The sequence below is a fragment of the Strix uralensis genome, chromosome 27 (genome assembly GCF_047716275.1).
Source record: "Strix uralensis isolate ZFMK-TIS-50842 chromosome 27, bStrUra1, whole genome shotgun sequence".
NCBI lineage: Eukaryota > Metazoa > Chordata > Aves > Strigiformes > Strigidae > Strix > Strix uralensis.
The window spans coordinates 1,244,946-1,315,640 of NC_133998.1; the positions used below are offsets into that span (position 1 = coordinate 1,244,946).

The 70,695-nt window shown below is 41.8% G+C and overlaps 1 protein-coding gene across 6 annotated transcripts; it reads left to right on the top strand.

The window, feature by feature from the left end:
* The first annotated feature begins 6,293 nt into the window (after window positions 1-6,293).
* Window positions 6,294-53,336, top strand: ELAVL1 (ELAV like RNA binding protein 1). Of its 6 annotated transcripts, none has more exons than XM_074851611.1 (8): window positions 6,294-6,460; window positions 20,385-20,568; window positions 36,684-36,787; window positions 37,465-37,618; window positions 40,893-41,118; window positions 45,359-45,430; window positions 46,902-47,015; window positions 48,324-53,336. In XM_074851611.1, the coding sequence occupies exons 2-8, from the start codon at window positions 20,397-20,399 to the stop codon at window positions 48,646-48,648; spliced, it is 1,167 nt and encodes a 388-aa protein (XP_074707712.1). In that variant the 5' UTR covers window positions 6,294-6,460; window positions 20,385-20,396; the 3' UTR covers window positions 48,649-53,336. The 6 variants fall into 6 exon arrangements, with proteins under 6 accessions (XP_074707712.1, XP_074707711.1, XP_074707709.1 ...); XM_074851610.1 differs by lacking the exon at window positions 6,294-6,460 and adding an exon at window positions 8,902-8,996; XM_074851608.1 differs by lacking the exon at window positions 6,294-6,460 and adding an exon at window positions 13,371-13,604.
* The last annotated feature ends 17,359 nt before the right edge of the window (window positions 53,337-70,695 follow it).

A 70,695-nucleotide genomic window follows, 5' to 3' on the forward strand; every position in this document is an offset into this window, starting at 1 on the left:
CACAAGTGATTAGATGTGGGACTAAGATAAAGTCACACAAACAAGCCAGAAAATGCCAATCAATAAATAGCTGTTGGTTTCCTAGTAATTAGGGATTAATGTTACTTTAAATTGTTAAAGGGCTTCTGCCCAGTGTGACAAGCCCAGCGCTGTTCTCTTACTTAGGACGCTCTAAGTTAACAATTAAACACTGAATTTTTGTAGGTGTTCTTTCGATCACAAAAAAAGCTGCTCTTTTGTCTATGCGGACAAAACAGCAGGAGCTCAGGTCCCACGAGTTACCACAGCCAATGCCGATATCTTCTGAAAGAAAATACAACCCTTCAATTTCTACCTTGCAAGTTTTATTGCAGACCTAATTTAGAAAGCAAATAAATTATCTTTTCACATTAGCTTACAACCCTATTTCTGCATTCAGAAGTTTTAGTTTGCTGTTAGGTTTCAATTAAAGCATGAGCCCTACAAGGCAGATAAGCTGGTTTATTGCAGTGGGGAAGCTTATGCCATAGAGATCCAAAACTGAAGGGAGAAAAAATTATTAAGGTTCATTAGTTGTAAGAGCTAACAGAACAAGTTCCCTAAAATGACTCTGTTCAATTGCATAAGGAAAACTGGTTTAAGGATTTGCTCTAAAAGCCTTTATCGGATCATACACTTTCTCTCCATACCAAGGAAGGTAGAAAACTATTCGAGCATCCCTCCTCTCTTGCTATACCTCCATTGCTTGTGCATATATTATTCCAAAGCCATGGTCTACCTCAACATCCAAATAATAGAGCTTTTATTTTTAAAAAGTCAAAATTTACAAGGATTTTTTTAATAGTTTATAATGCCACTTGTTTCCACACTTAGTTTAACTGCACAGGTGAAGTTACGGTAACAAAGTTACTTTTTCCAACTTCAGAAACTATTAAAATGGAAAGTCACTGGCAACAGCTTACATTTAAACTGAAATATTTTAAAATTCAATACTAGTATTACTTTGATAATTACAAGCATTAGTTTCCATTTCACTGAGAAGAGCCTTGAAGACAGAAACAAGAATCATCACGCCTTGTAAAGAGACTTCAAAAAGATACTGAAGGAGCATCACATCATAAGTCTTAAAAACCTATCAGCTTCCCATCCTCACCAGAAGCAGAATTTTGTCATTCAAAAAGAAAACTGAATCTGCATCAGGGCTGTGCCATAAGTTTATTATCAGATTTAGCTCTTCAAATAAACCAAGACTTTGAAGTGTGGGCATCTTCTAGAGAGAAGGTGAACACTTTAAAAAAAATAAAGTAATGCGTAGGTGAACATCTTGTAATTTATCAAAGATAAATTCTTTAGTCACGTTGGCTTTTTTTTTTTTTTTAAACACAGTACTGTTCTTAAAAGATGTTTTAGAGTATTATCTTAGAGGCAGTTAACTAGCAAACATAAAAAGCACTGAGTGCACAAGCTTAACCTATAAAGAAGGGGAAAAAATATTCTTTATTGCTACCAGGTAGATCCTAAAGCCTGAAGCATGATTTCACAGGAGAGAGTTATTTAGAAGCTTACTGCTCACCCTGTTCAAACTCTATTGAATCTTTTCCCACACTGTATCGTACAGGCAGAAGAAACACCTACATCTACTGCTGAACTTTGACAAAAACACGAGAGGTCACGCTAGAATGCAGCAGACCATAGTTACAGGACAACTAATGACCAAGTCATGTAAGACAGCTTAAAAGTACACGTGCTACAGCAAACTCAGCAGGGTCAGGAGAGGGAGGATAGGAAGAGACCTTCCGGTATCGACACCAGAATGCAATGATATCATTTGAAGGCCATGCTTGATATGCCTGAGGCCATTCTGAATGGGTTTTGGTCATACCTGACCGAGTGCTCACACGTGACCATGATGGCTGATATGCCTGAACTTAAACTGGGTATGAATTTTCCCCAGGACAGTTTTGTCTCCGGTACTTTTTGACATTTCTAAGCTGTTCAGGGGAGGGATTTTTGAAAGACAGGGCTTGGGTTGTTGTTACTATGCTGATGACATGTATCTCCTGACAGAGCAAGTTACTTGGGACTAGATGACTAGAACTTCTGAAGTTAAAGCCTTTAAAAGGCACAAATACTGTGGATCTGTGTGAGTAGACATTCCACCTATTCATAAGTGTTCCGCATGTAAAGATATAGAAAGTGTAATGCTGAAAACAGGAGAAAACCCAAATCAACTCTCAGACATACCGCTGGAGAGCCACCATCAGTCCCTGCAGGCAGCTTGCACCGCATTGTGTAATGTGTTAAACGAAAGGACTGTCTGAAGCACTTACCTTGAAAATGCAAAACTCTACACATTTGGGGATAAAACCAGATCAAGACTACGTGTTCCTTCACTATTTGCTGCAAACGGGTATACTTAGCACAACATTATCCCTTTCAGCTAGGGTTCTGATCTAATTTGACACTCAAACTTTCTCCAAACTTTGGCGCCCTGTACAGACTCACGTTACTACAACACAAGACTCAACAGGGCTTTCACGTTTCAAACTTTCAACCATTTTTAGGTATAGTCATGCCTTCCTCCATAAAGCCCCGGTGTGGAGAATTCTTTTTGTTGATGCAAGTGAAGTTTGTGGAGACTATGTGATGAATGTATGTTTTAATGACAATGAGACTTTACAAAGTCTTTCTTAGAATTTTGAAATATATTCTCGAAGTATGAAGACACGCAGAGTCTGATAACACAGTAGTTCTGTACTGCTTTATGGCTTCCATGGTGGTGCTAAGACACATAAGGCTTGCACAACTGCCATAAATTCTCAAGCCAACTAATTACTTCATAAAATCTGGGAGATTCCTTAAGCATTATGGTGTTCATATCACCACATTTTCTGTATTTAAGACCATCAAGAATACATGCTCTGGAAACCACAAACTTCTGACAGTGAAAGTAAACCATTCACATCAAATGTATTAAAAAATGTATTAAAAACACAGAGCACCATGTAATAGTTGTTGGTCCAAACAATCTTAGTGCCATGTTTGGCAGCAGTATCCATGGACTTACCACTGCTGATGCATGCAAACTAAATTTGTGGCTTCAAGAAGGCAGTTACATCACTGTAGACATTTGAGGCATATGACCACAGGTCAGTAAATCTATTTCCATTGGGGGTTTTTTGTGTGTCAATACATACTTCATCTCAAGACTAACAAGCCACGCTCAAACAACCATTCTTAAAGCACAGATCAGGCTCTTCATAACTCCCTACTCCTAGTTCATACATGGACACCTGAGCAGTAGGCTTTGCCAAACATTCCAAACTACAGAAAAACTAGGCACATTCCCCAAGTGTTTGGGGAAACAAAAAACCAGTGTGTTTACTATGCATTTTACTATTGCTTGACAACACTCTGAAATCTCGAGGACTGGAAGATGGTGAGAAAAGTAATTAATATTGTCCTACTGACAGTTGGACAAAGTGTTTTTCACACCAAGCTGAGGCTACAAAACGCAGCCAGTCAGTAAGCTTAGCCTATCTTTCTAGGCTAAACAAGGCTACAGCACACAATGCACTCTCATGCCCAGGCCAGAACTAGTAAGCAATATGTAGTAGTGATTTACGCTGCTACAAAAAAATACGTATTACTTTGCTCCTATACAGGAGAGACATAAGCAAATGAAAGCGCGCTATCAGCAGCCTCTGCAAGTTATTATGATTTCAGAAGGGATATGAAGCGCCAAAACTTAAATGCATAATCAGATTTGCCACAAAATATCCTGAGCACTTCCCAGACATTTGCTTCTCTGTTTAGTCTATGTAGCAAGATCGAAGATTATAAAAATCTTTATCAAAACTTCTAGATTTTAATTGCAATAGAATATTAACAGCTCACTGAACAAATAGAACTATGCTACAAATAACCAGTACATGGAGTTAAACAATTTACATAGATACCATTCACAACTGGTATAAAACCACACACAACCACAAGCTTCATAAACTATGAGCTTAGAATAAAGATGGCTACTGGCAACCAGAAAAACTTCCATTTTGCTTCCTTCCATTTTGTTGTCTGACCGTGGAGGTCCTTTACCCACTACTAAATTTTAAAGGAGATGATTTCAGAAAGTAGGCTAATAGATAAGGTGACTTGCACAACAAATTGAGGGGGCAGGGAGGAGAACACTTACAGAGCCTACACATACATAAAGGAAAAGGGAAATCAAAGAAAGGGTAAAAGAAAAATCAGCTTCAATAACAGCTTATAATAACTTCAAATTTAAATTGAATTAAAACTTATCCACATCTGTCCACAAATGATTACGTGTGGCTGGTTTAATTAGAAAAGCTTGGTGCAGAGGAACCTGAACCAACATGTTCACCAGCCAACACGCCCACTACCGACTGAAGAGGCTCACTCCACTCCAAAGCTCAACACATTTTCCACCGTTTTCTGCACTGACCTGAGAAAGCCCAGAGACGTTCTCCTACAATTACTCCTACAACGACAATTACGGCACTGGTAAGGCCGCACCTTGATTACTGTGTTCAGTTTTGGGCCCCCACTACAAAAAAGACATTGAATGACTCGAGCGTGTCCAGAGAAGGGCAACGGAGCTGGTGCAGGGTCTGGAGCACAGGTCTGATGGGGAGCGGCTGAGGGAACTGGGGGGGTTTAGTGTGGAGAAGAGGAGGCTGAGGGGAGACCTCCTGGCCCTCTCCAACTCCCTGAAAGGAGGGTGCAGAGAGGGGGGAGGAGTCTCTTGAGCCAAGTAATGAGTGATAAGACAAGAGGGAATGGCCTCAAGTTGCACCAGGGAAGGTTTAGACTGGCTCTTAGTAAGTATTTCTTCACAGAACGGGTCGTTAGGTGTCGGAATGGGCTGCCCAGGGAGGTGGTGGAGTCCCCATCCCTGGAGGTGTTTAAGAGTCGGGTCGACATAGCGCTGAGGGATCTGGTGGAGTTGGAAACTGCCAATGCTAGGTTAACGGTTGGACTGGATGATCTTCAAGGTCCTTTCCAACCTAGATGATTCTGTGATTCTGTGAATTCACTGAAAATTTAAACGGGGGTGATCTTACTGCAGTGCAAGGAAGAGACAAACATGCCCCAGGTGACATAATTCACCTCCCAAGTGAAACGACAGCACGGGCAGAATGAAAAAGAGCGGTTAAAACTAACCACAAGGAAGGTAACTCCCATGGGAGTGAAATACCGAGTACAACTCCATCCTTCTGCAAAGGAGCAGGAGAAGGCGCTTCTGAAAGGCCAAACCACTCCAAACGAGTGGATATTATCAGAGCAGATCTCTGGGGAGGAAACTACCCTCAAGTACGATAAAAGTACCAAGGACTGAATACCAGAAAGATCGAGGAGAGCATAAGGAAACCCCAAGGAAAACCAGAAGGTATTATTTGGAAGGACGCTGACAGTGGAGCAATTCAGGAGCCCTCAAATCTGGCTGAGATGACGGTGTGGAGCCACACACCAGAAGACAAGCAAACGGGTGCGTTAGGTGAGCAAAGTCTCGGAGCAATGCCAGGGCATTTACTGAAAGGAGGGGAGGGTGAAACCAGAAGATAATGAATGTCCAGGGGCTGAGAAAGCCACAGCAGAGGGCAAAGAAGGTGGTCTCCTAATGGCATGGAGAAATCCGAGGATAACACAAGACCCTGAAGGAGGGAAAGAAATAAAGACACAGCGGAGGCCAGGCTGCACAGGAGCCAGGGCACCTTTCAGGAGGGAGATTCCCAACGAGGGTGGAAAATCAGGGAAGTGGGAGCTCCCGAAGCCACTACGGCACCTGCAGCACTGCCCCCCACCGAGGAGAAGAGGCCCTGTGCAGAGCAGCGAGGCAGAGCCACCTCCCGGGCGGGGACAGCAAGGCCGAGACACCTGCAAACACAACATCCCCCCCGCAGGCCCTCAGCCGCCATTTTCCCCACCCCGAGGGCGTGGGGGGAGGAACGCGGGGCGGGGAGCGGCGGGGGGAGCAGCCCCGCCCCGCCCCCGGGCGGGCCCCGCCCCGCCGGTACCTGCCCCGCGGCTCTGGCTGCTCCCGGCCGCCATTTTACGCGACCCCCGGGGAGGGCGGGGGCGCTGTTCTAGGAGACCTCTGCTGCAGCCCCAGCAAAGATAAACCGGTATTATGAAAGTAGTGGGTTTTGACAACAACGGAAACAACATAAAAATAGGGAAATTAATAGAGCTGCTGTCCGGAGGCTCACAGAAGTGCCTGGAGCCACCCGAGGAAGGCGGCAGTGCCGGGGAGCGAGCGTGCCCGGGGCGGCAGCTGCTGCTCCCAGCAGGAGAGCGAACCCCGGTCCGGACGGGCTCCTAAATCCTTCCTACCGCCTGGGTTGGATTTGTGCTGTTAGAAAGCTCTGCAAGAATCTCCCTCCTTTTGTAATCTGAAGTTTCTAGCCGATGTTGTGGCAACCACTTCAGTAATTCACACTGTTCGTTTTCTTGCCAGGTAAGAACCATGTTGGCTTCCAGTATTACCCTGTTTGCAGGGAGCTTTTTTCATGTGTCAACATACCTCAGGAAAGCACGACAGAACATACCTGTGAAGAACCTGTCGTCATTTATGTTGCGTTATGGTAAGGTGATTTCACTGGGAGGCCTAGCTTCACATTTCTAAAATTACACATGATCACGGTACCTGCAGACTGATGTGTTTTCATATTGAACTGAAACACTGCAACAGACAATGAATATATTTCAGCAAAATGAGATCGTTCCTTTAAAACCTGACATACAGTTTAATAGGATAATACCTTCTAATTGCCATCAGAGTTTTCAATAACATAGCGTTTATGGTGATAAATGAAATGATGAGATTGCCAACATGCTGTTACAAGATAAAGGCATCAGAGCTCTGTGCAGCATTGTCTTATGTCCATGGCCTTGATTTTTGGAGATCTGTGATCTTAGGACCAAGAATGGGATTGCTTAATTAAAACCTGAATGATAGAAGGAAAATACAAAATTGACAGTAACAGAAAGCTGCCATTGATGTGAATGACAAAATTGTGATACTGTGGCTGGCATACATAGCAGCATGAGCAAATAACAGATGCACAAACATCTTTAATGTTTTATGAGGCCTTGAAGGATATTTCCAGACCTGTCAGGCTTGGAGTTTACATGTGAGGATTCCCCATCTGGCACTGAAAGCTATGATAAATTAAAAAAGAAAATGGCAGAATTTTTAACATCTCTCTTAATCGTTAATCTCCTTGATGGACTCTTCATTTAATGATGCTGACCATTACGTTCTCCTGACACACTGATACTGTGCCCTTCGGGAATGGCTGTTCCGGGTCATAATGTATAGAAGATTAGAACCGTTGTAACAGGACCACTTGAAGTGGTTTCTGGGAAGATAAACCAGATACCATCAGTGCAACAATGTTGGGAATGTACTATACGAGGCCTTGCCAGAGGCCCCGTCAAGATAGATAAAGATATTTGCATTTTCAGTGTGTGATTTCCCAGTGTAATTACTAAGTGCAGAGTATTTCTACACACACGTGTGCAAGGAAATGGCAACAAATTCTTACTCCTGTGTATGGTTTTGCTGCTATATTGCAAGTTCCTATCCTTCAGGTGTGATCTCACTGTTCTTCTGTTCTAAAAGTGCATTAATTTGATTTTTGGTTATGTTACTCAACTAAGTAAAACTCAAAGTATGAGTTGTCTGTGAATGAAAAATAACATCACACATTTTAACGCAGCAATATTCTGAATTTTTGGCCAAAGTTGAGTACCTTGACAGGCAGACAGGATTTACAGACCTGCAAGCTTACAAGTATGTCACATACTAAACCTACTGCTTTGTACCATGGGTATTATTGCAGAATACTGTGTTAATGACAAAAAGATTTGTTTCCTGCAGAATAGTGGAATTTTACATTCTCAGATTTCTCCTGTGCAGTGGAAATAGGTTCACATACACAGCGATGCCCTTGGCTACCAAAAAATTGCTGGTGGTGGACAGAGGAAAAACTCTTGACCAGCAGGTGCCTTAAGCTCATTGCAGAAGGACTTCTTTGAGCACAGAGAAGTGCTGACCACCATGGCTTCTGCTGCAGATCATCACTTGCATCTCATTTACACGGGAACAATTTAAATCTCTTAATCAGTCAGAAGCATTCCTTTGTGCTGCTGCTGGGGGATGCTCCCCTGTTTGAGGTTACAGCGGGCACTTGACCCCCCATGGAAGGGGCCTGCAGCTAATGGGGAGGCGCTGACGGCAAACTCCCCAGAGCCTGGGGCTGTCCTGCTACAGCTCCTACTCGGATCTAACTTTTGCACCAGGGAAAAACTCGGGTTTCTCATCTTCTACAAGAGCAGTATGGAAGGGCTCGCACACAGGGAGCAACGGAGGCGAGACCCACGTTTGCCCCCCAGCTCCTTCCTGGCTTCAGCAGGCCCCAGCGGGGCAGGCCGCGCGGGGAGAGCACCGGTTCTGCTCCCGGCCGCCTCGGGAGGCCTGGGCCGTGCCGGTGGGGGCTGCTCGGGGACGCTGCCCGCCACCTTCCTGCGCCCTCCGCCTCTCCGGGAGCTCCCCTCCGGCCTGCGGACGGGCGGGCCGGCGCAGGCCCCCCGCTCGCCCGCAGAGGCTGCCTGGACATCCCCGGCCTCGCTGCCGGGGGAGGGGGCGAAGGCGATGCCCTCGCCGCGGCGCCTGCCCCGCCACCGGACTGGTTGGGGGGGGGCTCGGGCGGAGGCCGCGGGCCCGCGCCGCACCTGAGGCGGGCCCGGGGGCGGCGCGCAGGGCCCGGTTCCCCGCGCCAGGCCGCCGGCGCGCCGCGAGTAGGCCGCCCCCGGCCGGCGCTTGACGGACGGGCCGCCGGTCCAACGGGCCGCGGGACACGTGTGCGCGGCAGCCAACGGGGCTCGGCGGGCGGGGCGGGGGCGTGGCCGGCGGCGCTGCGAGCGGCTTGTTGTGCGCGCTGCGGAGCCGTTAGCCTCCCGCTGCCCAGGCCCTGCCGAGCCGGCGACAGGTGAGGCCGGGCCGCTGTGGGCTGCGGGGCGGCGCCCGCGGAGCCCCCGGCGGCTCCTCCGAGGCCGGTGCGGGCAGGAGCGGGCGGCGAGGGCCGCGCCAGCGAGGCCGAGGCCTGGGCCTGCAGGGGGAGAGCTGGGGCCTGCGGGGGGGAGGGGCCAACTGGAGGGGGAGCGCGGGCCCGGGGCGGCCGGGCGGCGAGCCGGGGCTGCGGCCTGCGGGCCGGAGGCGGGCCCGCAGCGTGCGGGGCTGGGAGGGCCTGCGTGGGGCGGATGGGGCACGGGTAGGGCAGGAGGGGCCCGCGGCCTCCGTGCTCGTGGGCGCCAAGGCCGTGGGTCTCGCTGCCTGGGGCTGCGGCGGAGGGAGCCGGCCCTGGGTGGCAGATGCGCTGCCCGGGTCCGTGCCTCGGGGCCTTTCTTCTGGGTGATGTTGTCTTTCATCTTTATTTTGCCTGCGTGTGCACGGACACAGCTTTTAAATCTCCCACCATCGTTAAGAGTGGTGCATCTTTATTGACTGGCAGTATCTGAGGGTGGGCTTCCTAATGTGGTCAGTACGTGTTAATATTAATGCTCATTTGGGCCTGCTAGGAGCAGGGTTCAGTAATGCTATGCGAAGTGCTTTTGGCCAGAAGAAATCATGACTAAAGTAGCAGCCCACTATTGTCAGTACTCGTGGGAGGCTTTTCAAAGTGGAGTGCTTACCCTTTTTTAGTGACTGGAAGAGGCATGAATGTATCAGGGGGCCATTCAGTGGGAGGAGGTGGGTGGAAGGACGGGGTGTAGAGGTAGCCTGGAGAAAGGGCCACTGAGCTCTGGTGGAGTGGTTGGTGTGGAAGTGTGTTCTGGCTACTGTATTCTGTAGTGCTGGCTAGTGAAGTGGCATTATCTGTTGGGCAGAGGCTTGTGTCTGAGACTTGCTGAGAAAGGAAGAATGTTTTGTTGCATGAAGGACTTGCACTGGGATCCTGTGATCCACTTAATGAGGCATCTGTGGGAAATAAAGGAGGAAAGAAATGGAAAGGGTAGAGATTTATTCCCTTTATTAAGGCTTCTTGTTGTTGACATGTGGTCTCTGTATTTATGTTCCTTTTTCTTTATCCTTTTATGCCCTGAATGGGGATGTTGACTGCTCATACTGCTCTCAGCTCTTACCTCTTTACCAGTCTGCTGCTCCCCAATACTCATGTTTTAACAGCTTTTCTTTCTAGATCTGTGTGAACAGAGTTCTCTGAGTTGTATATCTCCCTTTAAAACTAGGGCGATGCATGTGTTCCATAGGCTTTATCAAGCCCATACGGTTGTTATGATTTCTTAGATTTCTGTTGACTCTTGAGTTATGTTTGTGTTGTATGATAGATAATAAAGTCTGGATTCCTGAGCCTGTAAGTCTGTGCAGCGTGATGCATTACTCTGTGGTTGTCCTAGTTTTTGTTCCGAAGCAGTGTAACTGTATTTGTATAATGATGCAAATGACTCTGTGGCTTCGTGATTCAAAGTGTTCAGCTGTCCTGAGTTAGAGAACCACAACCTGTGTTTGCAGTAGGCGCTCTCCTTGACTTGATCAGAATATGAACCGAAACATCTTAAGCTGGTAGAGTTGTTAAGTATATTGTATAGTGAGTTTATAGCTTTAGTTATTTAGCCCTGATGGTTCTGCAGTACCAGATAAATATGGTGATGCTGCATTCCTATGTGAGTTGTCTTATGCAGTGCCAGGTTTGTAGGTACAGCATTGGTAGCAAGCACAGTCTAAATGGAAGTGTGACTGTTGTATATAGCATCTTTCTTAACTTAATCGTGTCTGTTGAATGTGGCCGGTGTCTAGTACTGACGTTAGCTTACCGTGAAATGTGCTCTATGCTCCTAATTAAAGCATTCTATTTTCTGTTTGCTGCTTCTTGCTGTTCTGTCACTTTTTTTCTTGCTGAAAAAAGCCCTCCTTGTCTTGACCTGTCAGAGACATATCATCTTACTTTCAGAATCTATTTCTTTAAGCTGTTGCACCAGCCTGCTTTCTTTCCTGAAGCTTTGGTCTCTGTCTTGTTTCTTGCTTATTTGTTATGAGCCCTCTGTGAATTGATTACAGTAAAATGTTATTAGATGTCGTGCTGATTACGAGTCTTGTGGATAAGCTACCTGTGCAGGTGGTAGACTTTCAGTTACAGGAAAACTCAAGCTTGCTGTATTTACAGACTTCAAAAAGATGTTTAGAGAGTAGTTCCAAGTACTTTAGAAAAAGCATGGAAGGCAGCTGCAGGAGGTTCTCACCAGTTGAAGCATTTAGGAAGCATGACATAGTTCAGCAAATGAGAGGTGTTAAATTTTGCCTTTTATTGGAAATTGATCAGGGCACTTCTCCTTTTTGATGTGCACTTCTGTGATCTGGGCACCTGCAAGCTTCAAACTGCTGGCTGAAACGATCCCTTTGATTATACAACCTCGTTATATGTAGGTGATATATGCAAAAATAGATTTTTAAGCTTCTTTTGTTTTGCTGGGTTTTTTTGGGAGTGTAGGGTGGAAATAAGCTATGCTGAGAAGGCAGAGACGATCTTCGTGTGCATGGTTTTGCTGCTTTTTTTAAAAAAAATATTAGTAGCAGTGGCATAGTAAGTATAAAGTATAATTTTCCTCTCACCCACCGCTTCCATGGCCTCCTTGTAGGAGAGCAGTAGCACATTGTGATGTCTCATCAAGCCTTCAGAGATGGATTTCCAGCTACTTGTTTTGTGCTGGTGAACGAGTTGGATGCTGTCTCCTCCTCCTTTTGCTTCACTTGCCTTCCTGTCCCATGGAAATGAAAGTACCAGCTGCTAATCCAAGGATGGATCCATGTGTGGGGGCAGCTGTTGGTGGAATGTGTCTGGAATCTGCAGTTCTTATGTCCGCTTCTTCTTACCTACTGCAAGTGTCCTGTGCGTAGGAAAGGAGTTGTTCCCTCACAGCACAGTTCTTTGTCTCCAGATGTTTTTTTTTGTAGGTGAAAAAATTGCCAGAGGCAGTTGCTGACACTGTCTGGAACAAGGGAGATAATAGGTTCTTTCTTTTTGTTATATCTGTTTATCATAAACCTGTTCTTTTTAAAATACCAATGCAGAAGGTGAGATAGTCTCAGCTGCAAAAAGCTGTCCAGCTGTCTCTTCTCTGCGCAAGAACTCCGTTATGTTGACTGTCAGCACCTTCCACAGTTGTTTTGTCCCTGGGTCAAAGATGCTGATGTGAAGCTCTGAGCAGAGCTTTGTAGCCTACTCTCTGTCAAGGCTAACTATTAACCTTGAAAGATGAGGACATCTCAGATCTAGCTGCAGATGTGGAGTATCTTAACTGCATAGTTTCCAGTTCCCCTTGTTCATATATAGCAAGCAGAGATGATGTTGGGAGGCACCAATCTTCCCCTTCATGTTAAAGCAGCAGTGGATGGTGATTATGCCCGGTCTGTATCTGATTTCTGCAGCACCCTAACTATGATTAGTTTTGTTCCTGTGAATTGAGTATAGTTCATCAGATTGATGGTAAAATGAGGTCATTCCTCTGAAGAATGCAGCTTATTTTTTGGCCTCAAATACTTCTGTCTCTGGCCATGTAAGTATTGACAAAAACATTTACCTTGATGATGTCATTATACGGATGTGAATAAAAACAACTAAGAGAAGTGTTTCAAGGCTTTTTAGACAAATCTGATTGTTAAAGAATATGTAAGACTACTTTGTTAAAATATTAAAATTATGACAGTTGAGATTTCTTAGGCTAGTAATACGTTAAAACTAAGTTTATGCCCAATGTTATAAAACAAATGAGCTTAAAATATGTTGTACTAGAAATCGTTGATTTAGCATATGGAAGTAAAGTTTGTTGAAATGCAGTAGCAGATTTTAGTAATAGCCACTTCTGGTGCAGAGATATTTTTGTTGTCAGAACTGACAAAAATGTTGGAATCTTAAATTTAGTCAAGCTAAGGAGAAAAAGGTCTTCATTCCAGGTTTGCAAAGGGGAAGAGGAACCAATAAAAAGATGAGATCTATTAACTCTGAAAAATCTGAAGGACTGACAAGCAGAAACGATCTATTTGGTCACCAGATTTACAAACAGAACTTACATGTTAGTGTGGAAGGAACATACGTGTTCAAGTTGAGCACCTTATGTGGCTTAACACTTAAGAGTTTCAATCTAAAAGAATCTTCCTGTCTAAAGGGAAACTTTTAAGTGACCTTCACTAGTATGTTTCAGTAGACTGGGTTGGTTTCATTCTTGGAGGAGAGAGGAGAGAGTACAAATGCCAAACAAATCCAATTGAATATAAATTTCTCCTGTTTGCTGTTTTAAAATATTGTGGCTGCAGGGGAGATGAGGGGCAGTCAGATGAGACAGCTATGTGGGAGAGAACACCCACCTTATTGATTGCTGTGGGACAATAAAAAGAGAAATAAGGTAACAGTACAGTTTGGGGGAAGGAATCTGTGACACCTCATTTTCTGCCTTTTAAGTTTTCATGTGTACCCAAACATCATCCGTCAAGGTTCTGGAAGATGGCTATTCCAACGAAACATAAGATTCATGCTCATGAAATGCTGCCAATCAGCCTAAGCATGCATAACAAGCAAGAAAAGGTGAGATCAAGATTCTTCCTTTGTGGTCATGGACTTGCTTTTTGGAAGCAGCATCAGGCATCTTGCAAACATAGACACATTACCTTGTATCTAAATTATTTTTGTTTAGAAGGAAAACCCAAGCATTATCACCTGCCTTTCCAAGTATACATAAAAATAATCTGTTGGAAGACTTAAGCACGTAGCTCAGATCTGAGTTGAGGTTTTGAAGTGTGTGACCTAATCTGTGCGTGTACATGCCAGTATAACCTTTTATGTTAAACATAATGTTTTTTCCCCTCATATGCTGTATAAATGTTACTCTTGAACTGAAGAGAGAATCTGTGGATGTTTTCCGCCCCCTTCCCCCCTCTCCACCCAATTGTTTTTTGGTGTTTGGTCAAGATTAAAATCCCCTGCTACCTGAGGTAGTGTTGTATGAATGCAGTGTGAGTCAAACAGCAATGGGTCTTGCCTGGTGTTGTCATTGTCCTGTATGGATGCTCATGGAGGGGTCTGTGCTTGTGGGGTGCAATGTGGAGAGCTGTTGGGGACATGAAAGGAGTTTGTGTAAAGAATAAAAAGGGTTTTCTTGGAGATTATGGGCAAGAATCTGTGGCATAAGTAGAGGGGTCTGATTTAAGACTTCTGGCTGTGGAGCATTTGGAAACTTTTCTTTTTTCTGGAAGGCATGTGGAGGTTTTTCTGCTGGTGTGGCTTCTAAGGTAAAACCTATTCTGTACCTTACTGTGATTTCTGAGAAGAAAACATGGGTTTTTTTGGTGTGGGGTCTTTTTCCCCCCCCAAGTTTCTGTCCCTTCTATGTCTTGATTAAACTCTTGCTTCTCAATCCTGTCTTGACAGCTGGCTGCAAATCAGGTTTTTGCATGGCAGTTTTCCTGAAACAGTTAAAACTGGTGGAGATTCTTCAGGCCCTTCCCTGTGTGTGGCATTGCTTTTGGCATGTGTTCAAACCTGGACATCTCAGCACCTCTGCATCTGCCTTCTGCAGCTGTGTGGATTGGTTTGGCACTTCCCTTGATGTAGCAGTGTCCTTTTTGTTCTATTTCAGGAGCGATCTCCAAGGAAGACTGCTTAGCAGCTTCAAAATGGAGTGGTAGAGCAGTGTGCAAGACAGCCAAATTTGTTGCTTGCCTTTGATTCAACCATGACTTGGGGCAGGGTGGGGGGCATGTCAACAAATACCATCCATATGCTGAAGAAACAGGAGGAGGTGAGGTCTCTTCTTCGTATAGCCCATGGAGATGCAAGTTCTGCCGCAGTTTGAGAACCATGCTGTGCTCAGTATGGCCCATTCCCGGTGTTCCAGTGAAGGTGCCACAAACTGTGCCACAATACTTGAACAGATTTATCTGTCTCTGGGCAAGTGTCAGATACTGGTGTAGTCTGTGTGCTTCTGATATCAAGGACAAGAAATACGTTTGAGGCAGCTCTGACCTTGTGCTCGGCACAGCTGGTGTTACACTCACCTGTGCATCTGCAGTGCTACAAGGCTTTCACTGTCCGGAAAACTATTTTGCATAAATGAGAATAGTCAGTCCCTGGAGTGATAAGACCTGCTGCCTGGATTTTAATGAAGGTGCTAATTGCTGGCATGAAGGAGCACAGAGCTCACTGCTACTGGAAGAATTTCCCATCTTAAGCTGTGCAGTAGCTAAAATGCTTGTGTTATCTATCACCTGTTGAAGTGTCTACATTCGAGTTTGTGATCCCAGTGGAGCAGACCTGTGAACAAGGTGTGGGTATACTAAGCCTCTTGTCTGATCTTAAAAACAGTTAGTTACTTATCTTGATGATGTTCCTGTTTCAGCTTATGTCCTCAGATCCATACAGGTCTTTCTTCTTAGCAAACATTTCACAGTGAAAGACTTAACAGCACTGTATCCTAGAATTCTGGATGGAGATACTGAGTGTCATTTGGAAGAAGCTTTTATTGGTCTGCTGCCAGAACCATTTGTGCCATTTTTCTTTTAAACCTTCTGGGATCTTGTGTACTTTTGTGAGAAGGTGATTGTCATGGTCAGTGGAATGTTTCTGAAAAAAATAGCCTGGAGAGCTTTTCAGTCCAGTCCCAAGAATGCAGACCTGGCTGTTGGTGAATGAGCAGTCTTTGAAGCAGGTAGTGAAGCGTTGGTCTACATGAATTTGAGCACCCCCAGAATTAATGGAAGATTTGGGCACAGTACAGATGGTTCCCAGTGGTTGCTGGGTGCATCCTTGGCATCATAAGTTTGAGGGCATCTTGCACAAGGAAGAAAAAGAAGGCCACCTTTTAAAACAAGCTGTTACAGGGTTTGGTTATTTAAAAAAAAATCTCATTTTAGGAACTGCAGTGCAAGGGAACTTAGTCTTAAGAATTCCGTTTTTGGGACATAGAATTGAAGACCTTTTTTGGAGAGGCTGCAAAGTACCAGTCTCATTACAGGTAGCCTTCCCGAATGGAGCTGTTAGGCCTTGTTTCCATCCTTGACCTGTCCACTGAGAATATAAGTGCGATCAGACTTCTGATTTATGTCAGTGTGGGCTGACAAATGTCAGTTAATGAAGTTATAGAGCCAAGTTAGTTTCTAGGCCTAGTTCTCAAGTCTGGAATATTTACTGATATAATTTGATTGTTCCCTCTGAAAAAAGATCAGGAGACTCCTTCAACATATCTTAGTGAGAGTGAAATAAAAAACTTGTTATGTAGCATTTCTCATTTCATCCATATTGACCATCTTATACCACCTTTTCTTTTTGGAATTCTTTTCAGTACGCAAAGGTTAACAGTTCTTCAGGGGCTGTTTTTATTCTCACTGGAATGAGAACTGTTCAACCACCAGCGGAGGAAGTGGTTTCCCACTAACTTCCAGGATGGCCAGAAAGTGTTAAGTCTTGCAGTAGATTGTGTAAGTGCTTGGTGAAAGATTAGGAAGGAAGAAGCATCTTCTTTATTAGCACTCTGCTCCTTTTCCTCTTCTTTACTATGCCTTTATCGCTTCTGCAGGCTTTTGTTCCTGGTATCCCATGAAAATGTTTGCCAGGCCTTTATGCAAGGACTTCCTATTTATTTTTTTTTTCTAATGTCTCAATAAAAGCAGGTGGAAGCCTTCCTTCACAGTTCTAATTGCTTTTGAATCAACAATGCCCTTGGCACTCCTTGTTTATCATGGGGAGATATAGATGGTAAGTATTGCAGTGAGATTAGAGGCTGTGGTAGAATGATTTAGTTGATAGCCACTCGCCAAACTCCTGTCAATTTGCTTAATGCCAGATGTAAGTCTGGTAACCTGCCATCACGGTGTGTTGGGGAGTTTTCTGTGCTTGGTGTCTAGCTGTGACACTTCCTTTTTAGGCAGCAGATACACCTTAGAGGATAAGGAAAATAGATATTTTTTTTTTTTTTTTTTTAGTATAGGAAATAGCAACTTCTTCAACTTGACAGGAGGAGAATCATGGCAGCAGGAAGGATTTGTATTGTATCTTGGGAGAATTTGGTTGAAGCGAAGGGAATTTGAACTTTGGTTTCGTAAAGCTGGGAAGATCTCAACATTTCTTCCTTTGCTTGCTAAATACTCTAATTGTACTGTACAGCTTCCATACTCATTAACATGTTGGTATGTTGTGCTTGTATGGCTTGAATTTTATAAAGGACAAAGGCAAGCAAAGCTGCATTCCATTAAAACAATTTTGAAAACATAAGTCATCTGGTTTTATAGCTCAGGTACATTGAACAAAGAAGGTTCAGATGTTTGAGTGTCATTTAGCAGAATGGGAAACTTTTCAGAGGTTGTGCTCAGACAGTTTTGACAGAGCTGGAAGAGAATGTGTATTTAATGCCATCATTTCACAGTACAACTGAGACAACCTGGCAGCTTGAAATCATCTGATGGGGGGGAGTCTCTTCCCCTGCCTCTAGCTTTGCAGTTTCTCCTCTTGCTCTCCTATCCTCTGGCATTAACTGGTGCTTATCTTGCTGGAAGGAAAGCAGATTAAAACTGCTGACAGAACAAAAAGTGCTTCCCTCCTGGTGTAGTTTTCCATTGCTCTCATGGTACAAATTGGTTATCCTGTGGGCAGAAGGGTGCTGGGGCTTGTTCATGTTGATACTCGAAACACAGAAATGGGGGGTGGAAGGCTAATCAACGGGTGAGGGGGAGCAGGACCTCTCCTTCTATAAGATGTCAGCTGTTAATGCTTCAGCACATATTTCAAAAAAACTAAACAATTCAGCTTATATCTATACTGTGCTAAATCTCAAATCAACATAAGTCTAGTCATGGATTATTCTAAAATGGTGTATTCCGTTATTGCCATTTAAAAAAAAAAATCAGACCTTCGCAAGAAGAAAGTATGAAATAAATGCCAAACATGACTTAACAATAGCTACTGGTGAAGGGACTGAAAGTCCCTTCCTGCAGGCAGCATTCCCTTATTCCCTTTCTAGATTTAGGATTTCTAGTTGCTGTTCTTGACTTTTTCCATTGTTCAACTTCTAGTTGCCAGTAGCGGTGTGGTCCCTGGAAAGGCTCATCCTTTATCCTGATCTGTAGAATAAAGCAGTGTACCATTGCTGCTCAGGCCCTTAGCATAGAGGGTGGTGGTGTAGTTTCACAAAAATCTATAAGCTGATGCTACATAGTTGTGGACGTAGGAATGCTTCTGACCCATCTTAATGCAAAAATAAATTGGTGAACGTAGCCAGTATTAACTACGTGATACTTGCTGGCTTGCTCTGCGTTGAGATGAGCTAGAAGCTTTTGCATCCTCTGAACACCTGACCTGATGTTTTACTGGTGGCTGAGTAGCAATAATATCTTAAACTGTTCTAATTCAGCTCGGATTGATAATCCCCTCAGGTAAGATTAGCACTGTGCTAGTGATACCTGCTTCGGATAAGATGCTCGGTTCTCAAGCAAACTGCAACTAGAGGAATTTTAATAGTTGTTGCTTACGTACAGCGTGTTATGTTATTCTTTTGGCCAAATGAGTGTATTGGCCAAAAGTTCTATTAAAGTAAACACAAAGTTCATTTTTGAGCCTGTGGTAATTAATTCTTCTGTTGTGACACTGAGAGATTCAGTGAGAAGCAGATTTCATGCAGAACTTGGAAGGTTTACACTAAACTTTCAGAAGGGAGTTAGTTGGAAGTCTGCTAAATTTCCAGTGCTTGAATTTATTGGACTGATCTCTTGCATCAGGTGAAGGGTTCATTTACCTTTATTCTGGAAATACAGTGGTGTGAATCTGAATTTACAGAGCTGGTAAGCTGAGTATTGCAAGAACAGATTATTAGCTAAGCAAGCATTGCTGATTTAGCTATATGCAGCCAAACTTCTGGTGCTGTTCTTGTGGCGAGAACTCTGGATTAAAGAAGACTCAATCCTCTCAGATTAGCCTTAATTTAATCAAAAAATAAGTGTTTTGATAAGGTTATCAAAAAATAACCTAATAAAATAAGGTTTTATGCCTCTTACTAGTGGAGTCTGAATTGAAAATACTCATACTTGCACCATAAAGTTGCAATAATGTTTAAGTTGACATGTCTGTGTGCTGCTAATAGGCCAAAGTGTTTGGATTCTGTGGTAAAATGCGCAAATAGTGCAATTTAAGAGGAGGAGTGCTGAACTGAGCCTTAGGAGGCCATGAATTCACTTCAGGTTTTTAGCAGCTTTTCTGTTAATTCTGTGTGCTTCACAGCTGGTTTTAAGAGCTGTTAAACAAAAGCATGTTGTTTTGGAACTAGAGATGTTTAGCCTCTCAGACTGAGAGGATGAACAAATCTGCAGTAGCGGACTTGAGAACTAGAGTCTGGAACTGTAGAAGAAATTGGCTTCTTGGTTGGTGGTGTTTTCCAGAAAGAACTCCCTGAATCTCCTAGACCTTGTTTTTTTCCTGCTGCAGGCATAGGGTTTAGGTATCCTGATTCTGACCATCTCAAAGTAGTTGTAAAAGCACTATAAAATCTACTATTCTGGCAGGCCATGGAGGAGAGGCAGCTTGGGTCTGTTGTGAGTTTGGGTTGTAGATGTCCTCTGCATCTGAAATGACAGGGTTTAGTCCCTGCTGATGGCTGAGTAGGGCAGAGTATCTTCATGCGGTGGAATTTCTGGATGTTCTCTCAAGGCTTTCTTTAAAAAGGTGCAAAAATAGAAACTCTATCGAATACTCAATATGCACCAAAGTTGGTGTTCCAGTACAGATTCATCCATTTCATATATGCAATTAAGCAGTCACCCAAAGGCAACCACTTAACAATAATGGGGCCTTCAGATGCGGGGTAGGCAACGTGCAAAGGAGAAAACATTTCAAAAATAAATAGTCCTCAATTGAAATACTGAACTGTGTCTAGTAGATCTGGCTGCTGCTCCTCTTTCTGTCATTTAAGTTCTGGGCATAAGGTTGGAATTAGGGTTGAGGTGGTGGTTTTGATTCTGGCTAGTCAAGTGCTTGGACATAGGGAATGTGATTTTTAACTCAACTGTTGTGAGTATGTTGGTGTTCACCAACATGTGTGTGTACAAAATCTGTCTTGATGCTTTTTATTAACGTTAAAAAAACCCCTTAAGAGCTCTTTAATGGTACATAGCTTTGTAAAATGGCATGCTTGTTAGTTTGAAAGAATGAATAGTCCTGGAATTTTCAACAAATAATGTTTTTTTATGAGTGGAAAAAATGTGTAATTGAAATAATTGCTTGTTCTCCGTTTTTTAAAAATAAATATTCAAACTTCAGGTGGAGAAAGTTTGGCTTATTGAAATGCAAAGATCTAGAACTTATTTGGGATTTTTCTCTTTGCAGATATATTATAAAATGTCTAATGGTTATGAAGATCACATGGCTGAAGATTGCAGGGATGATATTGGTAGAACAAATTTAATTGTGAACTACCTCCCTCAGAACATGACGCAAGATGAGTTACGAAGTCTATTTAGCAGCATTGGCGAAGTTGAATCTGCGAAACTTATTCGGGACAAAGTTGCAGGTATAGTCTAGTATATAAGAAATTTTTACTTTGTGATAGACTGCTCAAGCAAATACTTAATTGAATGCAATTTAATGTAGAAATATTAAATATTTGTGTGTGTAATCAAACTATGGACAAGTATGCATGTAACTACAGTAATGCTAAGACTAGACATTGAGTATTAGGAAGATAGAATACTTAAGGCTAAATTAATGACTATTCTGTAAATGGTGAAGAATTCAAAGAAGTACAGTTTCCAAATTTGAATATCAATAGGCATGTCTAAAACCGGTTTGAATTTGGTCCCCAGCTTATTTATTCTTCCTACAGTCTGAGCATTTTTGACTCTACCAGAGCTCTGAATATGCAAACAAACCTTTTGATCTGATTGTGATCAGTAAAATAAAGGTGTGGCATGTGTCTGAAACGCTTGTAGGCCTTACCACTCTTCAAGAATTTGTTCTTGAACTTGTAAGTTCTTTAAATAGGATTGTTAGCAGTAGCTTTAAAAAATGAGAGGAATGAATTGTTCATATTTGTGGAACTTAATGTTTCCTTGAAAACAAACAAATGCTGGTAGAGCAACTGGTTCCATAAGCTGTATCTATTTAGTTGCAGGAGCTTTTTATCTGCCTTGTGAAGATGTTTTAATCCTTGCACTGTTAAAAATCTTAATTTACAAACTCTGGTTATTCTTGTTGAGAATCCATGGAATCTTGGATTTAGTGGGAGAGCATAGTTGTTTCTGTAAATAAAAGTAATTGTGCTGGTAACTAGCTATGCATGCTTGTTTGTTCTCAGCCTGCAGATGATTGCCTTGTGGAATTTTCTGCTGCAGATGCTCAATCTTGTGTTTCAGAATCTAGCAATACTGACTTAGATAATTATCTAATCCATAACGAAACAGGTCTGAAGCTACTTCACTGTCTTGTAAAAACTGCATGAAAGCTGATGAAACACATGAGAATTCTTTGTGTGTTATCTTAACTGACTCCAGTACTTTGTTTTATATGCTTGAGAATAGACATGAGAACTGAATAATTAAAAACTTTAGAATTTACTTCCAGAATGGCTTCTCTGATTTCCATGTCTTTAGTTTTCCTGTTTTCTTTCAGATGAAGTTTCACATGATAGCCGTCTATCTAAATCTGTACTTATGGAATGTATATGTAAAATCATCATTAAATAGTTATATAAAATACTGATTTTCTTGAATATTGTGATAGCTGAGTGTTCAGCCTAGATGTTGACATAGTTTGAGATGCTTAGAAGTAGAGGCTTGCTCTGGAGGCTACTTTTGCAAGGAAATAAGTCCACTTGTTTAACGATAGCAAGCCAATCATCAAATGTCACGGCTGATCCACACCTTAGACTTTCCAATAAGCACAAAATCATCTGCGTGGGAGGTAAGGATATTTTAAATGGGAAGGAAGACACGTCATGACCGATGTTCGAGAGTCTGCTTCACACTGTTTCCTGTACTATTGAATACTCTGGTAAAGTGTGGTTGACTTAACTTTGAACTTGGCTGTGCTGGGTAGTTTAAAGCCCCAAACATATGTGTGTGTGCTTCAGGTTTTTCTTAACAACCCTCTGAAGAATCAAAAGTAAAATTCCCATTAGCATTGCAGAGAGTCCTTGAGTGCCTGTGGACAAAACGCTTGCTTTTCCTTAAAGTGATTGCAAGTGTTTAGCTCTCCATGGCTATCTGTGTTGGTCAGACCACTTAATTTTGTTGTTACCTAATTTTTTGTTCACTTGCAACACTGTTAGAAGGAATTACCTGTCTTCTCCGTGCTTGCTCACTGATAGTTTTGGAATATCCGTAACTAAGAATTGGCTTCTTCAGGAACCTTCTAAAAAAATGTACAACTTTTTCTTTTTTTTTCTTCGTTTTGCTTTTCTTTCTGCCCCTTCATGTTTGCATTAAGATTTCTGTACTGTAAAACTCCACTCTAAGCAGATCTGATGTTTGGCTGCCCCTGAAAAGAGCAGTCTTGTGGCACAGTTCTGCTGTTCTTGTGCACCACTTGCATTTTTCTGACCCTATGGCAAACTAGTAGGAAAGTAGAGCTGCAGAAAAACCTGTTTAGCTCCCTGACCTTGGTTTCGGTGAGGTCAGATAAGTCATAATATTGGCATGTAAGATGTAGTGGTGTTGAGTGGCCTGGGCAGGAGGGAGGTAACCTCTGCTTTTGTTTGAATTAGACTTATTAGAACAGTTTAGTTCTTTTCAATGAAATCACAGCTTTGGTGCCCTCATGACATTCTATTAAATCAAAGCATTTTGTCTTTGGAGTTGCTTTTATTGATTTCATTTGCAGAGTTAAAATCAATGTTTGCTAATGCTTACTTTTCATAAAACAATGGCTGATACATATATTTTTCTCAATTCTCTTAATAATGAAACATGTAGGGCAGAAAATGTCTTCTGTCTGAAATGCAGTTTTTAGTGACTGAAATGCAGTTTTTAGTTTACTGAACTAGCCTTGGCTTTCTGCTGACTGATTACTTTGCTTCAAGAATCAATCTGAAAGCCAAAGATTTGTTTTGAGCAAAGTATTTCATTATGATCAGAGTATATATGTTGTCAGGTTTTGTTTCAAATACAGCATGGTACTGAACAATCATATGTTCCATGTATTAGATTGTGCTTATAAAATTTAGAGAAACTCTTTGAAACCACTAGACTGCTCATCCTTTATTTTGTTATTGATGAATGCTATAGGAAGTTGAAAGTAGCAGCAAACCATAGTGTCAGTTTACATTCCTTACTACAAATTTTCTGCTCTGTGTACACATGGATTATAGCAGCTGGTAAAAGTCTAACTATGCATTTGTTTAGTTGTTTGAGACATAACTTCTTTTTCTGTTTTTTGCAGTAACTGTAAAGAGAAGCTTGTACACAGTAGATGAACATTAGACAGGGTGCAGTGCTCCTTCAGCTCTTCCTGATCATGCTGGAAAGATAGGGTGCTGGTCTCTTCATCTCCAATCTGTGTATTGCATTTCTAAAGCACTTCCAGACATGGCTTTGCTTAATCAGTACTTAGGGTCAGTGGGCAAATAATGGATTGTTGCTCCATTGCTCACTGTACTTGTATTTATGGTAAGTATGTCTTGGACACGCAGGATTTTCAGAAGAGAATTATAGAACTCACATTGGATATTGTTCTTTCTGTCAGATCTTAAGACTTAGCACTAGCCATACCTCAGGGCTTTGAGCCCTGGGGAAACATTAGAAGGTCGCTTCCCAATATAGTATGGCACAGAGTCAAGTCCGAGATGTAAGTTTTCACTGTTACATCTCCTGGCCTTTTGTGGTAATTGCTGAGGCTTGTGAGTAGCCATTGACCCAATTCAGTTGATGAAATCCTCTCTTCCTGTGGCTCTGCCTCAGGAGGCTGAGAGCAAGGAAGAGTTCTGGTGTTTGTCCCATCGCTCTGCACTGAGCAGATCGTAGCCCTCTAGAACTGACTTCAGACACAATGGTGCCAAACTTGTGCTCTGTACTGATTTTTCTACCCAGCAATGTGTACAGTGTTAAATGTACACTTTCCTGGAGCAGCTGCCTCCTACCATAGATGATTCAACAGAAGAAATATGTCCTGTACCATATTTTGTATTGGGGCTGTTTGACTTTGCTGGCACAGTCAGATTCTGGGGTCTGGGTTTCCAGCCAGTCTGCTGTGCTGAACTCCTCTTACAGGTGAACATTTTTAAAGCATTTCTCCTCCTTCAGTACTTGTTAATGTAAAAATCCAGGTCTTTGTGCCACTCCAGTCTTGCTGAATTTCTTGCAGCGCAGATGCAGGTGGCTCGTTGTGGTAGGATGTCTGTGCACAATGTGGATGCTTCTAATCAATAGCTGTAAATTTTTTGAGAGAACCTGGTCGTCTTTAGTCTGCTGTTTGTGCAGGTGTGCGCAGACTATTAGTCCTTCTGGACCAAATGCTAAAGCTGAAAGTTAGTCTGCCATGAGCGTAAGTTGTATTTGGTTTCTCTATTTTCCCCTTACCCTGCTGAAGTGTTGGTACTTTCAAACCCTACTGTCCTAGAGCTCTGAAAAGGTTGGGTTAAACTTTTCCTGTGTGTTTAGTGTCTCACACCACTGTGGGATCTGTTTATTGCTCATGACACCCATAGCCCTGCTCTGAGAACCTGCTGACAGGTTTGCTGTGTGCACCTCTCTCTAAAAGTGTTCCATCTGATGGCAGTTGATTTTATTAGGGAGGCCTCCAACTTCTTGAGGGTTCTTGTTCCCTCCCTTGCACCTTCTGTACGGCTTGAGCCGGGAACAAGCTGTCCCTGTGATTCTCATGACAGAATACTCATGACTTTCTGCTCTAGGGAATCTGGGATCCTTCAGACTGTGCTAAAGGCTCTGTCTGTATCTGTCAACTACCAAAACATGGCCATCTCTGTCCAGACACTGAAAGGAGACAGTGGGCTTCCTCTCCATTGTCTACATTTGCTTATGTAAGTTTTTGAGCTCTGGAGCTCACTGAGGTTCAACTCCTTGATCAGCAGCTATTAGGGACAAAGGTATCGCTCCACTATTGCTGAAAAACGTGGAGCAGAATGGACATTTTGGGGTGACTTGTTCAGGTTGTGTGCAGAAATCTGGGGTCCATTTCCAAACATACTGTTGCAGCTCACTTGCACTGCAAGTGTGCACGTGACATGTTGCTTACAGGACCAAAAAGAGATCACTTCTAGGGGGTTGGAATTCCTCAGGAATCGGTATGCATCTTCACCTTCTCCCTGTCTTCTGTGTTTGTGATGTCCCCTCTGGAAGACTCTTTCACAGAAATTATGTAGCTGAAAAAGAAATGAATGGCTGTGTCCTTGTAGGCTTTTAAAGGAAAAAGAAAAGGAAGATTTTATTGTACTGCTTTCAGATGCTGAAAGGTGGTGAGTAGCTCTCTAGCTCACATGACAGGGTAACTCTATTCATTTCACTAGTGCAGTGGACTCCAGTCTAGAAACAGAATTGTTAAGTGTCCTTGTTTTGTGGAAAGTATTTAAAGTATTTAAGTACTCTTTGGCTGAAATTGTTTCCTTTTGCATGGAGAACAACCATGAAATTGCTTATGCAGTTTTGCTGTTAACTGTGTAATTGGAATGCATCATTACCTCTGGATTTTTTTTCTAGCTTTTTAATCACATTTGGTGGTATGCAATTTCTTTAAATGTGGATTCTAGAATGCCTAGCAACAATGGTTAACTTAATGAAAAGTGCAAATGGTTTGCAGACAAATTGGCCAAATACTGAAAATGTTAACATCCTTCCAGCTTTGCCAGCTTCACTTAATTTCCTTTATCGTAAGTTTGGCCATATAAACTACCTCAGAGGTCGTAACTGAGTTCTAGCAAGGATATGGGAATATACTTAATGTAAAGGTTGCTTGGGCTTAAGTGGATTCAGAGCACAACTAGTAGAAGCAGCAACTGGTTCCTTGGCTCTGTGTCTAAATGTTCTGGGGGTGTCTGGGAGCCCTCTGAAGAACTGAGTGCTTGCTGCTGCTGGGAGAGGATTGTTGTAGGAGACTTTGACTTCTAGCAAGTTGCTCTGAACTCTGTCAGAGCTTGATCAGAGGGAGATTGGAGCTTTTCTTCCAGCTGACCCCTGGTTAGGGAGAGTCAGGCACCTTTTTAGCTGTTGCTTGGGACAGGCCTATATAACAGTCTAGCCTAGAGCGTAACTCCCAGGGCACAGCGATCAGGTGTAGCAGTGAAGATGGGGACCATGGGCTGTGTTGTGATCAGCCTGTATGCACTCGGCAATGGTGGTGACAAGCTGCACAGGCTCCAGCAGTCATTGGAACAGCTGTAACATCAGAGGCCTGGGCCAAAGAAGAGGGATGAGCTCTGCAGGTCTCGGACTGCAGGGGGTGCCTGGGGCTTCTGGCTTAGGCTGGGTAGAGACATGTTCTTAGCGCAGCAGGAGGTGTGCGCTGCTAGAGGACCTCTGTCACCACGTGAGGGACCTGTGGTTGAATTGAAAACCAATCTGAGGTTGGTGATCAGCAGCACAGAGCCCAGCTGAATGCGAATCACTAGCGGAGAGCCCAAAGGTTTGATATCAGGGTCAATTCTGTTTAAAATTTTTGTTAATGACCTACATAATGGGACAGATTGCACCCTCAGCATGTTTGCAGCTGATACCAAACTGGGAGGAGTGGCTGGTACGCCAGGTGGTTGTGCTGCCATTCAGTGTTCTCTGAAAGCCTTAAAGCAGGGCTGGCACAATGGAGGATGACTTCCTACTGTTGTAGGGTTGTGGGTATCCTTTTAGTCTATCAGGAGATACTCAGAGGGTTAAATATATATATATATTTGTGCTTAGTATCCCTCCTTACGATACGCAGGCACATAAAGTCAGAAAGGCCAACACAGTTGTACTGGCCATTGCATGAAGTAATCTGTGTTATGGAAGCTGACATCTTCATTTGCCTTTCTTTTCCCTCATCAAGCCATAAAAATGAGCCATATAGCAAAATCTTTAGTTGTACTCTTAATATTTCTCAACATGTTTTTAGTGGGAGTTATTGTTCCACATCTTAGAATACTTCCATTCTCTTCCAGTGGAGCAGCAGTATGTTTTTGCAGAATAACGAATTAGTTCAGCTTAACCTATGATCGTGTGGACTCTGAACACTTGCTGAGGTTTTGGGTTGTGATGTTTGCAGCTAAAAAAGTGTCATTATTTGAAAGCTGAAGTTTCTTCCTAAGGAGATGAGGGAGATTTTTCAGCCCTCAGTGTCTTGAATAATCAGGTTTCTGTTCCAACCACAGATGAACAAAATCTGTCCTAAAGTTTAAAGAAATGAGATCTTATAGTAAGTGGGCAAGGCATTTTCCTCCCACAGTTCTCCTCAAGAAATCAGTCTGATATTCATGCACAGTTTTGGGCCTGGTATTTTCTGTGTTCACTTCACAAATGCTTTTCACTTCACAGCATCTAGGGTGCTGGCTATTCATCTGGAAGAGCCCTGGAGCAACTTAAATTAAATCTCAATAGAAAAATGTTCTGCAAATGAGAGAAAGGGAAAAATAGAGAAGATGGAAATAAGTATGCAGAAGGGCTTCATTAAATGAAATTTAATTACTAAAAATGTTAAACTGTTTGTTTTCAGCATTTAAAGCTGTCACTCTTACTGCATATGGTCACATTTTTAAAATATTGTGGAGATAGTGAGATTCCTGGAAGCTGTCTCTTTGAGCCAGGGTAAAGAACAGACTTATGTCAACTTAGCTTTGTAGTTTTTGACTTTTTTCTCAAGAAGTGTCTGTTTGAATTGCTTGTAGTCATCTTTTGTTTTGAGGCAAATGCCATTTATTTTGCAAATGGAGGAGTGACGACTTTATTTGTAACTTGTAATGTTTCCCTGAGTTGTTTGAAGGTCAGGCTTTCCAAACCAGTTAAATGTGATTTTGCCATTAAACTTCCGTAAATGAGACTATTCATCGTTTGGCCATGGAACAGAAAGGCTTGTGTCCTGGTTTATAAAGCCAAATGAAGCAGTGGGGACACAGTCTGATCTGAAAATCGTTATCAGTAAAACTAGATATTATTTTCTTTGCTTCCTTTCTAGTTCCCTTCTTTTGCAGTCCAAAGTCTTTTCAGTAAGACATGCTGGTTTTAAGTCTTAAGCAGGAACTGGCTCAGATGACAATCTGTGTCTTAGTCGTAGAAACTGTAATAAAGCTGAATTCAGTTACTGTGGAAGAAAGGTAGTGAGCTGTTGCATTGAGACTGATCATAGAGGTGTTTAAAGGACAAATATTGTGGAAATGCTGAAATACAAAACTAAACTTTTGGTTTTGTACTCCAAAGGGTATGCTTGAAGTGTAAGTGGAGCACGATACAGCGATTCCTGGCGTAGTGTTGACCTGACTAATCCAGCCTTACAACAGTACAGTGCTTCCCAGGTGTCTTACTAGGTTAGACACAAGACTAGACTGTCTCCCTAGGCTGAGCTTTGCCCCCAGCCTGACACAAACATAGTCATAGAATCATAAAATCACAGAATCACAGAATCATCTCGGTTGGAAAAGCCCTTGAAGCTCCTCCAGTCCAACCATTAACCCAGCACTGACAGATCCCAACTCCACCAGATCCCTCAGCGCTGGGTCAACCCGACTCTTCAACCCCTCCAGGGATGGGGACTCCCCCCCTGCCCTGGGCAGCCCATTCCAACGCCCAACAGCCCCTTCTGCAAAGAAATCCTTCCTAAGAGCCAGTCTGACCCTGCCCTGGCGCAGCTTGAGGCCATTCCCTCTTGTCCTGGTGCTGGTTCCTTGGCTCAAGAGACTCCTCCCCCCTCTCTGCACCCTCCTTTCAGGGAGTTGGAGAGGGCCATGAGGTCTCCCCTCAGCCTCCTCTTCTCCAGACTAAACCCCCCCAGTTCCCTCAGCCGCTCCCCATCAGACCTGTGCTCCAGACCCTGCACCAGCTCCGTTGCCCTTCTCTGGATTATGTGGGATTTCTGCAGTGTTCTCTTGGTGTTTGCATGACTAATGATAGTTTTGGACAGCGTTTATGACTAAACTGGAGATGAAGCAGAACTGTAAAAAGTAATTCAGAATGATTAATTGTAGCTTCAAGTAGTTACTCAGGGAAGAAAAAAAAAAAACCAAACAACTTGCTTCCATTTTCCAAAATCTGTATAAAGACTGTAGAATATTTTTTTTAGGCAAAGTGAAAGTGATTTTTAAGACTAACATGCTACTTCAGTACCTGTACTAAAACTACTGTACTTTAGTTCTATCTCAAGCAGCACATTTTCTAGTTTTCTGGGACTTACTGTGGTCGCTATGGTACAGGTGGGAAAGAATGGATGTGTTTCAGAGAAGGAAAGGAACTTCACAGTATCACTGATGAAGCCAGGTGCAAGGACTGAAGAATGGAGGGCTGGGTACTTGGGGACTGGATCAGGAGAAAACTTGTGGCTATGGGTTTCAGCTTCAGATTCATGTGTTTTCAGAGTAGCTGAGATGCATGATCTGTATTTTTAGTGAAGGACTGAGTATAGGGGGTGTTTCCTGTATTTTCAAAAATGTACTGAGAGCTATGTAGTAGACTAGTAATAAATAGAATCACTTCCATGTTGTGATGATAGGGTTTGATCACAATAGGCTTGTAATGGAAAATCATGCCCTTCTACTGTTAGTTTTGAAGATCTGTGATTAAATACTTCAGATGTTTGTTCACATCCAAAAATAGGTTTTGACAAAAATCCTTCAAGAAGCTGTTTTCTTTTCTTTTGTAGTATGAAAACAAAAACTGCCAAGGGGGTAACAGATAGCAACTGCTTGTCTCCAGAGTCGAGCCAAGCAGTTCTTGTAGAACATAGCAGGTTCTGCAGTTGGCATTTAGAATATTAAAGTGAAAAAGTGGTTAAAATTTATGATGTGGAGCAGATTTAACATTGGGCTGAAGGACATGAGAAGCTAGAAACCAACATCATCATCTGAGACCAGCGGACAAAAAAGCGACAGAAGAAAACTAGTGGAAACCTACAGAAGTGAGTTTTCTCTCAATTAAATAGACTATGAGAGTGGGTGCTACCAAAAATGTGTGATGGAATAACTAGTCCACTGAAAATTGGTGGAGTCTGTGTTCCTAGCTGGGTAGCAGTTTTGGTAATTCCAAGATTTGGTTTAAGCACTACACTAGGAATAAACTCAAAATTTAGAAATGGTTTGATGACTGGGAGAAAATATTGTGAGGGAGAAGAAAAGTGGGATTCTTTACGTTCTCGAAACCTTCCCTTAATACTTGGTTCTGTTACATCGTTACTTAGATGACCTATGCCTATAGGCTGTCTTAATACAAAAAGACCTTGTTCTGTGCAACTGGAAGAACATGAGATTAAGGCAGTGTTGAGTTTCTCTGTCATTTTGGATCATAGGATGGTGCAGTTTTAAGGGACACTGGTCCAGCCTCTGGCTCAGAGCAGAGTCAGCTGTGAGGCCAGAGCAGGTTAATCAGGACTTTATCCCATCTGGTCTTGTAAACCTCCACACGCTCCAGTCCCCTGAGCATCTTGGTGACCCTTCGCTGAGCTCACTCCAGATTATCAATGTCTTTCCTGTATTGGGGGACATTAAAAATTGGATGCAGTATTCTAGGTGTGGTCTGGTGAGTGTTGAGTAAAGGGGGATGATTTCTTCCTTCTGTCTTCTGGCTGTGCTTGTGTTAGTACAGCGGAGGATGCTGTTAACCTTCTCTGTCATAGCGCACTGCTGGCTCATGCTCGCCTTGCTCTGTACCATGATTCCCGGGTCCTTTTCCACAGAGCTGCTCTCCAGCCAGTAAGTGCCCAGTCTATATTGTTGCCAGGGTTTCTTCCTTCCCATGATCAGGACTTTGCATTTGTCCTTGCTATGTTTCATAAGGTGACTGTTGGCCCATTCCCCCAGTGTGTTTCAGGCCCCTCTGGGTGGCAGCCCTGCCCTCCAGTGTATTGACAGGTTCCTCCCAACCTGGTGTCATCTCCAGTCTTGGTGAGGGTGCACTCGCATCACCTCCTCCAGGTCATGGATAAAAGGTTAAACAGCAGGTCCCAGGAGAGATCCCTGCAAACCTCCACTTGTTGCAGGCATACATGCAGAGTGTGTGTGGGGGTTGGGTTTTTTGGGTCTCTTTCTGGAGATGGATGTGGCAGTTGCCTTCCTGCACTTGTTGGGGACCTCTTCCAGTTTCCATGACCCTTCAAAGGTGATAGAGAGCAGTTTTGGCAAGGACATGAGCCTGGTGTTTCAGCACCCTTAGACCCCATCTCGTCCCATGGACTTGTATGGGACAGGTTCTCTCAACCAATCAGTCCCTGACTTGATCTTAATCCACTGGTCCTCCCTCTTCAACTCTTTAAGTGCAGAGGCCTGTTACTTTGTTGGTGAAGAGTGAGACAAAGAAGGCATCGTGTGCCACTGTCACCAAATCATACCCCCTATTCAGCAGCTGTCCCGCGTTTTCCTTTTTCAGCCTTGTACTGCTGAGACAGCAGTAGAACCTTTTCTTGTTACCCTTGATACTACTTTTTTGTTTGTTTGCATTCCTTTCAATCTCAACTGCAGTTGAGCTCTAGCTTTCCTGAGACTGAGTGGACAGTGTTTCTAAATTCCTCCTTTTGTAGGCTGTCACTGCTTCCATCTCCTGTGTGCTGTCTGTTTGCATTGGAGCTCTGCCATGAGTTCCCTACTTAGCCAGGCTGCTCTGCTGACACATCTGCTTGTTTTCCTGGGTGTTAGGATGTTAGGAAACAAAAGATGCTGTATGCATAGTGTTGACTCGTCTCAGGGGGTTAGAATATAGCCACTTGCTCTGCTTTGCTGCACTTCTGCGTTGGCATAATCCTTTTTTGGGAAGTTTGATGGAAGGGAGCTTGCATTTTTCTCAGGGTTGATGTGATTATGTATCCCCAGCTATACAATAGTGCAACTGTACTAAAGAAAGGCCACGCAAGGCACATCTCAGCACTTTTAATCTGCTCTTATCCTCTGAAACTACAGAGTGACTGCTTTGAATTCTGCGTTTTCAGCACATTCACGTCTGGTATTTGGACATCAAGAAGTGGTGCCTCTTGATGCATTCATACATATTTAAGCTATCTGGTTATCACTTACAGCACATTTTGTAAAGCCAAACAAACAAAAAACCCAAACCCAGCTCTCTTTCCAAGATGCTGCATCCTCCCCTGAGTGACATCTGGGGAGATCTGTTCCATCCTTCTCTGTTACTTACTTGAGCTTTTTTAATTTAATCTCAAAACGCTGTTCCCAAGTTCAGAAAACAAATTCTAAACTAAAATGCCTTCATACTGAGGTGCTCTGACATAACAGGAGCCAGGTTTAAATTTGCATTTTCTTGAGAAGGATTGGATGGGGAGAATCTGTGTTAGCCGCTTTCAGAGGGCGCAAATAGTCTGTAGTGAAGTGGAAAATAAGTACTAGCCCTGGTCTCGTATTTGACTCCCCAGAGTTGTCAGTCAGCGGGAGGGGAATAAGAAACGAGCTGGTAACTGAAGCTGTGCGTCTTGGGGAGCTGGGGAAGGAAGCAAGGACATGGACAGAAAACCAAGTGATGCACAGAAAGAAAATGAGTGCTCTCTTTCATGAAAGGGCTTTTTATCATGGAAACAAACCTAGATTCTTTCTACTGAAGGAGTGTAGTAGTTTGCTTAAAACTAGGTTTTATGGTCACTTTGTTAATTATTCATCCAGATAAGGACCTATTTGTTGCTTTTTAAAATCTTTGTCTCTTGAGTACATTTGTATTTATGTATATGCAAACTCTTTTAAAGGGTTTTTTTTTTTTTAAAGGGTCTTTAATCCACTGAAATAGTTTGAAAACTGTCACAGCACTGCCTTCTTTTGCATGATAGATTTCTAATAGGCTCTTAACATCATGATAAAGGAAATAACTGGTTTCATTGCCTGAGGTAAACACTTGACATAAATCATAATGCTGTGTAAATGCCAATTCCTTATATATTTTCTGTCATGCCCTAAAAGAAAGGTAGTTTGTACTGTCTAGGAGGGGGGAATATGGGGTAAAATTTTGAAGCAGAGAATATTCCTGAAGAGTGATCTGTCAGGGGAACAGTCGAACGTGCCACTTGTGGTGTGTTAAATATCCCAGCCTGCTGAGAGATGAAAAGTAGTAACCGAATGGCAGGAGGTGGCTGAGACTGATGGTATCAAGTATTTAGAGCACGACAAGTTAATATATGTTGTCAACTTTGCATGGTTTGGCTTTTTTTAGCACTTAAGGACTATAAAGTTGTGTTACACTGGTGTAATTTAAAGATAAGTAGAGATTAAGGAGGAAGGTCTGTATTCTAGTTTTTTGTAGAGAAAGATGGGTAATTGATATTTTCTTACCTCGTGGCAGGTAAAAGTTAACAGGACTATAATTTCTGGGTTTTAGTACAACCTTACTGTCAAGTACCTACAGCGAATATCAGAAAATCTGGTAACTGTTGTAATCCTGCCACCTTTCAGACCCTTCTTTTTTTAATGTATGTGTGTTTCTGTAAAGCCCATTCCATGCCTGCTCTCTCTTTTCCCAAGGTGTTCAAACTCTTTGATAGTCATTGAGCAACCTCTATAAAATTAGAAGTGGAAAAGGTGCAGAATTTTGCTCAGATGAAAACAGTGAAGAAGGCCAAGGGGATATCATCACTGTTAGTGTGTTCTTGGGGGAACAGACACTAAGCATGTGTAAGCTCAAGGACAGTATTTGTGCAAGAACAAGTAGATGTGAAGTATGAAGACCTGCATTTAGAAAAGCAAGAGCATTGGAGGGAGTTTGTGAAACATTCAGTCGGAGTGCCTGGGACAAAACTCTGCTTTTAATGTGAAGTTTGATTATGTTTTAGGGAAAGGGAATGTGTACTGTTTGTGATTACAGGGGCTGGACCCAGATCATGTGGTCCTTTTTTGGTCCTGTGTGTCCATGAGTGCTGTTACTTATATACAGGATAAAACAAAACTAAGTGGCTTAATCTTCCTTCTCGCTGATCTCAAACAGTGCGTAAACATAGAACCTGTCTGATGCTTTGCAAGAAAGCTGCTGGCTAAGTAACAGCTGCATGCCTACAGTGTTCTCAGGGAACTTGTGGCAAGAAAATCGGGAAGGGTGCTCACTCGCACTGGTCATAGGCTGAGCCCCTGAGCTCCGTGACTCGGAGTACTGAAGACAGTTTAATAAATTTATACAGTGTGGAATCCTGCTCTTCCTCTGTCAGAAGAGTATAGTCACCCCCTCCCCAGTGCAGCATCCACCCAGGGAGCGACAGCCATGGCTGCTGGGGCTCAGTGGTTCAAACTCAGAGGGATTAGTCTTGTTGAAATCTGTTTCCCTCGTCTTTAAGGGCCTATTTCCATAACTTTATTAGGACCTGGTTCTATTCAGTAGTCTGCTGGATTATTCATGTTTATGTGGCTTTTGGGGAAGACTGAAAATACCTATGAAGCAGCTGGTACTCTGAACCTTCAGAACAGGTGCTGGCATGCTGGGCCTGTGAGGGGTGTCAGACTCTTCCCATCCTCTTAGGAGGGGAAAAAGTCATTGCCTACTGTCTGCATGATATTTGTTCCCTCTTAAACTTATCTTTGTTCTTTTGGTCAGTCTTTGGACAAATAAGCCAGGGTCCAGTTGCTAAACATTTTTCTAATTGTTAAATTACTTGTTTTCTTAATCAGAGGAAGATAATCTCAGTAGGTAAGTGATTGTGGACTGAACAGATTTGATCTAAACGATTGACCATCTCTGTGTAATAAAACAGAAAATGAATGTTATAAAGAAATCAAAACCCATGCTGTAGGTACATGTAAGGTATGTCTGCAAAATCCCGATCAATGTTATTTGTAGATCTTTAAAGCATAAAGGTGCTTTTATTGCATTTATTTGTTTCCTGTGTCGAGTTAAAGCCTACTTGGCTATCAAAGAGCGATTTGCCGTTACGGTTGTGCAGGAGTGTCTGGCATCATAAAAGTTTGATCTGTGCTAGTGGAGATGTTTTAACACTAGGTCTGTAAGAGAACAGGATATTGTTCTTGTCCAAGGGTTGAACACAGGGGATGTGGTTTCTTTAAGATCTTTAGCAGACAGTAACAATTAACTGGGACTGTTTATACAAGGAGTGTATTAGGAAACAGGCAGTGACAGTATTTGGATGAGTTACTGGTCTGTTACATTTCACAACAAAGCAGACAAATGCAGAGGATGCCAGGGAGTTGTGCTGTTGTTCTGCAGTCAGGCTGTCCTGTGTGCTGGTAGTAATAACACTTGGAGGGATATTTGGAGCTTGCTTCCATCCCTTGTGGCTTTCAGACTTGTAGGTCTCAATGCCCTCAGTAGACTGGTGATTTCTTTTTTCAGTAGATGGAGTTAATCTGCAGTGTGTGTTAGAGCCCTTCTCTTCAGTTTCCCTCACATTTTTTTGCTAGGATAATCACTATTTGATGGGGGGGAGGGAGAGGGGAAAGGAGAGGTATATTTGGTGTTCAGGCATGTCTAGAAAGTATAAGAAAACTTCCTTGCCAGCTAAGACTATTGCAGAGCCACACGGTGTGATTCAAAAAAGGGCTGTATTTCAGGAGAGAATCCTCTACCATAACGATTGGCTGTGTCTTCTAGTGTTCTCAAGCCTAACAATGGAGCTTAATAATCAAAATAGTATATTGTTAAAGTAAAATGGCATATTGTCCTATACCTGCTTACAGTTTTCTTCAGAAAATTCCATAGATCTGGCTGAGATGAGGTCTGAAAAATGTGTATCTTGTATTGATTGGGAGTTGCTTTATTGCACTGAGACAGTCATTAAAGTATTTTAGTTATTAGGTCTACAGTGATAAGAGCCTCTAATTGTTTGGAAACTGGAACCCCAAATGATCTTAGTATGTAGCGTTATAATTGATATTAGTATTTGTGGATGTTGGAGATAGAAGCAGAACAAATAAGCATCCAAATAAATTCCTTTGCCTTAAATGTTTTAAGGACTTGTATTATTAGTATGAAATTATTTTTGTAAGAGTTAAGAGTAAACTTATATAAAGTAATAGTACATGAGTTGTCTGTATTAAAGAGAGTTTTTCACTCTTCAGTTCCATCCTGTGTTTGCTCATTAGCTTTATGGATGTATGAAGGATTGAAAACTTTCTTTCCCTCTTCTCTCCAGGAGTGAAGGTTGGAATAGCTACAGAGAAATGACTAGCCTGGTGATCTCTTACCTAGCAGTTGATGCTTTCTCACTTTCTCACTTTCTGCTCTTCATCTACAAGAGTTTGTACTAATGAACTTTGTTAAATTCTTACCTTTGTTCAACACCCGTTAAGTTTACAAGACTGTTCACAGTCGGTATTTTAGTCTTGAATTTCCTACTGTTGATGGATGATCTGCGGCCGTCGGATACACGCTGTGCTTGAAGCTAGAGGGATGACCAAAGTGGCAAATGAAAGAGCTTATGTATGCCAGCCTTGGGAAACTTCTTTGGCTTATTTAATTGCTGTGTGCATTGTGTTTATGTTGAGTCCATTTTCTCATTTGCATTTCCTTTAATTTTGATGGTGATAACTTCCTTTTGTTAGGATTAATTTAAAAAAAATATTCTTCCATGTAGGACACAGCTTAGGCTATGGCTTTGTGAACTACGTTACTGCAAAAGATGCTGAAAGAGCAATAAACACACTGAATGGCCTCAGACTTCAGTCAAAAACTATCAAGGTAGGATGTTTAGATTTTTTCAGTCTTCTGTGAAAATGGCACTCTAATAAACTTCATTCTGGTGGTAAGGCTTGTGTGCTCTCCAGCTGCAAGAAGGGTGGCATCTGGGAGAAGAGCAGTGAAGTGAGCTGTTAAGCCTCTCAGGTTTTGTAGCAGCTTTGTATTCAAAGATTCCCTTTTTTACATTCCCACCATTTTTACAGCATTAGGTGGGACCATTCCGAAGTGTTGCCAGGCTTTTGAAGTCACGTGCATCTCAGATACCTGATGATCTCTATTTTAAATTGTGTTAATACACGTGCACTCCTTTTCTGAAATAACAGCCAGTACTGTATGTAGGAAATCACACCTACTTAGGTGAGATTTGTAACTTTCTCTGGTAGCAGAAATTAAGATAGAAAACTGCACTCTAGCTGATAAAATCTTTTCAAGGCTTTCAAGAACTTGTGCTGTCAATATAGTGTTTTGTGTGATCTGTGGTTACTAACAGGTCCAGTATGAGAGTCAGAACTTCAGACAGGGATTCTTCAACGTAGCAGATAAGTTTGAAAGCATCAGTATTAGTCTGCTGCTATCTCTTTATAGCAATACTACTGTATTTTTTATCTGTTGGATAAGCTCAAACTGAATGGAGTTATATAGCACCCTGAACATACGTTTGTTGGTTTTTTTTAAAGGTTTCCTATGCTCGCCCAAGTTCTGAAGTTATTAAGGATGCTAATTTATATATTAGTGGACTACCAAGGTCAATGACACAAAAAGATGTAGAAGATATGTTTTCACGTTTTGGACGCATCATCAACTCACGTGTGCTTGTGGATCAAACTACAGGTGAGTTCTGTTGCATTAGCTTCATAAAACTGTAGTGTATGTAGCACGTTTGACCCTTTTCTGAGACTGGCAGTTCTTAAACTAAATCAGACTTTCACAAAGTAACAGTAACATCTGGTGTCAACCACTGATACAAATTTAATGGGATATCTTTTTCCAGTGATTTTTTTAAAACACAGAATGACTTGGCTGTCTCCTTTGCTAGCTTGCAGTCTAAACCTCAAAGCATATTTTATGCTCTTATTGTCAGGCTGAGCTGCTGGTTTGCCAGATTACTCTCTTGCTATGACACTTGATATTACTGTAGTGCAGTGTGCCTCTGGGCAGTGTTCCTAGTCTGGAGTGCTCACATTACCTTTATTTTGCACATACACAACTATTATCCACAGGTAAATTCCAGGCCATAGTTATATATTAAAAAGCAAAACAACGTTTTGTCTTTTATACTAACTTGGAACTCTCACAATTTTCTCATATTTTAAAACATTTGAGGTATTACCAGTCCTCTGTGGTTACTGCTAACCAAAAGAATTAACTTAATACACTTAGTACTACCCTCTTGAATTTTCTGGATGTATTTTGTTTATTAAAAAAAGAAAGAAAAGGGGAAGTTGCTTAGTTAAGCACTCAGCTCAGGAGAGACCAAAGTTAAGGATTTCCTTTATAATGTTAATTCTAACTCTATTACAGTGTGTTTTCAGAGTTATTACTTCAGATTATATAACTGAAGAGCATGTCTTATCCTGTAACCTTAGGTGTTCTGTGTTTTTCAGTAGCCCATACTGGAGAGAACTTTTTGAAATACACTTTTCATTGATTATGCATGTGCTACATTAGAAGCTAATCTAATTCTAGCAATTAGATAGTGTTAAGTATTTCCATCAGAGCTAGCTCCTTGGACAGGCATCTGCTTTTAAGTGTTTTGATTTGGTCAGACCACACTGTAAATTTGATTGTGCGTAAGAGAAATCTGAGGTGACTAGGTGAGATCTGGATACTGACATTGTAGACACCTGCGTCTTGAGCGAGGAAAATCCTATTCCTCCTTTCCTAGAAAGGAGGATTCATTTTGTCCAACTTCGATATCCGTGTCGTTCTGTCTCTAGACCTGGTTATCTAGGTGACAACTATAGGTAGAAGCAAGAAAAAGAATTCTAGAGCACAGAAAACAGGTGTCCAAAATAGTCATCCTTCTCTGGCTGCCAGTGGAACCTAGATAGCTAGCATCTGTCTTTGACAGGGCTATGAAATGAGATGACAGAAGTCATACAATTAAAATCTCTCCAGGAATAATACAGTCTTCGTTGAGTGTGCTGAGGCGTGATGCTGTCTAATGCAGTGTCAGCTCAGAATATACTGCTTGCTCTCAAATAACCTAAATAATGTATTTATTGTTTGAAGAATGTATTCTGTTTACATTATAAAGTTTAATGTATGCATAGCCTGGGTTTCCTTTCCCTTCAAGAATGCAGCCATACCTTGGCTTTAAAACCTGTTTCATATCTTGGTCTAGTCCCAGTTAGGACAAATTTTTAATTTGTGCTTTTAGATACACCTTCTCAGCAGAGGTTGTTCCCTAGCTTTTGAGAATTAATCTGTTTAAAAATGTTTTCTACAATATTTCTCTTTTTAAGTGAATGCTATGATAGATCAAGTGGGACGCACTAAGACAAACAGCATGGAAGTGCAGAAGTAGTAACAGTATGTTGGACTCCGGGATAGTCCTTGCTGACTTCTGGGCAGTGCTGCTGTTCTGTGCCTTTCCAGGGTGGGGCATATGCTTCCTCCTGGCACAGAAGGGCTGATCTCAGCAGTATCGGAGCATATCGTGCAGTCAGCTCTAATTTGATGAGCTGATCTGGTTCAGCCTCCTGTTTTGGAAGTAACCAGCAAGAAATCAAAAACCAGAATAACTTCTTCAGAGGTTGACTCCTTTCCAGATCACTCTAGAAACACCAGCCAGACAGCTGCTGCTAGCCATCTCCCGCTGTTGTTCTGCAGTTCTTTTCTTCAAAAAGTACAGTGACTTAGGAAATAGGCTTTCTCTGTGTGACTTTGCATATTTAACAACATGCAGTAAACGAGATAAGTTGTTAGTTATGGAAGTTCTCCCAGTGCCCCAGATGAAAATACACCTTTCCTAGAGACCATTCTATGGGTTGTTGTAGGGGTTGGGTTCCCTTTACTTGCTGCTGCGTGCCCAGGGTTTTGTCATGCTGCATTTCTTTCTGTGAAATATAAGAAATAATGTCTAATTGTTGTAAACAGCTTTGTGATTTGTGTGATAAGCTTAAACAACTTCTGAAACTGTCTCTGAAGATTGCCCTCTGTGGGTGTAGAGTAGAGACAGCATGAAAGTGCTTGATACGGCCCTTTCTGAAACGGAGCTGGTAAAGTCCTAGAATTTGTCTAGCCATGATATCTGCTTTGGAATGAAATTTGAACAAAATGTACCCTTTTAGCTTCACTGTGACAAACAATATTTCCAGACTATGGTCAAGTCACAGGTGAGAAGCAAGGGGTGAGAGGGAGAGATCTCGATGTAAGGCATAACTTCTACCTCAGTCAGGATAACAGCATTCAGTGCCTGAGGTCTGGAACTAGAAAAAAAAGTATGCAAATGTTTAACAGCAGTGTAATTGTTTCAGTACAGTTGCCAAGAGGTAATTCTTAATCAGGTTTTAATGAGTTAAAAATAAGGTATGTGACAGCTAGAAATAATGTATGTGATATAGATGAAATTGTGATCTCTTCATTACAGAAAGTTAAACTACTTTAGTACAGTTCGACCTTTGTGCCCTCATCTATGAACCAGAGTGTGTTTTCAGCATGGAAAGCTGAAAATATTTGCAAAATGGTGTCAATTTTGTGTTTGCAGATGCTTTTTAGTGATAATCAAAGCTAAGGGGTTTTGTTTTGTTTTTAACCAACTGGAATTAATTTTTTTTTTAATTCATTTAAAATGTCGGGAGGCTTTTTTTTGTTAATGGAAATGTCAGTTGGTGAAGGGTTTCATGGAATTCTACCACACTGGTGTTTTTTTAAGTGTTTGAGTCACTGTGGTTGTTATGGCTGAAATGAACGTGTTAATTTGTCTTTTGTTTCTTAATTTTGTACTTTATCCTCTAGCTGCTGAAGAAACATTAGTACATGTAGAGAACTTGGAAGCTGTGACCACAGAAATATTTAACTTTTTCGTTTTTTGCTTTCAAAGTTATTTTGAGTTTATCCTGAACTTCAATTTTTTTTTTTTTTTTATTGGTTTGGTTAAAAGGTTTGTCCAGAGGGGTCGCATTTATCCGGTTTGACAAAAGGTCAGAAGCAGAAGAGGCAATTACAAATTTCAATGGTCACAAACCCCCAGGTTCCTCCGAACCCATTACAGTGAAGTTTGCAGCCAATCCTAACCAGAACAAAAATGTGGCACTGTTATCGCAGCTGTGTCATTCACCAGCTAGACGGTTTGGAGGGCCAGTGCATCACCAGGCGCAAAGATTCAGGTAGGTTAGGAAGAATAATGCATTTAAGGCTGTACTACTGTTCCCGTGTCCGTCTGGGAAACTGTACTCTTGCAGCTGTGCAGTAATACCTTCATTGCAGCATGTGTGAATGAATACATAGAGCACTATATGTCCTGCAGTGTTATGTAAATAAGTTGTTGAATTAAAATATGATTAAAGTAAAATCTTACTTGTAAAATTTATATTTAAGTTAATTATATAAAGCTACATACACTACGGTGTCTATTTCTTCAATTGAGTGTATAGTGAGATGATAGAAAGTAGCAGATTCCAGATGGGTATTGGTAGCTGCTTGTCTCAACAGATCCCCATTCTGTAGTCCATATATCTGAATGCAGATATAATTTGGCAACCTAAAGCTCTGAACCATTGGTTCCAGCAGGGAGGTGTCATAGTAAAATAGGACCCTTATTTCTGATGAAGAGATTCTGTGGGATTTCTGCCTACATCTTGAGCTGTGCAGTGTTCTCTAAGGAAAGAGTCCTCATCAGTTCAGTAAGATTGAGTAATTGCAACGTGTTGTCTGCTTCCAGAGCTGTGGAAGATATTATGTATTTTGCCTTTGAGAATTGCCTTAGTTGCTCTGAAAATATGAATTGTTTGAATTTGAATTGCTTTAGTTGCTTAAAGGAGGGTGTTGATAGTTGGATTGTGCTCTGGAAAATGCATTATATTGACTGTCTTGCAGATAAGTAATTGGCTTTGTTAAGAGATGTGCTCATGAGAGTTTGAGAGTAGTGTATCCCTGTTGAAAACTTGCTTTTTTAATTCTTTTTCTCCTCTGAGGTATCCAATTAGCCCAGTAAAATTGGACTAAAAACTCAAATAGCTTTTTGCAGTGCTACTGTTACAGTATTGCTGTGACCTTTCCATAATGCTTTAGTTCAGCATTTTAAGAACAGCTAGGTGTAATGTCTCCCCAATGAGAATTAGTACTTTATAGTCATCTGTTGTTTTACACTAAGGGTGATTGAACAGGTTCCTCCAAGAGCCTGTGGAGTGTCCATCCCTGGAGATGCTCAAAACCTGGCTGGAACGGGCCTGAGCAACCTGCTGTAGGTGCCCCTGCTTTGAGCAGGGAGGTTTACTAGAGGATTTCCAGAGGCCCCTGCCAACCTCAGTCATTCTCTGATTCTCTTCATCTGCAGCCCAGGCAAGTTTAATACAGGCAGCTCCTCAAATAAGATTTCATTTCCATGAAGCACTCATCCAGATCTCCACACCCAAACCTTCGAAGCCACACCAAGGAATGAAATTCTATGTTGTTGGCAGTTTGGTGAACTATTGAAAAACTTACACTTTTGCATCAGCCAGGGCTTCAGTGTGTCCTGGTCCTAGTAAAATCTTGAGGCTTATGTCTCAGGTTTTCATTCTTAATGTAATTGGATATTTTCATCATCATTCTTCCCCTTAAAATTTACAACAGAATTAAGATGCATCAGAATAAGCAGTACAAATAATATTCACATCCATAATTAAGATACCAAGTAACTTTAATTCTGTCCTGTAATGATCACTCAGTAACAGTAAAAATGATTATTTATGTTAGTAGTTGCAGGTGAAACTAAATTTTAATGACTGGTTTGTTCATTGTTCTTTTACTGTAGCATTAAGAGCAGCACTGGTGCTATTTGAGTGCATTTCCTGGGTTTCTGTAGGCATGGGTTTTCACAGGTGGGGATAAGACAGAAGAAAATGTCTGTGTCTTTGTGTTCCATTCCTGCTTCTGTGGTAACTATGTCCACTCAAGTCGTCTGTGCCCAGTGCTCATTTGTCAACACATTTTGGTCAACTTCTGCTCCAGGTTACCAGCTTGCTGATGAAGATTTTTAGGTACTACAGGTTGGCAGAGGGTAGTGATAGAGCAATTCTGGGCTAAGCCACGCTGTTACAAATACACTATGGAGACAAGATTCACCAGCTGACTTGCCGAGAACTGTCCATCTCTTCATGTTTTGTAACAGACTTGCAAGAACTTTAACACTTACTATAAAACTTCCTTCCCTCAATCACGTGTGCATGCATAAGCATATGTACATGTATGCACAGCACACACACCATCCCGCAGCCCTTCTGACTTTTCTTCTCACCTTTGGTGTTAACTGCAAGTTTTTCTAGTGAGTCTTCCTTAAAGGATGTTGAATTTAATGAGTTATAATTATTCATACTGTGGTAAAGCTTAGGAACCTTAGCTTGGACTGAGTCTTGTTTGTTTTGTGTAGTGAACAAAACATGATGAAAGGATAAGCTGCTTCGGAAGAGCTGAGTCTGTATAAATTACACTTGTGGTCTCTGCTACAAAGAGGTTGAATACTTAAACTGGCATTTCGATTACACTTCATCTCATTCCATCATATCCCTGTAAATCCAGGATTAAACCTTTAGTATCTCTAATTTGTAATTATTAATTTCCTACAGATACCACTCAGACTCTTTGTTTAATGTTCTGTTAATCCTTTGTAGTTCCTGTGGTATTTGTGGCTCGCATCAGGAACTGGTCTTAATGCCTTGTCCTGCTGGAGTGCTGGGTTCACCTGCTAATTCTGAGACACAGTCCAAAGTGTGTTCTGTTTCCATCTGGGAGGAATGGTGCTTCAGCATGGGATTGTGCTTGGAGGATAGAGAAAACACCTGGGGCAAGGCTTTCTTTCGGGTATAAGATTTGTTTGCTTAAACAAAATGGCAGATCTTTAGGTGTTGAACTCTGATGCAATTAAGCAGTTTAGCTCCTAAAGCTTGAGAAGCTAGGGACAGCTTGAGAAGGCTGTCCCTAGAACTCCTGTGCTTTTACAGTTCACTAGAGCTTTATGCTAGAACAATGTTCTTTCAAATCACAAAAGTATTCCCAGTTCAGTTGGTTTTGCTTTCAGTCTTGTTCAGGGTTGGAGCCAGTTCCCACTTATTTTAATGGGCATACTTCTATTGATGTCAGAGTCCATCAGTTAGGTCCAAAATGCTTGAAAGGGGAGTTGTTATTTCTCCATAATTCCTTGATCAAGGGGAAATGCGAGAAAGCACTAGTGTGTTTAACCTTGTTGCTGACGTTATTGATCGGACAGCTCCCCATGCATCTGTTTTGTTTCACTCCAGTGAAATTATTTAAATTTTCAACTTTGAAGCAAATTTGTAATTTGGGTGCAAGTTGCCTGTGTTGACAAAGCCACAGAAGAAAACAGTTTGTCCAGAGTAGTACTTCATCAAAGTTCTAGAAGTATGTGGTACTGAAACCCCTTATTTTGATTGCTGCTGCTCTCTGATATGTGGCTGTTTAATTTAGTACCCTGTTATTTCAGGCTTAAAGCTTGTATCACTGAATTCTCAACAAGACTTGTTTTGTACACAGTAGATTGTTCCTATCTGTATTAGGATATAGGAGAAAAATTTGCTTGTGGGGAAAACAGTGGACGTGACCATTATCAGTGTAGTTGAACTCCTGCTCTTTATGGAACTGTTCAAAAATAGAAAGATTCCAAGCTCATGTGCGAAGGCAACATAGGCTAATATTTAAAAATATTACTGCTTATTAGCATTGTGTAAGCTGTGGGATTGCTCCCACTTGTGATGCTGTGTATAGCTGTTCTCCAAAATGAATTTATAGGACTTTCGCAGAACTAAAAATAAATTGTTTTCATTTAGGAGCGTCATTTCTGAGATTGTCCTCTAGTGTGTTAAAATAATCCCAGAATCTATTAAATGAAGATGTCTGTCTCATAACTGTAGAGCAAAAGGTTGTTCACATAAATGAGACGCTTATAAACTGAAAAAGATATAATTAAAAATATACTGTGTTGATACTTAATGTCACAAGATGTTGGAGTTTTGAGGCTAGCATGACTTAAAAGAACCATCCATAGATAACATCATCTACAGATGCTTAGGAAGGATTGAAAAAGCCATGTGGAGGAGACAGAACAAAAATAAACACAACAAAAATGAGGACACCGGCAGTAAGTATGAGATCGTTTGAATTACAGTATTAATGGAATTCTTAAAACATTTTCTCTGAAGCATCTTGGATCTCTGTGGGCTTTAGTGTTTGCCCAAATCTTGTAAACATCCTGAATAAGTATAACTTTCTAAGAGTCATCTTAAATTTGTGTGATCAGAAAAATCTTTTCCTGTAGGACAAGGAGGTATTACATGTCAGCTGCTCTGTGCCAGGCTACGTACAGGCTGTTATCCCAAGCTAACCAAGAGATCTTGTGTCCCTCTTGTGCAGGCCTTCAGTCCAGGATAAGCATAGAGATTTATCAGCTCAGCTGAGTTGCAGTAGGAGCCCGCTCTACTCATCGTGAGTGCTCTCGCTCATGGCCCATGTCCTGTGTCGTGCTTCCAGGTGGATGCAAGTCTAAACGTAAATTTAGCCTTCCACATAGGTCTAATCCTAAGCTATGTTTACTGTCACTTTTGCAATTTTTTTTTTCATGGTTGCTTTTTAACCAACCAGAAACTTTTGTGAAAAGTTTCTTTTTTCATGTAAACTTGCAAAATATGGCTTAATTTTGGAATCATATTAGATCTGGGTAAGAGGAATATTATGTGTGAAGTGATATTTCCTATTGTTGTGTTTTTCAAATGACTTTTCAAGTCTTCTAGGGGTGTTTTTACCCTGTTGTTTTTTTAATAAACCAGTAACATTTTTGTGAATCAAAGCAACAAGAGAAGAGAATCTGTTTGAAAGTGTATCCAAAGAACAGAGGTACTTGCTATTTTAAATTATTTTGCCTATAATATGCATTTAGACTTGTTGTCTTCCTGTGTTGAACCCCCAGCTGCTCTTCTACAAGTGTTTCCAATCCTTGATGTACTGTTGATCTGGGCTTGTGGGTAGAGCCCGAGGCTTTATAGCAAGCAGGTTCAGAGCTACACTGACTGCTGGAACCAACGTCAAGCAGTTCTGAGCTTAGTGATTTTCTGCTCCCATACACGTGAGCGGGAATCCAAGACTGGTGATCTGTTGAGATGAAAACTTTCCAGATATTAAGATAAATACATCCTACCAGATCATTACTCAAATGGAAAGAAGCTACAGAGCTGAAGGTGTCTGTCAGAAAAAGTAAGTGTATAAAGCATGCAAACGCAGGAACATTTTTAAATAAAAGCGAAATAAACAGTAGATATGTCACATAAATCATCAGATCACATGGATTAGTGCGTCTCATTCACATTCTGATACTCTTAACTGCTTTTTCAGTTTTACTGTAGTACAAGGATTCCCAAACTTGGATTTGCTTGGGGCTGGCCAACAGTGGCAGCAGCAGTGAGTATGTGCAGCCTGAGCTCAGGTGTGTCCACACTGTGCTCTGGAAACACCAGTGGCAGGGAGCCAGCTGGGCCAGGTCAGCTCCGGTGCCTCCAGGCAGCCCACAGCAGCTAGGGTGTGATGGAGGGGAAGGCTCTGTGCCACCAAGGCTCCCCCTGCTCTGGGTCCAGGAGGGTCCGATAGCTCAGGCGTCCAAGGAAATGAGCTCTCTGAGCACTGGAGAGCTTGGGGCGGGGGAGATCGTGACTGAGTGGTTATCTTGTGTGAGTGCATCAACCGAAGTGCCACACTGAACATGAGCTGACTTCCCTGTGTGTATGTGTGTGCTGCTGCAGCTCTGCTCCCCTTCCTTCTGATGCACGTTGCCTTGAGCCCTCCCTTCTATATAAAGACAGCAGCAGCTCCTATCTTTATGCAGGGCAAGAAAAAGTCAGTGGGGAAGTGTTTGGCACTTAATGCAGCGTTCACTGCCCAGACATCCATTCCCTGTTTTCTCCAGGTCAGCAGAGAATCAGGAACTGCCACCGCCATGTTCTTGGCAGAGAGCAGCACGTGTACCGCTTTTAAGTGGTTTGCATATCACCAGTGGTACACCACAGTTTGGGAACCCCTGGTATAGTATAATTATATTTCTACAATCACGTGACCTCACATTTTTAAATAATACATAAGCACAAGGGATCAAATAGAGTTTTTTACCTTAACTTTCACATTTCCTGACCTTTGAGTGCTTAGCTGTGCAACTGTAATATTGCATTAAAATATTCTGAAGCTTTGAATTTCTAGGATGGAGAGCAGAAATAGAATAAAGGGGAATTAGGGATGTGGGTTATAGGAGAAGAGAAAATAATACAAAGCAAGACATAAAAAGGAGAGGGTTTTTGCTTTATGTTCTGCATAAATACTGCTGGGGTACTGTGCAGGAGACGGGGTTTAGGAAGAGTGAGTGGGTAGGTGTTTTAAAAAATCCAGTTCAGTAAAGTTTTCCTAGTATGAAGTTGGTATAAAATTAATAAGAAAACCATACATGCATACTGAAATTGTAAAACTGTGTACTTAAATGTGGTTTGCTATTTTGATGTTTGAAAGCTACTCTAGTTAGAATATCTGCATAACCAGTATGAAGGAATAAAAACCTGAGATTTAAATTCTGTAGCTAGAAATGTGGGGCATCCCAGCTACTGAGAATTGACTAAGTGCCAGTATTTCCTTAGCTGCCTAATAGCTGTGAGTATGCACAAATGTGCCTTATCTGGTATCCTGCTCGTGTTGGGAGTGTTTGCCTGCACCTGCTGCCTTATGGTGGAAAAGGGAGTAGGCTTTGTTCTGTTCCACAAAAAAAGAAATTTAAATTAATACGCACACTCTCTACTCCTAAAAACAAAACTCCCTCCCTCCCCTGCCCCAGCAAAACCCAAAGAAACTCTTTGACTTAAGAGTTCCCAACGTGCTCTTTTAGAGGCAAGAACAGGAGGATATGGGATGCAAACCCCTTGAGCAGAATAAGTGGGAGATGCCCGAGGGTGGCTTGAAGCAAGCTGGGGCCTCTGGGGAGGTGTTGCCTGTTATCCGCACTCGAGTAGTTCTGCACTGATGCCATGGAGCACTCTTAACAGCCTGGCTGAGTTTCAAAGATCAACCCAGGTCCCCTGTGAAGGTGATCACATAATCTTGCCTTGCAACTGTTCTGTTGCCTACCTATGTCTAAGGATAGTACCCTATTGATAAAGTAGATGGAATACTTAACTTTTTTTTTCCTGGCAGCTGTCAATTTGATTGTCAATTTGAATGGGGAAACATTTCTTTCTGGCAGTTTTGATGTCCATGTAGAAAATATTCATTCTCAGTTGCTTCCCATTCAAGTTAATTTGCTTAATTGAATTGAACTTTTACATGAAATATTGTGCTTTTTATTTGCTAGGTTCTCTCCTATGGGTGTAGATCACATGAGTGGGCTTTCTGGTGTAAATGTTCCAGGAAACGCATCTTCTGGCTGGTGTATCTTCATCTACAACCTTGGTCAAGATGCTGATGAGGGAATCCTCTGGCAGATGTTTGGCCCCTTTGGTGCGGTTACCAATGTGAAAGTTATTCGAGATTTCAACACCAACAAGTGCAAAGGTTTTGGTTTTGTGACCATGACAAACTATGAAGAAGCTGCAATGGCCATAGCAAGTCTTAATGGCTACCGCCTGGGGGACAAAATCTTACAGGTTTCCTTCAAAACCAACAAGTCCCACAAATAACTTGCTCGTGCTTTTTGTATGGAATAGATAATTGAGTGACAGAAGTTGAAACATTTTTGTTAGTGTAAAACTCATTTTGCGCCAATTTTCACAAGTGTTTGTCTTAGTCTAAATGAGAAGTGAAAAAGGTTTTATATTCTGGGATGCAACTGACATGTTCAAATGTTTGAAATCCCACAATGTTAGACCAATTTTAAGTTCCTTTAAGTTATTTCATTTAAAACATGTTAAAAATCCCCTGAAATCTTAAGTAGATTGCATTAACTAGACCCTCTGGATGGTGGTAAAATTGAAGCATGCTTTCACTTATGAGACTAACATTTGTTCCATTGAATGTTGTCTGCAAAAACTGGAATTTTCTGAAAAATATCAGGCTGAATTCATTAATTTTCTTGTTTTTTGTGTTGTTGTTTTTCCTACCCATTCCCCTGACCTTCTCTACCCCAGACTCGGTAGTATGGAAGAAAAGTTGAGAAATACTAATGTTTTAGTTGACAGTAAATTGTTTGATCAATTAATACTCATTACTACATCTATAGTTGAGGATTAGGCTTTTTAAAGTCAAGGTCTTGTAAGTAGTAGCATGCCAGCATAACTTTTAACACCATTGATGAGGTAAGTTGCACACTGAGCAGTGGCCAAGCTGTCAAATTCAAAGGTTTTAGAAACATTACTTTTAAAGCCCACTTTCTAATAGGAATGGACCAAAGAGTTTCAGAGAAACTCCAGGAAGATTTCAGAGTCAAAATGAAACTCCAAAAAGAGAGTGTGAATATATGTTGCTACTTTATCAAACTGAATCTCTTCTGTCCAAATATTTAATGCATGGTGCACTACTTACTGGTACATTGTAATGCAGCAAGATACTTACTCATTTTCAAAGATCATTATAGTTTGAATTCCTTTGGTAGTTGTATTCTGTAAAGAAAAAACAGCTATAAACATTTGAGCATTGTATTTCTCGCATCCCTTCTAATGAGTGCTAGATTTTTCTATTTTAATAGGATTTTGTTTTGACAACTAGCTTTACTTATTGAACACTCAGCAGAAAAGTACTTACTACTTGCAAGTTAGATATTAACAAAAAAACCCCTTTGATTTGTAGATTTAAAGATTAATCCCCCAAGTTTTCTGCAGACTGCCTTGAAACTTTGAGTTGTTCTGTTTCTGTTAATTTTCTTTTGCTTTTTTGTGTTTTTTGTTTGTTTTTACTTTTGCATTTAAGAACATTAAATTTGATTTTGTTTTGCTCAAATTTTGTTTTGTTTTTTATTTTCTGTTATTTTTTTGCTAAGTATTGCACAAAGTGTCCAGCTTTCAACGAGTGTTGTTTTAAAGAACTGTATTCCTCCTTAAGAGTTTTAAGTTACTCCTTTGACAGATGAGAGGAAGAAAAAGGGTTGTGAAACGAGAACACTACAATAATCTGTCACATAGTTTCTATGTGCCATGGACTGATGTAACCCTGCAGGTGTTCTTTGCTAGGAAACCTGAAAAGGATTACTCTATCAGGTAAAGGCTGTGTAAGGGTACTGTGCATGACTAGAGACTTGGCCTGGGCAACTTTCAGGCCTAGTGTTTAAGTCCAGTTACCAGAAGGTAGAGCAAATGTGAATATGAGGTCAGCGGCAGTTCTGTTGCAGTGTCTCCTTTTTTGTGTGTGAACCTCTACCAGTCCCAAAGTTTATTTTCAAATTCCAGAGGCTGTTCCATGCCGCCTGCTCGTATCGCTCCATCCCTAGCTGACCCTGCCTTGTGTTTGCAGTCATTTCTCCCATTTCTGCAGTAGGATCTGCAGTCTTGCTCAGCCCATCAGCATCTCTGCACGCTGCCGCCGAAGAGCGGCTGAACGAGCTGCCCGTCTCCATTAATTACCTTCAGCTCTGTCTAGGAAATGCTGTCGCTGACGTTTCTGGAACTGCCTATGGTGTACTTAAAGCTGTATAGATAGGCATTGGCACAGCGGGCAGCCTCCCACTGTTCTTGAGCTTGTGTGCAATGAATCTTAGTGGGATTTTCACTAGTAATACATTCAGCCTTGCCTTTCCTGCCTGTTCGCTCTACCATCTTCTGAGAAGCATGATGGGCTGTAAAACAGTGGCTGTGACAGAGCAACCAACCAGCTCCCACCCCCCAAAGTGTGCTTTCAGACTGTCTATTCCACATGTTTCCACTAATTTATCATCATTCATTGATCGCTTCAATGAATACTGCTTGAGATTCAGAAGCATTCAGGGGAACTCTCCCAAGTTAAAATTCTGTAGTATGGAGAAGTCCTCCTACTGTGTCCCATCACCTCTTAACCTCACACTGTCCTGTTCCACAGGAGTGGGTGTGCAGTCGTTTCCAATTTCCTGTCATTCTCTCTTGCTTTATTTCATATAAGATTAATTCTCAAACTAAATGGGAGTTACTGTTTTATCACAGCATTTAGATGGGTGTTCTGACTTCCAACAAATGACACCCTAAATGTGACTTTGCATCAGTAATCACTGCCAGCGTGCTGGTCGTTGCAGCCGTACCAGCAGCACACTGCTGTGAGCTCACCAGCTGTCACTTTTTTAAAAAAAAACTTTTCTTGGAGGCTTTTTGGCATCACTGTCATCTGACTGCTTCCCTGTTTTTCCATCTCCCATTCTTTGCTAAATAAGAAGGACATGCAGGAAACTGTTTCAGTAGCGGTATGAAAACATCTCTTTTAGGAAACATCTGATCCCAGCTTCATTTGATAGTTGCTCTGAAAATAATTACCAGGCAATTTGTGTGAGCAAAGAACTGCTGCTTGGGTCAGGAAAAGAGGAAGAAAAAAATCCTGCTAAAATATTAAGAGCTGATAGCAGAAGTGTATGGTCTGCACCATTCTAACAGTCAAGAAGTACTTGGCCTAAGTATCTGGTCAAGAAAAAATTGTGTAGATATTCTCGATGCTTTTGGTCTTAAACAACAGCCTGTGCATCCTATTAGTAAAGACCAAAAGGAAATTTCTGGAAGTGGAAACTAAATTCTAACAACAAATCTGCCAGCAGTTCTTCTACCCAAAAAAAGGTAGGAGCAGCTGGTTTCCTCACCATGTCATCCAGCATACCCTCCTTTGAAGATCTCCCTTGGACATACTTGCTTCAAGAGAGGTTTTTGCCTCTTAATTCTCAGGGGGTTTCGAAAAACTGCAGATAGATTCTGCTTTTCATCCTTTAATTTGATGAAACAGACACTTCTTTCAAGTGACAATTCTGTCTCTGCTTACACAATCTTTGCAAAACCAAAGGCCTGTCTCAGACCAGAGGACTTACATTTCTGGTGAGATGCAGTAGGCTCAATAAATTCATGAATACTAGAAAGTCTTGGATGCTGGATTAGGATGTGGTGATCAGATTTTAAGGACCTGGATTTGATGGTCCATACTGGAGATGTGCTACAGGGAACAGCTGTGACGGGAATGTTTTGGGGTCCTTTCGAATAGGTTGGAAGTCTTGCAGGACTCCCCCAGGTACCTGCTTCTGAAGGATCAGGTATAATTCCTGATGAAAACACATAGTTATGGCCATGCTGCTATTTCAGGGCCTCGTGTGTAGATGTCAGAGAGGATTTACCATGTCTCAGGGGGCAGTGCGTGGTGGTTTTGTGCCAGCGTTTCTGAAAGGATCAGTCTGGCTTTCCTGAACCTGCGGTTTGGGTGACACCATTTCCTTTTTACACTGACTTGATCAAACAGACAAATACGGCAGTAAAATGAGGAGTCTTATCTGTCTGTGTTTAAAAAGAAAAGGGGGGAGAAGGCTTTTTCATCAATCTCCTTACGGTCAGGGTAGCTAGCCTCAGAGCTGAAGATCTGCCGGTTGGGAATAGGAATGGCAAGACCAGTGATACTGTTGTCAGGCTTCAGCTGGGCTCTATATTCAAATGGACCTGTCTGCTTTGTGTCCAAAACTCACTTGCTTTCACAAAGAGAGAATTTGTTTGCATGTGAATACTTAGCACTTCAGCAGAAACTGGCCTTTGCCTCTGTAGCTTTTTCCGGTGGTGAGTCACCCTGGGTTTTCCCTTCGCTGGCCGTGAGCCAGCTGGTTTGGAAGGCAGCGTGCAAACCGGCCACCGTTGGCTTCTGTGGCAATAAAAAGGCTTCTTACTATGCAAGGGCAGGCTCGTACGTTGGGACTTGATCAGTCTTCAGGACTTCGAATGTTAAGCCAATTATCTTTTTCAACTGGTAAAATTTCCTAAATATCTGGTGTTAATTTAATTATTGTTTTGTCACTTTTGGCTTTAGAATCACTTTGTTTTATCTTGGTATTTCTTTTGAAAGGGAAACTCTGCTGCCCTTCTTTATACCTTTTCTCCACTTTTTTCAAATACTACTTGTATCTGGTACTCCAAGAAGGCTCTTACCAGGCCTAGGCATGGCTGCTAAACATGCTTGTTATGGGGCTGCTCCCAAAATTGCACGTGAGCAGTCTTCATTCTTTGCGAGACTGTGGAGTTTCACTCTAAAACGAGACAATGCCTAGTTGAGAGCAAGACTGTCCTGGTCGTGGTTGAAGACCACCTCTAAACTTCTCTGAAGGTGTTCTGGGCTTTAGTTGTGTTGTACAGAATAAAAACAAATTTTGGAAAATAAATCTGGTTTTCTTAGTATGTAAAAAAAAAATTTGAGTTTTGTCAAAATTAAAATTCCTTGAAGGCTTTATTCAGACTTGGTCTTTTCTAGTCTGTTGATTTATTGATGCAAGTTTTTATTCCTGCTCAGTAACTTACATTTGCTTCCCAGATTTCCACTATGAATGGAATTCACCCTTGTGCAGAAAGCTAGCCACAAGCCTGATCACAGTTTAAACCTTCTGTTAACCATTTGCAGATAGGGGAATTTCACAGTAAATACAGAAAAGGAAACTCTAATGTTGCTGTGTACTTTGTATAAGCTGGCAGAGGCGAGTACAGTTCCTTCAGATGAGGAGATGGCGACATCAGAAAAGCTATAAACATGAGTGGAATCAAAACAGCTTAGTGTGTTTAGTTTTCTTATGATTCCATTTTAGATGGTGTCTGTATATTGAAGTGTTGAATTTATTTTGTTCTTCAAGCTACATCATCATAAGTTTGGTTTACTTGACACGCTGTGCTCCACTCTTCTGTCTGAGGGAGGGGAACTGAGCCAATGCAATTAATGTTGCCTCCTGTGCCGAGCTTGTGCCAATCCCTTCGCTTCTGTTCTAGCTCTGGGACTGAGAAGGACTTGAGGATCCATCTTTTAGGGTGGAAGGAGAAGTCAGGAAACGCCACTGTCCAGAACAGCATCCCCACGGTGGTGTGTGTCCACACATCTTTTTCCTTCCCATTGGTTGGTCATGTTTTTTCATATATCTGTATCATGATGGCATGAAAACCACTGAAAATTCAGAGATACACAAGTCACTAAAGTAGGATAAATTTCTCACTGCAGTGAGCACTAGTTGGTCACTTTATGGTCACTTACATTTGTCCAGATGACCAAAGGGTGTCAGTATGGAGAGGACACCTATTTTTGTAGGGGCATTGAACGTTGTAGTAATGTTATTTATACAAAGCAATTAAAAAGCTTTAAAAAGAAAAAAAAATTGGCATAGTTACATTTATAGAAGGACTGTTCAGCAGTTAAAACCAAAATGATGAATAACTGTAAAGGCGATCCATTATTTTGAATGCTAAGTTTTGGAAATGAATAGTCCTGAAGGTCCTTAAACATTTATTATAATCTTATGTTTCTTTAATGTTCTGGGTAAGGTAAATAAAGTAGAGATTCTTCAAATATTTCAGGAGAGATTTTTTTTTTTTTCAGTGTATTCTTAACTGTAAGAACTGAAGTTACTTTTGGATAGTTTATAGTTATATATGTGCTTTAAAAAAAAAAAACCTTGGAGAATGTCCCCATGTTTACTTTTTTAACAAAATAAACAGGTCTTATAATAAACTGTTTATTGAAAGTAGGTCCTCTGATATATCTACCTGCAAAATGTTAGGGTTTGTGGGAGGTTTTTTAGCATACAGCTTTTTGTGAACTGCTGACGGTGATCTCATGGTTCAATCACAAAAGTCAAATACAGAGCAATTTCTCTTAATGCTACCTCTGTCATAAGGTTACCATATTTTTGACTTCTATAATGAGGCAATTTGTCCTTTGTAACACTATCAGTGAAGCACCTTATTGTAACATTTCTACTTTTAGGCTCCTAAGAATAGCTTTAGAGTGAAGGGACCAAATTCACATTTAGCATAAGAAAACACAGCTCCCTCTGAGCTCCCTTAGTGGAGCTGCACTTGGTTTGGTTTTTTGGTTTTGGTTTTTTGTTTGTTTTTTTTTTTCCCCCCCCCAAGAACTGCGTTTGTCACCCTAGGTACTTTAATCTCTATATTTGGAAGCAGAAGACTCTGTGCCATAGGCAAGTTCCTCTCATGTAGCTCTGCGCTTCTCGGTGTTGGGATACTCAGCACAACAGAACTGAGAAACATGAAGGTCAGAAGGCTAGTGTTTATCTTGGATGGTTTTTATACCTTACTGGTTTTCTACTTACTAATTTTAAAAAATGTGGAGTTCATAAAAACACTTGCAATTACCTCTCTCTTGCGTGTAAGAGGTGGTACCTGCATATTCTGTGACTTCTCCTGGCAGAATTGAAAATTGCAGTTTATTTCTAAAAGTGTCCACTCCTAGATTAATTAGGTACAGCATCATTTTTGTCGTTGCATTTTTGTAGTAGCCTGATGTAGCAAAACTAAACAAGACTTTAAGTGTCGCTTTCTCCTTCTGCATGATTTAAAAAAAAACAGTTGAAGCCTTTATGATCTCTAAAGCAAAACACAACACCCAGTGAGTAGAGTTGAATTTAAATTCTGTTATTGGTTTTTTTCGGTCTTGCTGCAGTTATTTGTTATATATCACACTTGGTAAAACATTTACAAAGGTTGAACTAGAAATATTTTTCTGTTGAGTGGGATTTTCAGCACTTAAATTCTTTTTGTCGATAATGATGGAAAATCAGTAATAGAACTGCCACCTGAAACCTTGAAAAATTGCTACTGTGTTCACGTTTTAGAATCTTATCCTCATACTGTTGTTCCTTATTTTTAAACATTTTTGAGCAACTTTTCAGTGGTACAGCTGAACTTTTTCACTTGGTCATTGAGAAGAAAATTACTTGAGACATTTGAAACATAAGTTGGGATAAACCTTTATTTGACCAGTAATTTTGAATAATACTGTACTTCTAGTCTTTTTATTGATTTAATTTCCCTTAACTTATGTAATCTTTTGTTTATAAATTAATCTGTTTGTGGGACAGAAGGTTTTATCAATTGTTTTCCATACTGTACAGTATATGGTTAAACATTTTGTATATTTAGTGTGTTTTTAAGTTATTGATTTGTTTTATATCAAATAATTTATTTTTCAGGTACCATTTTCATTTAAACTTTGTTTTTACATGGGTTTATTTTAAATAAAGTATGACACTGCTTTCCAAATGTCTACAATGAAGTTGAATCCCATTGTGTTATTTTGAGACTACTTATGTAAATTAACTTATTTTAGAAATAACTGCAAAAATGTACCAAGTTCATACTTTGGTTGTGCTTCAATTCAAGTGCTTGGAAATTTTCTGCAATTATTTTTGAGCAATTTGAAAAATAGGAATTTTCATATTGAAACAGTTCAAAGATTTGTTGAACGAAGCAGCAGCTTTGTAGAATCCTGTGGATGGAATTATGAGCATTGTTTTCTATGTGGTATTTTCAAAATTAAATGAAACAACGCCTAGATATTTTACGCTAGTGTTAATACTTAAATTATCTGTTAATCGTGCAAAGAAGTTTTGTACTTTTGCCACATGTTCATTACTGGTTTTGTTGAGTACTTGTTTAGAACATACTCATGATGTTTTTAAGTGATCCATGATGAAAGGTGATGTACTTCAAAATAGAATTAGGCTTTTACTTAATTGTTCATATTTTGTCTCTTTTGTCCCTACAGGAATTGGATTATTATTGTGCAATTTGGAATTTGACATTTTTTTCAGAAGAATCAGAACTGTGTTCATGAATAGGCTAATCAAGCTTACTCCACTAAAGATTTTGTTACTTCTAGCCTTATTAGAAAGATGGAATTAAAGGAAGGCGCATGATTTCCTTTTTATTTTTCAGGAAAAAAAGTTGTTCTCTCCATCTTATGGTGTTCATCCTGATTAAACCAAAACCAAAGCCCAGCTACACTATTGCTCAGAAATGTGTATTGAAACTTTTGAGGAGAGCTCTTGAGAACCAGAAATCCGTCAGCCTTCAGGTCAGGCAGGGAATCTGGTTCCTCTGCCCAGTTGCAGCTCTGAGGCAGGATAGGTACCCTGATGTAACCGCCGTGGCGGAAGTTGTGTAAATGACCTTTTTAAGAAATGCTCATGAAATCGTGTCCTTTCAGTCGGAAGGAACCTGTATACTACTGGCGGCTCTGAACAGGCTGTATTCAAGTCTTAGTCCCTTCTTCACCAACACAAATTTTTAAAAGATTTGACAAATTAAAGTTGATTCCCACTGAGTTTCAGCAGGTGCCTTGCTGTGTTCTTAGTCACAGAAACTGTCCATCTCTTTTAGAGCTGGACTAATTATCATACCTTTGAGGCACTGGCTCTGATTTTTCTCTTAATGACTTACCTGTGGAAAGGGATGTAAAATAAGAAAAAAATAGGGTCTTGGGTATGTTAACATGGAATAGATGGCAATGCTGCATCAGCTCGGGCATCTCGATGCAGTGGAAATCTAGGTTTCCAGTTATTTTTCCTTATTACGGGAATTGCTCAGTCCAGCACTGTTCACCAAGTTGCATTTATTCTTTGTGCTAAATTGGTAAAGAGCAGAAATGACCATTTCCTGTTACTACTGGTATAAGAACAGATTCCTGAATATACAGCATCCGTTGTAATCAGGAATGCTTAATCACCAGTGTGGAATTTTAGACCTTTCCTGGGTTTTTCTTTGGATGAAGTTGGGGCAACTACTACATTCTTACTCCTACCAGATGTTAGTCCCGTGTGATTCACTTTGCACAGGTTCATTCTGATCATCATCGTGTTTTCCAGGTTTTTCTTCTATGAAAAATCATGAGAGAAAACATGTGTTCGCCACCAAAAAGCTTAATCATGAAATCCAGCCATGTGAAGCGTGGGCCCCTCTCAGAAGTGGCTGTTTGTTCAAAAGCAAACCAAAAAATTTAGTGTAGACCCATTAACCCCCATGTGGAGATTCTGTTTTTGCAGAATTCCCAATAAACTCCCTGGCTTTAGACTCTTCCCCACCTGCTGTGCTGTGGGGGTGTTGGGGTCCTACTGTTAAATTTCACTCCATTTGCAGAATACTGGGGGGAGAGGGGGGAGGTGTTAAACTGCACTGATTGCCATCGTGCTGGTGTGTCAGGAAACAAGGTGGAGAAAATTTCACCCCGTCTTTATATTTTTCTCTGTATCTTCCATCTTTGAAAAAAAGAAACATGGAAAAATATTAGTGTGAGGAATGTCCTCCTGGGTCGTGTTAATGGTGCGTTGAGCTCAGGACTTTGTCTCCAGCAGTGGCAGCAAGAAGCTATTTAAGGAAAGCACGTTAAGCCTGGCCACCATCCCTTCTTCATTCCCCTCGTGCTTCCCCAGCACGAGCAGTAGCTGGATGTCAGAGGGGCCCTGCCTGTTCCCGTATCTCCTCTCCTTTTGCTTCTTGATTTTTGAAGCTACTTTTCTCTTCCTTAAACGGCCTCTGCTTTCATCAGCTGCTGACAGCAGGAGACCAGAAGGAAAAGTGGAATATTTGAGGTAACTTTTTTTACGTGTGTATGTTACCTGTGCAGTTGAACGAAGGTGAATAAATAGTGATGTTTCACTCTTTGCACTGTGACATACTTTCTTTTATTGAAGTATTTATGTATGGAAGCAGTGAATTTAGCAAAATCAGAATCTGATTTGTCAGAACATAACTTCTACTAACATGTCACTGGCAAATATTTTTTTCTTTGCAACAAAATTAATTTAAACAATTTGTCACAGTTAAAATAGAGATTTTATTTTGAATTGTAAGTACAACATTGAACTTTTCAAAATGGATTGACTTCTCTCTGCAGAGCTGTAGCTGGAGCGTTTATTAAGAGTGTGTTCTCAACTTAAACTAGAACTCACAAGGAACTTCACTGGGTTTAATAAAGATGAGTTTGGGACTTGCTGTATTCTTTGAGTAGGTATCAGTGGACCTGTTTAAACTTACTTTAACTGAAATTCTGTTTGAATGTGTTGGAACAGATTCTGCCCACAAGTCCACCCTGTGCATGCTACAAAGAAAGATCATAAAGGAGAGGAAAGCAGAAATTGTTTGGCTTAGGAGCAGTGTTGAGTCAGTATAGACAGAGCTGAGCTGCTTCCTTCTCCCAAACTTCAGTAGGCTCCAGCTCAGGTATCACGGAAGGAGCGTGCACTCGCGCTTTCAGGATTTCGAGGCTGTATTGCAGCCTGCAGACAGCTGTGGTAAGTAAGCTTGTGTGCCTCTCTAGGGTCATGCCATGGATGTCTCACCAGACAAATGCAAAATTTGGGATGAAACATTTTTGTGACCATATATCCTAGTTCACCGTTCTGTCCCAGATTTTTCTTCTGCTTTGCATCTTTCAAGAAACCCAGTGTACATATACACATGTGTATACACACACACACAATACCTGTGTGTGTGCATTAAAGTGTATGTAGACTATTTATAGATAGTTTTAGAATACAGGTATGTATCTGTTAACTGTATGCATTAGTGTTGTATATCTGCTGTATGTGCACATATATGGTATTTCACATGCCTACACAGTATAGAATTAATTCATACAAAGATGTATATCCTTAAAAATCCAAGTTTATGTAAAACTTCATAGTAATAAGGTATTGTTAACAATAGCAATGTGATGTGATGAGTAAGAAAATCAGTCTCCAGGTGAGTAAAAATTTAACATCCAAATTTTTCTAAAGTTTCTCTTGAAATAACTAGAAAGTGGCCACATCAGTATATTGTATCTTCATATTTCTCAACAGTGGTCCTGTAACACACAATAACACTGCTTTTTGGGGAGCACCTTCCATTCACTTCTCCCTGTGAGACAAAATGCTGTCGCTTCTTTGGGAGTCAGTGACTTCTGAAATTATTTTCATTTTGTTTTAAACCACCTTACTGTGTTTTTTTCCCCTTTTTGTTTTTGCCGTATTTCATGGACCTTAATGTTTTAATCCTTTCTTACTGCAGGACTGGAGGAAGGAAGACAGTTCAGCTTCAAGAAGGACTGTGGTTCTAGTGAAATGGCAGTGACTGCCCGCGTATGCCATGGCCCACGGCGCGATGTCTGGGGTGCCCCGCCGGGCCCTACTCCCCCCAGCCCTGTCACTGGACTCCAGGAGAGGCATCCTGGCTGCTTGTGCTAGCTTAGATAAAACATATTGAAGCCTTGCCCAGGTGTCCCAAGTGCTTTTTTTCCTGAACAAAGCAAAGTTGAGGTTTGAGGTACGACACACTTTGATGGCTTTGCCTTGTTCAATCACTCAGCTTACAGGGACTTGCACCCCTTGTTTTGTTCCTGGGCAGTGGTGTCTCCAGCACTGATAGTTCCTAGGGAGTGTTCTGGCTGTCCTGATCTGAATCTTATGTTACCCAAACACAGTAATTCTCAAAAGCAGCACAAGATGGAGTCTTGTTTTGAAGCTTTGTGCTTTCCTCCCCATCTCCGTATTACAGCATGCTCAGCTGGGCTGCTCTGAGCCTCATGTTCCTTTGGACTGCCGGTGGCCTTGAGGAAGGAATGTTTGCCCTGAATTTGGCCTCTCCGTGTTCATATCACAAGTACTGACCTTACAGAAGAACAGCTCTGATATCCACTGTGGAATCGAATGATTCCCCAGTTCCTTTGTCAGTATGCATTCTGGGTTTGGGTGAGGGAACAATGCAAGCTAGTTGTATCCAAGAAAGAATAAAAAGGGAAAAGGACAGACTTTTTGTTGAATTGGTGAGCTTAAGGCAGCCTGACATAATTTGTGAAACACTCCTGCAAAGAATAACTGGGAGAGAGTCTCGTAGCTGCTGGGTGTTACACGCAGTGGAAGGAAGGTGTCTGTGGGAGTGTTAGTGGCCGTGCTCCGTGTTGGTGTGGGGTGAGGATTCCTTGGAATGGGAGGTCTGAGCCATTTCACCCCTTGGCTCAGTGAGGAGGGTGAGCATCATCTAATCCTAAGCAAACTCTGCTGCAGGAGCCGAAGGAGGAAGAGAGGTGTGACACCCTAATACAAACAAAGATGAAATATTTTTGCTTAGAAATGTTTTAGACTTTTGTAGAATATGTGCTAGAGTGGGATCATCTCACCTGCTGGCCAGTGCTGCTGCTGGTGGAGCTGCGCTGTCAGCTGAGGCCTGTCCCTCTCCTGCTCCTCGTTGGAGCTCGCTGAATGAGAAGTCCCTTACAACGGCTGCACTTTCACCCTGTCAGCTCTCAGAGCTGCGTGAAAGCTTAATAGGTTATCGAAATATGTGTGATACAGCTTCAAAAATGTTTTTGTATTACAAGAGGATTTTAGATACTGAGGTAGGTCCTAAAAAAAATAAATATCAAATGTCATTGTAGACACCAGTAAGACTCCAAAGGTGAGTACTGGGTGTGGTTTTAGGTGATGGTGTTGCTATAAATGCTCTAGTCTACCAGCATCCTATACCAACGCTCCACCCTCATCTTACTTGTGCTGATAAAGCTGTTGGCAGGACTTACTTAAATGAAAGATAAGCCTCACCAGAAGTTACTTTAAACCCGGATCAGTTCTTGGATCCGTTTTCCATGTAGTCCTACAGGAATATACATACCAGCACTGCTGAGGGGGCACTTAAAGGGTGGGATCAAACAGCTGAGCCTGGGGCTGCTTAAAGCAGCACTGGCATCAGGAGATGCACTCGGACTGCTTTGAGTGCTTGGTGTCAGCTGGGTGGCTTGATGAAACGGGAGGAACTCTTCAGGGAAACCAGCTAGACTAGAGGTGGACTATACGGATGGGAAGGAAGTCAGAAATTGCTGGTGTGAGTCTGTGTTCCTGGCAAAAGCAAAACAAAAACAAAAAAATGCACTGGAAAAAATCCAACCCAAAATATTAAAGGAAAATAAGAGTAAATGGAGGTGGGGGAGGACTGGTTAGCAACAAAAGATATATGTACAAGATAAGGAAGTGAAGGAGTTGTTTGTGATGCTGTGAGGTGGGATAGAGAGAGGCTTCACGATCAGCTGGAGTGAGGATGGGGCGTGTTTGGCAACAGAGGGGGGGGTGCTAAGAGTGAGCAAGGAAATGACTACGCTGGTGAATGCAAACCAGAAGAGTTCTTAAGTGTAAATGCATCACTAGCACTGGAGTTCTGTTAGTAAAAATACATTCTTGTCAGTCCTGGTGGTATCTTATGAGTGGAAAATGGCAAATAACAGGCAAATGTGCATAAGGGGAATGTGGCATGAGCCGGTACAACCCCATTCATCTGATCTCTGTCCTCTGTGATGTGTTTCAATAGGCAGCACTTTATCCCTGCAAAGTGCTCAGCCTAGGAAATGAAGGCTGCAGCAGCTTCTTCCAAGGGGCTGTGCACTGGGGAGGCTTGAGCCCCACCAAGGCCTAGCCTAAAAAATTACTCTAAGGCTGTATACTTCAAATTTTGAATAACAGATTTAAAGCTACAGAGGTAAATGAAATGGTTCAAATAGATTTTGTCATCGATTGTTACAGGTTTTATCACAGTTATTTGGTGGGTTTCTTTGATAAGTTATTTATAAAGAAATAAATCTTACAAATAAATAAAATCCAGTAACTCCCATTTATGTGGGCTTTTGTAAAGCATTTGATATGGTACTGCATAACACTAAATAAACTTGGGTATTACAGAGGAAATTTTAAGATAGGAGTTGCTTTAAGGACAGAGGGAGGGAAAGTTAAGCAGGAGATTTTCAGCTGGGGGGACACGGACTTTCTCAGCTTTTTGGGATACATTTTCAGCATTTACTTACATTGAAATATATTAAATCCTCAGCTGGAAACTGCTGAGAGATGCTGTAGCTCTTCCCTGACTTCCTCCTCCCTAACCCTTCTCCCAGTCTTTCGTGAGTATGAGGAGAGGTTTTGGAGAGGCATGAAGTGTGAATGCGTATAAATGTTCTTGCACAGGGCGTGGGTCTGACGTGATGGAGAGTGTACGGACACGTGTGTTCAGGAACCAGGTGCAGAGCTACAACCAGGGGTAACATGGACGTAGAACACTTCTGTGAAGAGGAAGCTTTGGGTTAAATTGTTCAGGGCCCTGTAGGAGCAGGAGGGCAAAGGTCAAATGGACTCAATCACGTGCTTCGTAGCATCTTGAGTATTGTGTCCAGTTTTGGGCACCTCAATACGAGAGAGATCTCGAGGTGCTGGAGCGAGGGCAGAGGAGGGCAATGAAGCTGATGAAGGGCCTGGAGAATAAATCCTGTGAGGAGAGATTGAAGGAGCTGGGACTGATCAGTGTGAGGAGGAGAAGGCTGAGGGGAGACCTCATCGCTCTCTACAATTGAGGTAATGGCCTCAAGTTGTGCCAGGGAAGGTTTAGATTAGATATTAGGAAGTATTTCTTTACAGAACGGGTAGTCAGGCGTTAGAATGGGCTGCCCAGGGAGGTGGTGGAGTCCCCATCCCTGGAGGTGTTCAAGAGGCGGGTTGACCGAGCGCTGAGGGATCTGGTGTAGTTGGGATCTGTCAGTGCTGGGTTAACGGTTGGACTGGATGATCTTCAAGGTCCCTTCCAACCTGGATGATTCTGTGAACTACCTGAAAGGACGTTGTAGAGAGGTTGGTGCTGGTCTCTTCTCCCAGGGAATTAGTGACAGAACAAGAGGGAACGGCTTTAAACTGCAACAGGGGGGGTTCAGACTGGACATGAGGAACAAATGTTTCCCAGCAAGAGTGGTCAGAGAGTGGAATAGGCTGCCCAGGGAGGGGGTGGAGTCCCCCTCCCTGGGTGTGTTTAAGGGCCGTTTGGATGAGCTGTTGGGGGATGTGGGGTAGGGGAGAACTTTGTAACAGAGTCGGGCTGAGGGTTGGACTCGATGATTCCAAGGGTCTTTTCCAACCTGAATGATTCTGTGATTCTGTGACACAGCACTGAAGATGGTGATGTGAGGGGTTCCGTTTCTACCTGCTCCGTGTGCCGTTGGTCTGTAGCCTTTGGCTAGGGGATGCACAAGGCTGGGAATGAGGAAATGATTCTAGGACAGGATTTGGCAATCTACTATTGACATCATCGCTTTTTTTTGTTTTTTATGAAAATGTAGTGGAAGGCTGTTGATGAGAACTTGGAAATCTCAATGCATCTGGTTGTTCAGGGGTTTGTCGCATGGGTGGTGTGGAAGGGGGGAGGCTCAGATTGGCCAATGAGTGATTTCTCTCCTCCAAACAGGCTGCAGTGAGCACTTGTAGAGCAGCTTCTTGGATGTGCTGTTCCCAGGTGCAGTGCATGACAGTGCCACTGAGCTCGTACTTACAAGGGCTTAGGTAGGAAGGCTCAAGATTTTGTCATGCTGTTAGTTTTGAACTGAACTGTTCTGCTTTTCTTATTCTGACCATGATCCAGTTGAGCAATTTGGTGGTTTTCTAGCTGGGGATGGGACACGAGTGGAAGTGAAGGTGTCACGTAGGTTGAGGACGCAGTGAAATGAATGCGCAGAAACCTGTTGAACTGCCAAAATTTTCAACTTGGCTTAATGCCTCTTTTAAGTAAAGCTAGTGATGGCATTGCAGTGAGAATGGACACAGCTGTTTGCTGTCCAGAGCCAGCCAAGGAGTTGTGGTGCTCGTCATTGAATTAATGTCCTTACCAGAATTATCTTTGTAATACTGGGTTCGAGCAGTGTGTTCCTAATGGAGTTGCAGATTGAAACCAGCTGGAGGCTGTCTTTGGTGAGGAACGCAGAGGCTTGCTTGGCTAAACCAGCACCTTGCAGTGTGTGACTGCCAGGGAGCGTCAGGAGTTCGTTCATACGGCGCTGCGGGGCCTGGGACCTGCTGACCCCAGAGGGTTTTTCTCTCTGCCCATGACTCATTACCGTAGCTGTGTCAGTAAAGGCACCGAACCCTGGATTCTTCCTTACAAAACAGGGTGTTGTTACGAGAGCATTTGCTTTGTTTGGACACCAGGATGCTGGTGTTTCTTGTCACCAGCCCAGTTCAGCGCAGCTGCAATCGCGTGGCCGTTCGCATGGGCAGCAGTTTGAAGGCGGCTGCAGTCCTCCGAAGCCTTCCTGATTTGTTGCTGGTGGTGTTTTCCCCCTCCTCCTGTGATCCTGGCTAAAGCCCATTATTGCTATTTGATTATTTTAAGTCTGATGGCTATCTCAGTTAATCTCTTTGTATGATGACATGAGTGGTAGTTGTAAATCCAGCTGTCAGGGCATTCCAGACGCCTTTGTATCTCGGCTCTTTTTAAAATAAAAATGTTTTTCTACAGAAGTGTTAAGTGCTATGCCATTTGAATTCCTCATTGAGCTGCACCTCGCTACACTAGCAAGAGTGTATAGAAGCTCTCAGAAAATTCAGAACTTCAAACACAGCCCAGGTTTGTTCTCTGGAGTGCACTGTTTCTTAAAGAGGTTGTCAAACCTTTACATGTTTTTATAAAATAAGGCTGCCTCTATGTACTTTGCTTCCAATTTGATTAGGCCCCTTTCTCAGTTTCCAGAAGTTGCTACTGGAGTTTTGAAAGCCAGGGCTCTAGAACATAAGACTTAAGGGGTGTAGAGGGTGCTTAACATTTTTATTAAAACAAGAACCCGTGCAATGAAGAAATAATCTCATTTAGGAAGATATCACTTGTAAGTTAAGAAAGGTAGAACTTACCAGCCTGCATAACTGAAATGCTGGGCACTTGCATTTTGTGCATTTTGAGTAATTCTACGTGTTTGTATACTAGTGGGGTTTTTTGTTGCGTGGGGTTTTTGTTTGGGTTTTTTTTTTGCTTTGCATCACCAATTCCATTTTGTTTAATAAGGAGGTTATATGCGTAAGTCAGTGACGTGTAAGAGCTGTAAGCAAGGGGTTGACTAAAGCATAGACTTTGTTTTTGATTCTGGGCTTTAGAATACAGGAGAGCAGTGTTCTTACACCAGTGAGTTTGAATAGTAATGACATTAGGCTCTTATCACCTTAATTTTACTTTTTCCACCAGGATCTCCTGATGTAGTATAGGACGAGCTACCGGATTCTTCTGATTTTCTTCTCTTCTGACCCACTGGATATTATAGTCTGATTCTTTCCTACCTTCCAGAGTTGGTGTGTGGGTTAATTGTTACAGTCTCTTTAGTGCTTTGAAGTTAATATCTTAGTGACGTAATGGTTGGTAATTAGAATAACAAACACTTGAAGGGAAGCTTGTTCCAGGTTATCCCCAGCCTTGGAAGTCAAGTGTATTCCCCACCCTGTACCTAACCTGTGTGTGTCCTGGTCCCAGCCTAGGCCGTCTGTAGGCAGGGGGAGCAAATGCCTCTTGCTTTCTCCGATAACATATTATTTTTACTGGCTGTCTCCTGAGATGGAAAGCAGCGCGCTGCAGCTCGGTTGTGTTGATCTCCCTAGTGCACTTGATACTCCGCGTGGGGATGTGCTAAAGAGAAAGTCGGCAGCCCAGAGTTTCTGCTTATGTATTGGGAAGTGAGAGAAGAGAAGATCTTGGGCGAGCACCTCTTCTGTTGGGACTTACGTGAAGAGCTGTGCGTTCGGATGCTTTGAGGAAGGGGTGGGGAAAGGAGGGGACCAGGTTGGTTGTATCTGCTGATTTATGGGGGGTTTGCACCTTTCTCTATACGTTTGGTCTGACACTGCTGAGGCAAGAAGTGGCAGGCTGAAAATGTCCCAGTAGAGCTGCTTGAGGAGCTGGTGGTGTTCAGCCCTGAAGAGCGTGACCCAGCGGTTGTTGCTGTTGTCCGATGCCCAGCGGTGTCACGGCTACAAGACGGAGCTTGGCTCCGGCTCACTGAGCTGCTGCTTTTGCTGGATCATGAGGTGAAAGGGGAAAGGGAGGTTTTTTGATTGCAGATACAGAAGGTGAAATGATTCAGGTCCATAGGTGACAAACGTTCTTACCAGTTCCCCGTATGTATTTTTTGTACCTGGTTGAAAAAGCGAGGGTGTGAAAGTACAAAGAGAGATTTCTGCTTTTGTAACTAGTTAATGAGCAAATGAATAATTGTTACCTGCAGAGGATATGTGTGAATGTTTTATTTCCTACTTAAGAAATGTATAAGAAATGCAAATCGGTGCTCGGGTTGGAAGAAAGCAGCTAATAACTGAATAATAGATGACTGGATGCAGGTATCTTCTGCAGAAGAATTGCCAATCTGTGAGCAGTAGCTACTAACAATTAAAGGTCAGGATTGGCGTTTTGTTGGCATTAAGAGAATCGTGAGGCATTTAGCCTGGCTAGAGCTGTGAAATCAGCAGCAGATGCCTGCCAGGCTGTAAGTGCAAAGAGCATTCCTGCTGTCTGTCTTCAGTGATTGCAGCTTGTCAAAGCAGATAACTGTTTGGGATTTGGCATTCAGAGGGCAGACAAAAAGACAGCAAGACAGAGTTAAGATGTCTAAAGACAAGACAGTGTTCTGAAGGTGGGGGTCGTGATGCTGCTGTTACTAATACTTTAGCACCAGATTGTGGTTTAAGGTAATGCTTTGCAGATGATTGAAGACTTCAGGAATATTGAAAGGGGAATGAGGTGGAGAATGGCCAAATACCCATTTTGTTGTGGTTCTGCTCAAGGAAGGACAGTGAGTAGAAGATCTCTGAGGTGAGATGACCAGGTAAGTGAAGCAGCAAGTTTTGGGTTGGGTGTAATGTTTCAACCTTGTTGTGTTTTCCTGTCTGTGTTGAGCTGTGGTTTGGGTAGTCCATGTCTCAAAATCAAAGCCAAAATCTGGTCTTACAGAGTTTGAAGGCTCAGCATTCTAAAAATAAGTATCTCTGCTCAGACATGTAATTTAGAGTGGGATTCATCCTACTGACTCAAGCAATTAAAAACCTTAGCACCCAGTCCAAGCCCATCAGTAGGAGACTTCAGAAGACAATTCATCTTCTGAAATACGGGATTTACTGCTCATTAAGGTGACTGTCTCTCACAGTTGACTACAGGGGACTTAATTTGTGTAGCTTAAATGAGATATGTAACTTCTAGAAAAGAAAGGTAAGTGTATGTTGCACACCTGGGCACCAGGATGTCCGTGCTTGCACAAGACGAGCCAACGAGACATGGATTTTGGAGCATCTTACCCAGGGTGTCACGGCTTTCTCCCCATGCTGAGAACCTGGGAAGTTTGCAAATGGAGAACGTCAAACACAGATGAAACAGTGCAGAATTGCCCAGGCTTGTCAAGATCTGAGCTAACGAGGCCATAAGGCATCTCTGCACCCTGTTCTGCTGGGTGGTTGCTTTGCTCTGCATGGTGGTGGTGTATCTGAACAGAAATCCTGCGTGCCCAGCAAAGCTGCGGGTGCGTTTGGACACTACATAAAAAATTTATAAAGTAGATCTGAACTTCTGTTGTGGAACAGTTTGCAGATGAACACGAGCGTTGCTGTGCCATGTCTTTCTTTGCTCTCGTACCACTGCATCTCCAGTGGGATCTGTTGAATTATATGGGGGGGAGCAGGGTAGTTGGTGGGTCACATCATGAGGAGCAGCTGTCTGCAGGAAGGACTGGAACGATGTGTTCAGATCTAGAAAGCTTTATTACGTCAGACAAAATGAGAAATTCCTGAAGGAAATAAATATGTACAGCGAATCGGAAGGGAAGAGGCAAAGACGGTCAACTCCCAGTGCACATTCACTGGGGAGGCATCTGCTCCTTCAAGGAACATTTAGTATAGGTTATGTGCTGCTAATTTAAATAAAAAAAGGTAGTTAAGTCGTGTGTATCGCTTAGAGCTGCTTTTGGAAATCTGATTTTACAGAGAAACCTGGTGTTTTAATAGATTTAAATAAATGCTTTCAAAACTTGTGGAATGGCATTTTCAAAGTTATTCTAGAAAACTGGCACGGAGTAATTTTGCAACTGATAGTACTTTGAAAAATGGGAGGTTTGGGCTATTTTTTACATCTGTTGTTTTGATTCTATTTTGCCACATGCTGCAACATTGAGTTATTTTTGTTCTTTTTTTCTGTTTCAGTAAAACAAACCAAGGTGCATTTTGATCTTAAAGAAAGAAAGGTAGCAGCGCTCTCTACTGACTACATACACCATTTCAAAGGTTACCACGCCACGCTGCTACTATGGTCACTCTGTAAATCCTAAAAAGATGTAGAAATAATATAAAGGTGACAGTCCCTGATCAAAACCCATCACTTCTATAAATTCGGAGGTGTAAAAATAGTTAATGCTCTGGAAGACATCTAATAACACGGAAAGGAACCTGTTCTTTAAGATGAAGGCAGCTTCATCATGGACTGTAGAAAAAAGCTGGCATCTCTTGTGTAAAGCTTGCACTGGAGCTGAAGGGCCAGTTCGATGCCAGTTCGTTTAACCTTAGTGTTTATGGGGAATCACATCCTCAAATTCACCCCATCGGTGAAATGTCGTTCCTTAATCAAAGCTCGTATGGCCAAGTAAGTGGATTTTCTGCTGCTATTTGGGAGGTGCCATAAAGCCAAGGGCTGCTTCTACTTCTCCTTTTGTTTAATAACCACAGAACCTATGATTCAAAGGGATTTTAGTTTACAGAAGTAGCCTTCTGTGATTTATTTTTTTTTTTTTTAGTGGCAATAATACTTGTATAACAACCAAGTTCCTTTCCCCAGTTGCTTTCCAGCTTTATTAGGATGTTATGTACACAAGCCGTAATCTGGGGAACATCTGTATCACAATGTCAGCTGAGATTTTTATATTTGTGAAGAAAACCAGGATTTCTAAGGAAGAAATTTAGGTTTGGAGCTTGTGTTCTTTCTGTACACCAGATTTCAGTGTCTGTTTAGTGTGTGTGCTTTGTGCTGCCTGGATGTCTCCAACTGCATGGAAATACAACAGAAGCTGATTTATGTTTTCATCACTAGAATGGAGAGAGGCACCTTTTTTTTCTTGCAGGTATTTGGGGAAACAGTCTAAAATACTATGAAGGTGCAGCGTATCAGTAAGATTTAATCATTTGACCTTTTTTGAGGCTGAATGGGTAGTTTTCAGTGATGCCTTGATTTGCCTGGCCTGGACCGTGTGTCACCTTGCCTCCCTCCAGTCCTGCCTCTCCTCACTATTGTCAGGACAGAATAAAACTCCTTCAGATGATGCCCAGTGGCTTTGTCCAGACTCTGTGCTACTTTCTTGTCTTTTAGAAATCTTGTCTGAAAATCTCTTGTCACTCAACCACTGATAAGTTTTCATTTACTCTGTGTACATAAAGTTGTGCTGACATTTTGGGGTTAAATAGGTGCCTGTCTGCACAGTTTTGGCAAATGGAGACTATCATTCCCTTGCTGAGCAGCAGATACAAACTGGTGTAAATGTTCCTCCTGGCAGCAGATTTTTGAAAATAAAAGTGGGGTTGGGATGGTACCATCCCAGCGACATCAGCTGAGACAGTGGATGCCTTAGTAGCCGCTTAACTTGGGCATTCTAAATCTGCTCCTTAAACTTCTCTCCACAATTTATTTTTCCTGTTAAAAGGTTTTAAGCTGCTGCTTCTGTGCCCGCTTGCAGCGCTGAAGATGGATTGTCCTTGCTGCCTTTGGCTTTTTCACATCAATAATGATGGCTTCACTTTTTACCAGACCACAAACAAACTTTCAGAAACATTTGAATTATTTTTTTTCCTTGTTTTATCCTGTTAGAGTGGCAAAGTGATTACATACAAGTTTTGAGACTGCTGAGTGGTTAAAGCTCTCTCTTACTGTATTTGTCATGAGGTTCTGTGACATGACTTTTTTTTTTTTTAAACCTTAATAGAACAACATCCTTGCTGATGCTAAGAGGTTACCAGCGCTTGATAAACC

Coding starts and splice junctions, on each gene's coding strand:
- ELAVL1 (XM_074851608.1), top strand. CDS start 13,524: ATGGCTATTCCAACGAAACATAAGATTCATGCTCATGAAATGCTGCCA. Junction 20,569..36,683: donor TATTCGGGACAAAGTTGCAG/GTATAGTCTAGT, acceptor TCTTCCATGTAG/GACACAGCTTAGGCTATGGC. Junction 45,431..46,901: donor AGGAGCCCGCTCTACTCATC/GTGAGTGCTCTC, acceptor TGTTTTCTCCAG/GTCAGCAGAGAATCAGGAAC.